This window comes from Columba livia, chromosome 1 (assembly GCF_036013475.1).
Source record: "Columba livia isolate bColLiv1 breed racing homer chromosome 1, bColLiv1.pat.W.v2, whole genome shotgun sequence".
In the NCBI taxonomy this organism is placed as follows: domain Eukaryota; kingdom Metazoa; phylum Chordata; class Aves; order Columbiformes; family Columbidae; genus Columba; species Columba livia.
Genome location: NC_088602.1, coordinates 20,151,677 through 20,223,332, shown reverse-complemented (window position 1 = coordinate 20,223,332; position 71,656 = coordinate 20,151,677). Strand labels below are relative to the sequence as shown.

The 71,656-nt window shown below is 43.3% G+C and overlaps 2 protein-coding genes across 7 annotated transcripts in view; both read left to right on the top strand.

The window, feature by feature from the left end:
- CRYL1 (crystallin lambda 1) overlaps positions 1–27,358 on the top strand; it is a 56,282-nt gene extending 28,924 nt beyond the window's left edge. For 2 of the 3 annotated variants that reach the window (XM_005501456.3, XM_065049597.1), the window contains exons 5-8: positions 766–960; positions 9,732–9,837; positions 23,055–23,161; positions 25,175–27,358. In XM_005501456.3, coding sequence (XP_005501513.1) covers positions 766–960; positions 9,732–9,837; positions 23,055–23,161; positions 25,175–25,288 — 522 coding nt within the window. In that variant the 3' untranslated portion in view covers positions 25,289–27,358. The remainder of the gene's footprint in view (positions 1–765; positions 961–9,731; positions 9,838–23,054; positions 23,162–25,174) is intronic. The other variant, XM_065049587.1, reaches the window with a different exon arrangement.
- Positions 27,359–55,878: 28,520 nt separating this feature from the next.
- LOC102084020 (gap junction beta-6 protein) lies at positions 55,879–67,038 on the top strand. Of its 4 annotated transcripts, none has more exons than XM_065049560.1 (3): positions 55,879–56,160; positions 56,602–56,720; positions 65,210–67,038. In XM_065049560.1, exon 3 carries the CDS (start codon positions 65,232–65,234, stop codon positions 66,021–66,023), a length of 792 nt encoding a protein of 263 aa, XP_064905632.1. In that variant the 5' UTR covers positions 55,879–56,160; positions 56,602–56,720; positions 65,210–65,231; the 3' UTR covers positions 66,024–67,038. The 4 variants fall into 4 exon arrangements, with proteins under 4 accessions (XP_064905632.1, XP_064905634.1, XP_064905627.1 ...); XM_065049555.1 differs by having other exon boundaries at positions 55,883–56,160; positions 56,602–56,676; XM_065049562.1 differs by lacking the exon at positions 56,602–56,720.
- Positions 67,039–71,656: the final 4,618 nt, after the last annotated feature.

The window sequence follows — 71,656 nt, the reverse complement described above, 5'->3', positions numbered from 1 at the left end:
CCTTAAGAGTATGGCTGAAGAACTACTGCTTTTGGAAAGAGCATGCAGGCAGTGTTACTGCCTGTAAAACTATGACCTGAAGAACTTTTAGCTGTTTACAGGATGTTCTTTAAAAGTTTATTACTTCAAAAATAAATTATACAAATGTCTTGATGAGAATTTACACTTGGGAAGAGTCAGGGAGAGGTAATTTTTGTAAGTAGGTACAGTGTTTGAAGGTAACCTGTTCTGCAACTTTTTCGAAGTATGTTTCATGTGATATCTGTTACTGTGTTTAGGATATATTTACAGCTTTGGGCCAGTAGCAGCTATCTATTAAGTGTTGCATCTTACAGGTGGTGTTTAGCAATAATTTTGTTATAAAGTTCTTGAACGTCTAAAAGGAAATGCTTTGCTTTATTTAGAAAGGCAGGTGGTGGCCATATGTCTTACGAAAACAAACAGCCTAAGTATTGAGAAAACATTGGTTACTCAAGTCAGTATGAAGTCTTCTAATACTGTTTGAGTGCTGTGATCTTTAGTGTTGCTCCATGAACTTTTTTGAGGTTAAACAAGGTTGTATTTAATGCAAAATTAATTATTTTGTAATTTGAATTAATATACCAGCTTTTATTGGATTGGTAAAGTCTTTCAAGGTCTGAAGATCAGGTTTACTGTGGTCACTGGAAAATATCCACACTAATAACAAGCTATAAAGATGCTTATATTAACTTGTTCTATTAATCTGTTGATAGTTGACATGTTTCTTTTGTGTTTCTTCTTGAGGTAAATCCACCTTACTTTGTGCCATTGGTTGAAATTGTTCCTCATCCGGAAACAGATCCTTCTACTACAGAGAGAACATATGCCCTGATGAAGCAGATTGGTCAATCTCCTGTCAAACTAAACAGAGAAATTGAGGGGTTTGTTCTGAATCGGCTCCAGTATGCATTGATAAGTGAAGCCTGGAGACTTGTGGGTGTATGTATCTGTTTTGTTGTGTTGCGTTTTGTTTTCAGTTTCTACACACATGCTGCTCGTTTTGTAGATGTGAAAAGTGAAATTCCTATAAATTTGTGTCGTCTTTGTTAAACTGGTCCTTATGAACATGAAATATATATATTAACGTAAAAATTAAAAACATAAGTGATGTCAGTTTTAAATAGCAAAGGCTGATTTTAAAAAAAGGTGGTATGACCATTACATTATGATCACTATGCCTGATCCTGCTTTTTTTGAGAATCCTGTCACTTTCAGGGCAATCAAAAGAACAATCCTAAAAGCACAGAGTTCAAAACACTGATTTTTTTTCTTTTTTCTAGATTCTCATAGCTTCCTGTTATTTTCTGAATGTTACTGGCCTACTGTACAGTGGTTATGAAATATTTTAAGTAGTTTTCTCTTTGGCCTTTCAGGAGTTGTACTCATTAGTTCAACAGTTATTTGATACTTGTAGGTAAAGACAGATTTCTCTTCCTCCTGCCCATTCAGACTTCTAGCTGAGAATCATTTATTTGTGCACCTTCAGCTATTCCCACAGTTACCTGTTCTATGTTCCAAAGTCTGATCTTTCATCAGGAAGAGCTGAATTATGAATCTGCTATTCTGTTGTGAAGAGATTCTTTTGGGCTTGAGTGGGGCTTACCTCCTTGTCACAGAGAGTGTTTTGATTTTTCAAGCTGTTTAAAACAACCACACACACAAATCCAGGTGAAGATCTTAAAACTAAGGTAATATTAACATATGGTAAACAAAGCAACTTCTTTTTCCAATGCAGTATCTAAACATAGTTGCTGAACTGTTTCGCTTACTTGTAGTTAGCTTCTGCTAGCAACACGATGCAACGATATAAGGGAGATGGTGAGTAATAATAAGTAAAACAAGGTTGTTAGGAAAGAACTGATCTTCTACTGGACATATTTCTTTGACTTAAAAAGGTTTCTGTCATTCAAGTCTGAATATAAGAAAAACACCTTCAGAAAGCTGTAGTCATGTTGAAAGACACCAAATAGAAAGGATGGTAACCTCTCAATTATTTTTGAAACTGTAATAACACTGGTGGGGAAAAAAAAAAAAGAGAATAAAAATGTAACAATGGCTAGTAGAAAACTTGGACATGGTAGGTAAGTTCATGGGGGAAAAAAGCTAGCTGAACTGCCATGTTCCCTGTTAAGGAGATCCTCACTGTAACCTTTCCTTGAAAGGAAGGGTTCTGGCATAGAAGTAGAACAAGTCATGCTAAGAACAAGATTTTTGGAGGAGAAAAGAGTAAATGAGTGTCGAGGTTTGATTGCGGGGTGACAATAAAACCGTGGCAGATGTATTGTTAACCTCTTCTCCCCCCACTTCCCCCTTTAGCCTCTCCCTCCTTTGCACTAAGGACAGGCCATCAGGAGGGAAAGAAGGACAGTGAAGAGAGCTGGAAAAATTAAAAATGTTTTACTAATGCTACTAATAAAGCAATACAAAATATACAAAACCAATCTTGAAAGTCCCAGCAACTGCAGAGCCGGCACCCAAAGTCCTGGGCTGGACTCCACAGCCAACCGGAGCTGGATTCAGTCTGTCACTCGGCCTCAGTTCACAGGGACAACTAGCAAGGTCCTCTCCTAATCTCAGCCATAAGGAAAAGGGACGAGATCCTCGTCATCTCCCACTTTTATATGGAGTATCATGTGAATGGAATGTTATACTCCGTCAGTGTTTGGTTGGCCGTTTCTCATTGCTCCTCTCACGAGATGTGCGTCCATTCTTATCAATGCCTTGCATTCTATTGCTGTGTCTATCAAAACATATATCTGGCTTTTCAGGAGAGTGCCGCTAATAAGAAGGCTTTAGCTGACAGGCAAATTCACTAAAAGAGAAACTTGTTTTTAACAAAACCAGGACATTGAGTCATGGCAGGTTGTGGAGGAGAAATGGAACTTATCTGAGAATCCAAAACTCAGATATGAAGTAGAAGGAACACTGATTTAAGCTCTTTTTTACATACTAACTAGTATAATACTGCAGAAATGGAAGTTAGCACATACCCCTTAGGTTTTTTTTTAAAGAGTTCAAAGCATTGTTGGGAAACTGGAGCTGTAAGTCTGATAATGTGCAGGCACCTTGATTAAACACCCTTGGTCAGGACAAGTATCCAGGGAAGTAAAACCTCAAATGTAGTAAGATTCTTTCATGTCTCTGAGAAGCATAAACTGAACTGTGGAAGCCACTGCCATAGAAACCTAGGATGCCAAAAATATGAGCAGGTTCAGGGAACGTTTACAGACTCATGTTAGAGGAAGACTGTGCAGGAGAGACCTCCAGCTGTCGAAGTCTCAAAGACTGGACTGCTGGGAGCTGCGGCAGCGTGTGTCGTCGAGAGTGTCACTCTGTATGTGGTCTTTGGTTATGGAAAGAGTATAATAACACTTCTTGGGCTGCTAGTGGAAAAGAGGTGTTGATTTGTGGTGAACCTTTAGTATCAGCCTGTGGGAGGTAGTGTGTGAATAGTAATTAAATGGTGCTTGAAGCACTGACAGGTAATCAAAGTTGCTTTTGTTGCCTCATCAAAGTTTCGAAGTTGTTGGTTTTGTATAATTTTGTTGCATTTCAGGCAAATACACACTTAAACTCTAACAACTTTGGCTATATTGCCATTCCAAAAGCCTGGACAAATACCGGCTGTCCCAGGTGTGTAGTTTCAGCTGTGTGACTTGAGGCTACACGCTGCCTTTGATGGGAGGAGAATCACTGCGCATAGGTGGGAGCTGCAGGCCTGGGGCAGCTTCTGTTTCTACTGTTGTGCTGCCAACATAATCACTTTTATTGCAAGTCCTGTTCTTTTGGTGTTTCCACTTTGAAAGTGGGGAAAAATACTTCTTGCTTCTGATTTAGTCACTTCTCAGTCCTTATTGTTGAGAATGTCAGCCTCCCCAACTCATAGTCTTGGAGAGGCTCCTAAAAATTTAGTTTTACTCACATTGATTCTTTCTGGTAACAGAAGTTTTCCTGACCCTAAGAAGCCCTGGGAGTGAAAGATAAAATACAAATATTAGCAGGAGAGATGTATTAATAAAGCATTCCTGTCCAAAATGACCACACTATTAGTCCTTTTCTGGTTAGATATGTAAATTGTAATGAGACAATCCAAGTCAGCTTGAATGCAGAACACAGACATTCTTACAAAATCACTTATGGACACTGTGGTATTTTGATGCTAATAATTGTATATTCCTTTTGACTACTGTAAAAGAACAATGAGAGGGAACCATAAAACATAATTTCAAGCTTAACTGTTTTATTGGTTTTAAAGGTCTGAAGAAGTATCTTTGTATGCCTACAGTTACATGTCGTAAACTGATCAGTGCTCCTATTTCTATTACAAGTTTTCTTGAATTTTAACATGGTGATTGCTTGAGAGAAATCTGTGATGTTGCTGGCAGACTGTTGTATTTGCATTGCAGTGTGTCAGTTCTTTGTCACTTAACAAGGACATAAGTATTCCAGATACAAATGCTGTGTGCGAACCGGGAAAGAAGCATAACAGCAGTCTCCAAGTGTTTTGAAGCCACTTCAAACAACCTTAAGTCAGCCCCTTTATGTGAGCAACTGATTTTTTGAGGACGTTGCTGAGATTCGAACTTGGAGGTTGTCATCTGCATCCTCACCTTAAAAATATTTATAGTAGTGGCAGGGGAGTGATCTTTATACATGCACGTGTGTGCACATATACCTAGATAAAAGTCCAAGTTCGGATGCCTTTGCATAGAGAGTCTTTTTCTTTCTGCCGGTTGAGCTTATTTCATTCAAGAAACTAGTGGAAGCTTCTCTGATAGAAGTATAAATGTACTGTAAAAAAAAAAAAAAAAAGAGAGACTGGTGGTTTGACGGCATTTATTTGGAAAATTTTTATCACAAATGGACAGAGCTCCTTGCAGGGTACGTTTTAGTTCCCAAATGTAGCTCGGCAACTGATGACCTGCCAGTACCTCTTTTTTCTGTAGCAGTGCTATGTTGAGATGAGTGAGGCGTGGGACAGGGATCATGCAGTGGGAGACGGTTTGTGATACAGAGCATAAACATGGGACTGTGTAGAAAGCCATGTAGTAAATACAGCTGCTTATTGGATGATGCATGGAGCTCCCCAACTTCTGCCATGTGGACCCAAGAGCAGGAGAGGCGGTAACACAGTCAGAGGGCTAGGGAAAGGCCCAGCTGGTTGGGTTCAGGCTCAGATTCTATTTGGTGCTCAAATTGCATGGGACATGGATGCTGGAGCAGAGAGAAGCATAGTTCAGGGCAAAGTGATTAACGTAGCAATGAGAAACTCAGGCATTAGGATACAGTTTGTCCTCGCCAAAGGTTCTGGGGTCTCCAGGGATGCACACAGGGAGGCTGCAGTTTTGAAACTGGGCACAACATGGGTTCTGTGATGCAGGACTGGGCCAAATGTGCGAATGTGAGGAGGTCATGAAATGCAGCAGCATAGATAGTGAGGAGAACATGGCAGTTTTTCAGCCCTGATCTGATTTAGGACTTCCAGCTGCTTTTAAGAACCAACTAAAACTACTTTGTATGATGGATTATATGATAAGTGTCTTAAGAGTCTGTATTTTCCTCTGTATAAGCTTTTGATACTGTCTTAATATATTTTTTTTTTTCTTTAAAAGTGGGTTTTCTTTTAGGTTATAGTCATTGCAAAAGACAAGAAGAATGGGGATCCCTGCCATTTTTGTTAATCTTTTGGAAAATAAGCAGTCATGGTTTGGCTGTGTGTCCATTTTAGTTTTCACAGCAATCAGGTGCATTGGCTTCAGTCCCTAATTTGTGTACCTCTCCCTTCTCAGGTGACTAGCTTGGCAGTCTTTTAATGCTGACAAAACTTTTCTAATTCCAGATTCCTTATTAATAATTGTATTATAGTGTTATCCAGAGGACCTTTCCAAAAGATCAAAGATAGAGGTAGAGGGTTAACTGTCTAGTTACAGTGCCCCATAACAGGAGGGGGTATCATAAAAGGAAGTTGAAAGGGTCAGGGAGAAGAAGTGTTCATACCAAGTGTTTCTTGCAGGATGAGGTGAGCGAGGGTGCCGTGGAAGAAGGAAGATAAAGGCCAGCAAAGTAGGGGGGTGTGAAGTGTGTAGGACAAAAGGTTTCTCAAACATGATGAAATGAAAAGAGATGGAGCTGGTAGAGAATCTAGTAGAAAAGTCATATGCTCAAAATGACAGGACTGGAAAAAGATCTCATCAGGGTGTGGATGGAAGGGGCTTGATTGATGTGATAGTGAAGAGAAGGGTGTAACAAGTGCTGCTGTGAGAAAATGCATATATTAGTGACAATCAGAAAAAAACAAAACTGGATTTGGGAGGTACAGAGGATGAAGTGGCAAATTTGGAGACAGAAAGTATGTGGTCCAGGAGGGAGTGGGTTCCAAAATAGCTCTGTAGACAGACTGGAGTGAATAGGAGAACATGATGAATTGGAAGTAAGAAAGAAAAAAAAAAAAAAAGTGTTTTTTTGGCCATGTCACGCTTTATATGATTACAAACAGAGTCGGTGACAGAAGTTGCGATGTGACTGTGACTCACAGATGTAAAGATTGTTCATTAAAACCAAACAGGTTAGGTCAGGGCCTAAAGGTGGAGACTGCAGAACTGCCACAGGTTTTTGGAAAGGAGAAAAGAGCTTCTGCATAGCAAGAAGGACTAATAAATACTGAAGGAACATTAGGACAATACTGTGGCATCACAGCAGATAAAATCTCTAGGAAGATGAGATTGTGGTATATAAATGGTGTCATAAGAAGTGTGGAGGTTTCTGAGCTAGTCTAAATGTAGAATTTTGGCCACTGGGGTCACTGAGGATTTTGATTGAATTTATCTCAAATTAAGATCTTAATTCTGTAACTGTGAAAGCTTCTGGTGAACTCTTAACATGTTTCCTCTGACAAGCGGTCGAGAGGAAGGCTTACAAGGAGAGTTACCCAGGATGAAGAGAATGAAAAATCCCCTTTTGAAGATTGTTTCACACCTCAACTTAATGAAACTGGGCTGGAACTCTTTCTTGTTTACTTCTTAGCATAAACACCGATCCTTGTGGAAGACACCTTGCTTACCTTGCACCCACCCTGCTGAATCATTCCACCACCTTCCGATCTTCTTAACATAAGTGGGAGTAGGGCTTTTCCCTAGAGGAAGGTCATCTGACTTGTTTCATATTGATGTGTTTTTAATGTCTGAAGGGAAAAAGTAAAAGGCTTTTCTTTGAGAGGATCTATGCGACAAGGAGAAGCTGAGCTCACATGTATAGAATCCCTCAACTGGAGGGATTTGTCATGTTTTCCTTCTGGTAACAGCAGTTTTTGCCTTTTAGCAGCTGTAACCATAAAATTCTAGCTATAGTCAAAAGGGTAAAAACAAAGCACTTGTCTCTTGGCTTTGAGGGCATCTGGTATTCAAATGTCAGTATCGAAGCTGAGGAGTATGCCGTCTAAAGAAATAAATCAGTTTTAATTTGAAAAATAATTTACAATGAAGTGTTCCAAGAACCTGTTAACTCTTTAATGTTATGTTTACAGTTTTTAACTGCTGCTGTAGTTCAAATGCTTGTCTGGAACTTGTGGTTCATCTTTTGTTCACAAATCCATGTCAACCAGGGGAAAAAAAATAATCACCCATCAAGCACAGCTCTACCAGCATAACTCATTGTTTGGATGAGTGCTTTTGTTGACTTTGCTGATGTGGTTCAGAGAAGTTGTGTTGCCATGTCAGGGGAAAAAACTTTCACAGCATGTATGGTGCTGGTCTGTAATCTAAACATGGAGGTTTTAGTTTAGTCCTGTCTTTATTCAGATTTTCTTGTCTGCCTCTAGATGACTTATTTTACTATGTCTATGCCTTACCTTTAAGTTGAAGAAAATAATGCTTCCTTATTCCTGACATTTTATGTCTAAAGTTTCTACCACAGCTGTGTTCCATATGGTGAGTAGATCTTAGTAATTACGTTATTGTTTCCTTTTCAAGTTAGAGTTCAGAAGCCACCTGCAACAGGTATTCAGCCTGACTTATTTTTGATAGGAGCAATGCCTACCAACAGATAGAGACATGAGGTTTAATCTTATAAAAGGCCCTGTTTAAGCCTGAGGTGATGAAACTTGATGTCTGTGGCAAACTGTAGAAGTTCTGTTGGTCCTTGGTTTATGAGTTTCTTTTAAAGTAACAACAGAGGATGTAGTTGATTAACATGGGAAGACGCTGTGGGTGGGGTTTCTACAACACAGACATTGACATCCAAACTCCTTGCTCATCTGGCAGTCAGTGAGGAGAATTAGGCCCTTTGAACACAACTCATTTCACCTGTTCTAGATACCTGCTTTAGGATGCTGATTTCCTTTTTCTCCCTAGTGATTATAAAGAGAGTCAAGATGTCTGGCTCAGATGTCCATGTCTGCAACAAGTCAGGAGAGCTGTCCTGCATGCCCGTAACTCTAGCTGATCATTGTGTGATACGAAGGAGCATTCAGACAGGGCCCTGAGAAAGGGAAGTTTAACCGTAAAAGAAGCGGCTTTGGCCAAGCAGATGACTGTACCTGCTTGTATTCTGCAGCTGAAAGGGGCTTGTGGGGAAAGGGGCACTGAGTGGGGAGGTCACCTCAAGGTAGGGTGAGAGGACAAATTCAGCATCTCTTCTTCCGCCTTCTTAACCAGAAGGAAATGTTTTTATGTCTCTGGGAATAAAGTGGACAAGTTCTTGAAACCAAGCCTTATCTGATGGAAGTGGTTAGAACAGGTCTTAGTTAATTCCTATCTTCCTAGTAGGTGGAAAACAACCTCATATAATAAATATTATTCTTCTAAAGTAAATCTTCTAAGGTAATGAACTGTAACTGATATTTTTTACAAGCCTTCCTGTGCTTGCCCTAACCTGATGGGGGTGTTGGCTTTCTTGTGAGTGCCACCAGGTGGGTGGAACGGCAGTGCTCCTCTCTTAACAGGAGAAATGCTTCATTTTGCATGTTCTGTGCCCCGCCAGCTGCAAAATGTGAGGCTGGCAATGAACTGGAGAATCTGGGCAGGTTGAGGCTGGGTTGGTTGAATGTTCACTGAGCTTTGTGGAAGGGAGTGGCAGCTGCGTTGCCTGCGTGTTTGGTCCCAGCCTTTTTTTGCGGGTGGCTTCAGGAGTAGTACCCGCTGCTGCACCCTGTTCTGCCGGTTGTGACTCTGCCCAAAAATCCACAACTAAGAGAATATGAGGGGAGGTGTAAGATTTAGCCAAAATTCCTGTATTTAAGAGTTGGTATAATACTTGGATTTGATATAAACTCTTTTTGTCATGTGCTAGAAGTGTCACATCTGCTCTGTGCTCTTGGATTCTCAGTTTCTGAGAAAGAGGTGTTGGTTAACATGAACAGCTCAATTTAATTTTAGTACGAGTTATTGTAAGTAATAAGTATCAGGCAAACTAGTGTGTACAAATAGTACATATTGTATGAAAATACTTATTAATTTATAAGTTTAAAAACAAGATACTGACAAAATGTGTTTGGATTATGAAGTACAGCAATCTTAGAGATGTGAATGAGTGTTTATACTAAACTGTAGGAAGGCTTGCATAATAGATGGACTTTTCTGGCAAACAGTGTTTCTGCTATTTCTAGCCTTATTTTTTATTACTTCTTTAATTTTTAATTGTATACAAAAAGCAGGCAATTTTGCATTAAAACCAAGCATTCACAAATCTTCCTTCCTGCTCTGTTTGCTACTTAGGATGGAGTAATCTCTCCTACTGATCTGGACCTTGTGATGTCTGATGGACTGGGAATGCGATACGCGTTTATTGGACCTCTGGAAACCATGCATCTTAATGCAGAAGGTATGTAGTTTAAAATGATCATATGTTGCACAAGACACTGGAAATGTGTGACAAACCAGGTTTGGATTGCTACAGCTATGACTCGTCTGTCTACTCTAGTGATAAGAAGAAGAAAATTTATCTAAAACTTGAGGTCAGATAGAATGAAATGGGTATTGAATATCCTGTTCTAAGTAATCAGGTGAAAGATGACATCTGATTGGAACACTAGCTGTGTTCTGCATTTTTCCCAAGATTTGTTCTAGCGCTTTGCAAGTGTTGTTGTACCCATAGTTCAGGACTCTCTGAGCATCAGGAAAAGAAAGTATTGGGAAAGTTCATCTGATAATCCAGTGTCAGCAGAAACTCACTTTCTGTAGGTGAGTGCTGTATTTTTGCAGAATTCACAGCAAGGCTCAGTGTAAATGTGGCTGGAGCTGACTTACTTTAAGCTGGTTTGGACCCTGAGTGAAGTGAAGTTGCTTCTGTCTGCAAAATACTGTGCATATAAAGTTGACTGGACAAAACAGTCATGAAACAGTTCAACATCTGTCTTGCATAATCAAAACAGATTTTTAGATGTTTTTGGAACAGTATATATGAATCACAGGTAAATAAAAAGCAAATTGCTGAAAATGAAATCAAAATTACAGATGAAGGTTACAAAGATTTGAGCAGTGAATGAACAAAACATTAAAACTTCAAGAAGTGAAGAACACCTAAATAAATTTTTAACTCTTCCTATTATGGGCTGTGTCTTCATTCTGGCTTTGTATAACCCTTGGCATGGTGGGCTTGGTCTTAGTTACTGGATCTTTTAGGCACAGTGCCTAATAATGCAATAATAAAAATGAGAAACCAGGATAATAAAATACCAGCATACAATTAGAAGCATTCTTTTCTGTCTACTTGTTGGTTATTTGCTTGGCAGAAACTTAGGTTTCTTAATGCTGACTAAGCAATTTTGACATGAATGTGCAATTGTGGATTCTCTGCCAGAGTCTTTCAGCTTGTCGGTTTGGTTGTATTTCCAATAAATTAAAAGTCATAAAGTATTTGCTTCTGTGCATTGTTAGGGAAGGAATATCCATCCTCTAAATAGAGGCATATTCCTAAAAGTTTGCCTCTTTTGATCAATTAGTATCTTTCAGTTTTCCAGTCCTTTCTAGTGATTTTTAGACTTACTCAATATAAAACGTATACATTCTTTACACAGAACAGAACTGATGCTTGTAGTACTGGCCTTAAGCACAGCAGTCCACTGGGAGTCTTGCAGGCTGGGGCTGTCCAGTCCTGCCCATGTGTCCCCTGTCGCTGTCAGAGTAACTTGCTGAACTTCCTCTGCTGAAACATAAAACCAAATCAAAATGCTTGTTAAGTAAACAGGCAAACAAGTAAAACCCACAAAATCATATTTAGGAATAATTTCTTAATCAATATTTTAGACTCCTTAGTTCTAAAATTATATTTACTTGAGGTGAATGGAATTGTATATGTCATCTGGGTTGGGTTTTACATTCTTCCTGGAGCGCCCTTGGGCATTTGATGTTCCATCATGATCCAGCTTAGCTTCCTTCCTCCCATCAGGAAGTAGTCATTATTACAACAACATTTCTGAAATTTCCCGTCTCAAACTAGTTTTAGGTAACACATGCAGCTGGTAGGTTGCTTATTGCTGGTAGAGACTATCCAGCTTCTGGATTAATGCTGCCTTTTGTTAGGAACGTTAGTGTTCCAGATCAGAGGAAGAGAAATTACGAAACGTAACCCAAGAGACTGATAAACCAAAAAAGTAGGCTTGCAAAATACAAAACCAAAATATACCTGTTCAAGTTATTTTAACATTTATATAATATACTCAATTAAAAATAAAATAACATAATTAATTCACTTGAGGACTGGGCCATTTGCTGACAAGGTGTTTTTGTGTTTGTTTAGTGACTTAGATCATGAGTAGTGTTGCTCCGCTCGAGATGCCTTGTCTCTGAGTCCAGAGCTGCTCCTATTTACGTGCTGACTCAGGCTGTTGCTCTCATCAGAGACAGTTTTACATAAAAATTGCTGGTGTCAGGGCACACAATGGTTTATGGTCACAGTTCCACACCTGTGCCACCAGGTTGTCCAGTATTGTTTCCCATACTATGGAATGGTGGGGACCTCTCCTGATTGCCCAGCACAACCTGCTCTGACGTGTTGTACTAATAGTGTCAGGGTTTGATCTGTGGAAAGAAATGGAGGTGGCTGGGAAACAGCCTCTATCCTGCTTGTGAGCCTGTTCAGCAGCCTCACAGCAGCTGCCCTTCTTTTCAGCTGTAAGTTATTAATTACACACAATCATAAACTCTCTATTAATCAGTGAAGAAGGATGGTAGGGATGCAGGTAGTATGTGAGAGGAAAAGTGTTATTTATGGGAGATTCTGGAAGCTGGAGAAGTTGTTTGGTTTTTTGTGGTTTTTTTTTTGGTTTATTTTTTAAGGGTGGTGTGATATTTTTGCTTAGTTTTGAATAAAGAATACTATTTCAAATCCTTTTTCTGAGATCAGTGTTATTTATTTCTATGGGGGATATGTAACCTCCCATGAACTTCCTATGTGCTAATGCCACATTTCCCCCATGTTAGTTCTCATGTCTTTTCTTCCATATTCATAAGTGGCCTTATCAAAAGTTGTTGTCGAGGCCACTTCAGATTACCAGTTAATCCATGCATGAATATTAGGAATTTTGAATATATGGCAGCAAGCCAATAGCCTTGAACATGAAATAAAAAGACAGCGTCAAGTTACTAAAAGGAGAATCAGCAACAGCAATTTGGCAACTGGGTGGCAACAGGAAGGAGGGAAACCCCTTAGAGGAGAGAAAAACACATCCAAATTGCATAATACTGTAATGGTGATTGTTGGTTTCATTGAATAAAAATAACATTGATTTTAGTTTCAGTAAACTGTCTTATGAGTCTGTCATTGTATGATATCAGATGGCATTAAGTCTTTTACAAGGAACTAGAGCCATTTTACCTATTTACTTATTGTGGGATTATACTAGCAGACACAAGGTCCCTCCTGTACATATACCTGGCTCTTTATGAATATACCAAAGATGATCCAGTCTGTCTAAGATTGTATCTCCTGAATCTCTGGTTTCGTGAACTATCAGCTCCTTTTTAGCCATTGCAGAAAAATCATCTGTAACACCAGCAGCTAGACTATCATATATACTGATTTTTACATGTTTGCAGCAAAAGCTCTTCATGTGTATTTCAGAGTTGGCTGTGGGTTATTTAGTGAGCTGTAACTGGAATTTAATCTTGATCTAAATCTGCTACTACCAGCAGAAGAGGTGGATAGAGGGAGGTTGAAGGATCTTTGTTGCTATTTTTTTCTCCTGCATTTATAAAAACACTGTTCCAGGATCATGTTTTGCTTATTACTCACTTTGGTGTTTGTACATGTGTCTACAGGAGTTGTGTGGAAATCGAGGCTGATGCATTGTCCCTATAATGTAAGAGCAAATATCCAGTAAGCTAGGAATATCTCCTCATGGGGAAAACTGTGTTTCCCTTACTGGAAGTGGGAATGTGTGCTCATCTTAGAACCACCTGCCAGAATTGATTTTGAAATGGTTTTGGATGACAGGAGTAGAATGATTGGGCTGTATGCAAAGCACAAAACGTCAAAAGGGAAGAGGGAGGAATCATAAGCCATAGTTTAAAGCCAGGAGCTTTTTCTTTTCTGGCTAGGTGAAACCTAGCCAAGCATGATTTTTAACCATTGCTATAGCCATGCGTGCTGGCTGGTTCAAAGGCAGCGATTATTCCTATGGCTGCTGCTTTAATGCTGCCATATAGGGAGCAGACCAGTTCAGGGGCTTTGGTACCACAAGCTGGTAATCAAAAGATGTGAGAATCCCTAAGTTAAGGCAGTAAAATTTAAGAAAAGTTTCCCTTCATTTCTGTCCAACCCACATGTTATGTTTTAGGATAATAAAATATCCCAATTCAGGAATACTTGTAAGAGAGTACTACTGAGATGAAATATCACAGTGGTGCATAATCCTATGAAAACCTCTTATTTCATGAACCCACCACTTATTTCATACATGTTTACACATATTCAGTTCACTTCCCAGTAGACTGAAGAAAGCCATTTATAGTCCTAGAATGGCTGTTTGCCTCTATGCAACTGTGGGGCTTTTTTGAATGAAAAAGTTTGCATGCAGTAAGCAAAGGTGAATTTTTCAGCATAGTGGTTGTTGTGCACCAGTTTCTTTCTATGGACTCTGAGGTGTAAAGTGGTTCCTTCCACCTGCTGAAAGGAGGATGTGACCTTGCACAGGAATTCTTAATGCTTTATTACTCAAGTCATTATAGCTGTGCCTCAAAGAACACATCTTGGTGCATCCTTCTCCCTCACGTTAATGAAAGAAAGTATATGGTCAGCAGGTGGCTCAGGCTGAGGAATTCATCCCAGACTTGAAACTGATCTAACAAAAAAAAATTATTCATATTAATTCAGTTTAATTCCTTGAACCAGCTCACAGCAGTCCTGGACAAATATTTGTGCGTTGCTGTTGAGATGGTAACGCAGGGACAGTGAGAATAAAACTTTTTTTGTGCTGCTGCTGTCTCAGAGTATTTGCAAGTATTCATGCAGCTACAGTGTCGAGGGTTAAGATTGCGGGGTGACAATAAAACCCTGGCAGGTGTATTGTTAACCCCCTCTCCCTGCCCCCACTTCCCCCTCCCTCTCCCCCCTTTCCACTAAGGAGAGGCGATTGGGAGGAAAAGAAGGACAGAGTGAAGAGAGCTGGAAAAAATTAAAGATGTTTTACTAATGCTACTAATAAGAATAGAGAAAATAATACAAAATATACAAAACCAATCTTGAAAGTCTCAGCAACTGCAGAGCCAGCACCCGAAGTCCTGGATTGGACTCTGCAGCCAGCCGGAGCTGGATTCAGTCTGTCACTAGGCCTCAGTTCGCAGGGACAACTAGCAAGGTCCTCTCCTAATGTCGGCCATAAGCAGAAGGGAAAAAGGGCAAAAGGGAAAAGTGAACGAGATCCTCGTGATCTCCCACTTTTAAATGAAGTATTCACATGAATGGGATGTTATACACAGTTGGTCAGTTTCTTGGTCTCTTGTTTCTCGTCGCCCCTCTCGCGAGATGTCCATCCGTGCTTATCAATAAGTTTGCATTCCATTGCTAGGTTTACCAAAACATGTGTCTGGTTCTCCAGGAAAATGCAGTTAATATGAAGGCTTTAGCTGACAGGCAAAATTCACTGAAAGAGAAACTTGTTTTTTAACAAAACCAGGACATACAGTCTAAGTGAATTCCTGTGGGAATTACTGTAGAGTACCAGGCGTCCTGTGAATTCACACCCTACCTAAGAGTGTGCATCTGTGCTCGGACACACTCTGGATGAAGACAGGATTACATTTAAGAAGTATTCCTTGGAGTTGGAATGTGTAGAAATGTGATCCCTCTATCAGCAACACAGAAGGCTGGCATTTTTTTTTTTCTCTGAACATAACCCAAATGTGACAGATTCCTCCATGGTATTCCTGAAATATGCCACTTCTTTTCTGTCATCATCCATACTCATCTTCAGTCTCACCAAGTACAACCTCTTCTTGGATTTTACCTGCTAAAATCAACCCCACCTCAATCTTAGCACATTGTTGGTGCTATTACACCAGTGGCTTGCTTGACCATCTCGCCTACTCAATTTTTGAGTCATTATGGTGTCTAATTATGCTGATCATCAGGTTCAAAGTCATCAAGTTAATACTCAGTATTGTGAGGCACCCTCTGACTTTGGCGTCTTCCCTGTCCTTGTCAGTAACACTTGTTCCTCTCATTTTCTCTCACAAATATCTCAGTGTCTTCCTTGTTTTGCCCTGTATGCAGTGTCCTTGCCAGACTGGTTTACCAGGTTTCTTTGCTTGCATCCTTCAGTCCTCATGCCTGTTGTCCTTCGTATGAAGAGGAAGGGGTGAGACTTAGCAGACAAGAAGCTCAGATACTTGAAGGTGGTTACATACTATAATGCATGAACTTACCATGTTTCATACTGTCATGTTTTACCTTTTTCCTGCTGCTCCCGTCACATTTATATTTATGGACCTCCCTTGTGAAGAGGTCTTCTCAGGGTAGTGAAGCATTTTACGTGTGCTTCTAAGCTCAATATTTGTCCTGAGTTCCTTTTCCTTCATCAATGCCCTGTTCATCCTGATGATGCAACTAGATACCCATGTTTGCACCACACTAGTGCAAGTCCCTCAGGTAAGGACCTGCAAACCCAAAGTATAGTTTTGTGAACAAATTCTTGTGGGACAGTTCATTAGCTGTTTTGGAAACTGCCTGGACTCTCACCGAAGTTAAATAAGCAGCAGCTTATCCTTCCTTTGATGGTATGAAGAGCCTTGTACTTCCTAGGTAGAAACGGTCTGCTTAAGAGCCTTGGATCAGTGCCCTTGTCTAGCTTGTGATAGCGTGTTCCTGTAACTATACTGTAAAAGTCAGAAGTGCTGGGTGGGTGTGGGACTTCCATGGAAGACAGACTATTCCCCTTTTCATCTCTATAATCCTGTATTCACCTCTTCCTTAAGAACATTTTGTTAGTCATTCCATCTCTTCCACTGTCTGCCATAGTTTTAAGTGTGGTGGAAAGAAGATTCAGGGAACTTTTACCTTCCCTGGAGGTGCATCTGTTCTGGTTCATGTTTCTCAGGTGTCTGTTGCAATATCTTCCTTCTCCCAGGGCCCCTTCCCTCCAGCACTGACAAGGTGAGTTTGCAAGGGAGATCCAGGCTTAGACAGGGAGCCAGCAAACCACATAGACAAGAGGACGCCAGCATCATTCCTGTGCTGCGAGTTGATTCCCCTCTTTCTCTGCCCCAGATGCATCTTCTGTCACTTCTCCAGCTGGAGAGAGTGGGGCACAGTGTGGGCACAGCAACTGAGTGCAAGGAGAAGCGTTGATTTTTTTTTTTAATAGCCCCATTTGCCATCTTTTCCCTGTTTTTCCAGCTCCCTCTTTGTCTCACACTGTTTACAGAGACTAATGCTTCCAGCTTAAGGTGCTCCCTGGGCAGTTTTAACAGGGATTAAAGGAATCCTGTAATATTTGTTTTCCATCTTGTCCCTATGCTCCAGTCAAGTGCTCTTCTCATCCATCTTTGCAATAGCCCTGACCTTTGAACCAAAGACTCCTAAGTCTAAAGGCCTGGAGTCAAATATTTGCCAGTTTTGAGTTTGCAGTTGAAAAGCAAAGTGATTTTTCCAGCAATATGCTCCATTGCTCAAGTGCCTTCTTGAAGCTGGCAGCATAGGGTTGATCTTGATTACTTAAACCAAGTTAAAGATTGCCGTAGTCTCCACGGACAATCCACACTGGGAGTGCGGTCTTAAGTTAGCTATTTTGAAATTATTATTTTTTTAATCTTTGAGTGAGTCCATGTGTATCTTCTGACTTTTGCTTTATTTCCTTCACTTGGGACTCAAAGGATTTTGCAGTGTCCGCCCGCTGCTCGGCATGGAGCACGCATGCCTGCATGTTGCCGTTTCAGCCACAGTGTTGAGATCAGCTGTACTAATGCTGCTGCTCTTCTCTAGACCTGTAACTTTTTTTTCTGTTTTACCTTTTCCTATTTTGCTGACTTTGCATGAGGCTTCTTTTCATTCATACATTGCATGCAGCGAGTGAATTGTATTACCCAACCTGCATTTGTCATGTCTCTGTTGCATTGGTGAGCTGTACCCACCCAGAAATTGTTGTGATTCATTCAAGCTGTAGGTGAGCTGCCAGTAGGAGCTCCGTTTCCAGGGCTAGCTCACTGAGTGAGCTCTGAAACCCAGCTCCAGCTCAGGACTTCACATTCACCAGGTAGATGGATTAGCCATGTCCAAGCGTTCAGCTTTCCCAAGATAGTAATGTTATCTCTTCATATTGTGGCCTTGAAAAAGATTTCTGGCACACAGTCTTCTCTTCTACCTTCTCCTGACTGTACCAGAACCAAAACTGCTCAGACCAATGGGATTATTCTATAAGCTTACCAGGTGGTTGAGAGGTTCCCCTTGACTTTTGGAAAAGTACCAAACCCAGACTATTCAGCACTGGTCTAGGTGTCATAGACCTGTCAGCTGGATAAGCACCAGAATAACTGGTAGCTGACACTCCTCTGTTTACCATTCCTTCTATCACCAATTGCTCATGTAGATTTGCTTGAATTGCCGTATTTGACTGAATTTCTGTATTTGACTGAATGGCCATTTTTGATTTTGTGATTGTCCAGCAAGCTGTACCCCGGTGCACATAGTTCCGCACTCTTCAGCCTCAGTCATTTCTGCTTCTGCATCTGGGAACCTTCTGTGATGTTGCATGATGCGGGAGCACACATTTTGCTTAGACTCCTCACTTTTAGAAGAAAAAGCTCATGTGAGCAAGGTGAAATGTAAATGTTATTATTTATATTTTTTATATTATTATTAATATAATCATCTTGTGGCTGGTGCATGAGTCTCATCCAAAATTGTCTTAGGTTCCAATATTGCTCACGTAGATGGCACATCCCCTGTAGGCTGATCCTGGTTGGCTTCACATGCCAAAGTCTGTGAGCCCAGCTGTTCAGATGTAACAGGCAAGCGCTTGTGCTAATGACAGGGTATGATGGTCAGTAAACCCCGATAACCAGTGGTCCTTTCCAGAGTGTTTATGGAAGAGGATGGTCTCTGCCTATTCCCTCAGTGAAAAGGTATTGTAGAATTCTATCACAGCCTGTTCCACGCCCCACAGCCATGCTTCTCTTGCTGTCCGTGATGTTTTGGAGCCCACTAGGCAATGTGAAGGTTTTTGGCTGTGTGTCAATCAAGAAAATTGAGCAAAATACTAAATTTCCATATAAGTAGAGCACCGATATACATGTATGACCAGCTGACCTCCCTTTTTGTGTTGGAAAAGGCCAGAACGTGCCAGAGCATGTTCTAGGAGCACTTATGCTCTGTGGACAGGTACCACAAGGAAACAGGCTGTCTAAATGCTGATTGGCATGCTCTTGGCACCAAATGTAGGTTCAAGCTACTTGACAGGGCTGCTGTTTTTCTCAGAGCCTCCTTCCTTCTGATACTGGAGAATGTTTTTAGTCCATTTTTTAGGAGAACTGAATACTCTCAAATCTTTCCACATTTCTCTCACGCAATGGACGTGTTCTCCCATTCTGTGCTTTCCGTTGTTTATCTGATTGTCATCATGACTTAAGAGTGCAAATTTCTTACAGGAAATGTAATACTTCCTTGAGCATCTGCCCGCTGAAAGTTCTTCTGCCTTTGGTCCAGAAACAAGAGTGTTCTCCGTACTCTTACTGACCTCATAGGCCTTTTGGAAAACCTGTACTTCAGCAATTTCAGGCATGTTGAGCAGTAGAAGTGTTGTAGTTTATGATTAAGAGTTGCCAGTAGTCAGAGGTTTCCGTTCTTCATCCACCTTTCAACCTCAACCATTGAGGGTTAGACAGGTGTGACTTCTAGGGTATTGATATCACACAGTATTGCATTCCAAGGAACTGTCTACAAGCTGTTCAAGAAAGAGACTGCTTAATGACTCTTGACCTGAGTTGCATTCTTTTGTGCGGTAGTCAGGCCACCCCGCTTACATTTCCTGCATTTTGTGTTTGGATAAGACCACGAGCAGTTCAGGTTCATGCCTCTCAGTCTGTACAATCTCTTGAGTCTTCATGAGAGAGTTGGTGACTGTAACCGCTTGCCTTTGTGTCCTGCAGCTTCCCCCTCCTTGCTTTGATAATTAACTAATAAAAAGAGAGTTAAGAATGCAAATTCTTCAGTCTGTATGGTTCTCAGAAAAGGGAGACTGTCACAAGCTTGTAGTGGATATCCTGAACTTCGCTGCTCAGATCTAGGGTGTTCAGCAGGATAATCACATTTTTACTCACGTCACCTTGCTTACTGCCAGACAAGCATTGCTCATTTACTCTTGTGGTACAGCTAATCACTTCTTGATTGATGTACAGTGGGAACGGCTGCCTTGTCCATTCTTGGTTATGTGGTGGTTAATAGCACTAAAAAATCTGCTAGATGTGTGTGTCTGGCTAAATGACTGATTTCTTATCTTTTTGGTGCATTTATCATTCCAGTTCCTCTCTAGTGCCTCAACAGTTGTTGGTTTGGGGTCTTTTTTTTGAGATTCCTACTGGAGCTGATGGAAGCTGGACCTTTCCTTAATTCAGCTGAGGTCTACTTGACTGCCATTTTACCCATTATTACCAGTTAGCCTGTTCTCAGGTTCTGTAACCACATGCTTTCAAAGATGTTCACAGCAGGGTCAGCTCTCAGGTCAGACCAAGCTGTGCGGGGTTTTATCCAGTCTCGAAAACCACCAGAGATGGAGACTCCTCAACCTCTGTGGGCAACCTGTGCCAGTGCTTAAGTATCCAGTCTGAACCTGTTGTTTCAAGTTGTGCCCATTGTCTATTGTCCTCCTGCCATGCAACCACTGGCACAAGCCCAGCTCCAGTGGCCACCCCATAGGCACTGGGAAGCAGCTGTTAGATCCCTCCAAAGCCATCTCTGCTTCAGGCTGAACAAGTCCAGCTCCCCCAGCCTCCCCTCATGGGGCAAGTGCTCCAGCCCTCACCATTTTGGTGGCCTCTGCTGAAGGTGCTCCAGTTTGTCAATGTCTTTTTTGTACTGGGGGATCCCCAGCTGAATGCAGTATTCTGTATGCAGTGTAATGAGTGCCAAGTAAAGGGGGGTAATCACTCCCTTCAATCTGCTGGCTGTGCTGGTAACGCATCCCAGGACGCTGCTGGCCATCTGTGCTGCCAGGGCACCCTGGTGGCTCACGTTCAGCTTGCTGCCTATCACGACCAGGAGTTTTTGGGGTTCACAAGCCTGTGTTTTTGCAAGGCGCTCTTTCTTCTGAGGTGCAGAATCTTGTCCTTGTTAAATTTTTTAAGGTTTTGTATTGTCTCATTCTTCTAGCCTGTCTAAGGGCAGCTCTGCCCTCCAATGTATCAGCTGATCCATCCCCCACTACCTCCCACTCCCGCCCAATTTAGTATCATTCACAAACTTTGTGAACAAGTGCCGTTCAGCGGTCCCGGTCTCAGGATAGATTCTTGCAATACTCCACTTCTGCTGACCTCCAGATACAGTACAACCCATTCACCGCTACCTCTGAGCCTCAGTATCCAACCCATTATTTTTCCATCTAGTTGTCCAAGCATGCAGACCTTAATGTCACAGAAGGCAACTAGATAAATCAGACATAATTTACGCTGTAGTGTACCCATTGGTGACAACATGCTGACTGTCACAATCACTTTATTCTCATTCTTGTGCCCAGGAATTTGTTTCTAGAGGACTTGGTCCCTGTGTTTCTCAGGGACAGAAGTGAGATTGATTGGCCTGTAGTGCCTCAGATTGTTCTTTTGACCTTTTCTGAAGATGGGTGCAATATTTGCCTTCAGTCACCTGGGGATCTCAGATGATGACATTGATGCAGTAACTGGCATGGTTTTTAAAATGCGATAGCAGCCTTGCAAGGGCATGGGCCATTTCTCTCATATCCGTGGATATAGTCTGTCTCGTCCCATGGTCTCAAGTGGGGCTGAGTTCTTGCAGGTAGTCACTGACTGGATTGTCATCTACTGCTGTTAACTCTTCTCCTCCTCCTTGAAGCTTACCCCTAAATGCAGAGGCATAGGAGACCTTGTCAATGAAGACTGAAGCAAAGAAAGCAATGAGTAACTCCGCTTTATATATTTCTTCTGTCACTAAATCATTCACCCATTCAGCACCAGGCCCACGCTTCCCTTGTTCAGCCTTCTATTACTAATGTAACAGTAGAAATCCTTCTTGTTGCCCTTGACATCCTTGCAAGTCTCAACTGGAGCTGAGCTTTGGCTTTCCTGACACCAACCCTGCATGCCTAGGCAGTGTTTTAAAATTTCTCCTTCACAGCCTGTCCTTGCTTCTACCTCCAGTATGCTGCCTTGTTGCACTGGAGCTCATCCAAGCCAATCTTGATACATTTACTTGTCTTCCTGAATATCAGGATGGACTGTTTTTGCCCTTGAAGAATGCTGTCCCTTACTGGTCATTTACTGGCATCTCCACTGATGCTGAGCCACAGGCTCCCACCCATCCTGTAGAACAGCTCCACACATCTGAGCTGCTCCTTTACAGAGACAGCACACCCCCTCCTTGTCTTTCCTGCTTGTCCTTCCTGAAGTGTGTGTCTGTCCACCGCAGCACTCCGGTTGCGTGAGCCATCCCACCACACCTCAGCTGCTCCAACAACCTTGTAGTTGTGTGACCACACGTGGAGATCTTATTTCCCCTGCTTGTATCCCAGGCTGTACACATTTGTGCACAGACACTGGAATTGGGCTCTTTCTGCATTTTTTATACTTTCCTGAGGTTTCTCTTTTACCTGTTACCCTGCACTCTTTTTTTTCCACCCCAGTACACCCCTTCCTCACTTGATTACAGGTTGTAATCTCACTTTTCCAGTGTTCCTAATATAAAGCTTTTCTCACCATGTTGGCCATGTTTTGGCAAAGATGATGCTTCTCCAGTTTTGTCAGGTGGATCCCAGCTGCCCTTAGCAGTGCTCGACTATCAGAGAGGGTACTGTGGTCAGAAAAGCCGAATCCTTGTTGTTAAATCCACTTGGAATAAAAGATACTAATCTGCAAGATCCATCTGTTCCTTGTTCTCAGGAGGCCACCTGGCTCTCCATGCCCTTGACCCTTTCCCCCTGAGCCATGTTGCTCTTGATACACTCTGGACCAATAAATAAAAGGAATAAAGGAATGCTTCGACTGGTATGACCCATACTGAACAGGAGGAGAGGAGATGTGAGGTGAGGACACTCTCCTTGTGGACACAGGCTGGGGAAGCTTCCTTGCCTCAAGTAACAAAGCCTGAGTATATCCGTGGATGTGTACTGCACCCCTCACATGGCATCGTCTGCCAGTAGGTATCATTATTGGGGTTTGCAGTGAAGGTATGTCCTAAACAATTTTCTATGAACTTTAATGGAAATGTGGTGGACAGAATCCATTTTCCTTGATGACAATTAGGTGTCTTAAACATAAGAGCACACCTTTTTTTTGTTGTTTTTACTCTGATTTAAGAAAGTGCCTAAGCACAGGCAGCCTTACTGAATTTAAGTAGGAATTTCTGTTGAAATGAGATTTTTTCACTCTTATTTTCAGGTATTTCAAGTTATTGCGAAAGATACCGTGAAGGTATGAAACTTGTTCTGAACACCTTTGGACCAGTTCCAGAATTTTCAGGTGAAATTGAGGAGAAAATCAATCAGGTAAATATGGAGTTGATAAATGCAGTGACATTCAGAACAAAGAATGTTAGCTCTTATTTTAACATCCGTACTATTTCAGTTTTCAGTTTTGCGAATGTGTAGTTTGAATGAAAAGATCAATACAGAATGCATGTAAGTCCCTTTTCAAAGCACTTTGACATACATCAAAAGAAAGTGATCTAGCAGCTGGGTAACATTATTACTAGACAGAGGAGTCAACTGCTGACAACCATGGGTTATTGACATTAAATCCCCCACGTTATTTCTTACTACTTCCGTCCTGTGTCCTCTACCATAACGTGCACAGCTTCACGCTTCCTTTCCTACAGGACTCTTCTCTCTGTATCTTCCTCCTATTCCATCATCCTGCATAAACCTTATGGCTTTTTTCTTCTGAATGTACTTTTTCTTGGTTTTGTACACTTTACAAAGTAGAGCTCCAGTCTGTAAAGTGTGCAAATACACCTTTAAGTTAAGCATGTGAGCAGTCCGGTGGAATTACATGCATGTTTAAAGGTAAGGTGTATTTAAGCACTGTGCTGGATTGGACCCCGTTTGTCTATTAATATTTCTTAGCCCACAATTTGTTTATACTCACTATATAGGCTATTTGATCATAGGAATTAACTGAAATATAGTTATTTCCTAACTGCCATAGTTGCCTATTTTAATGCTTCAGTAAAGAACACATGTATGTATTGAATAGTTCTTGGTTAGCTGTTAGATTAATTCCATATATGAAAGCTCTCTCCAGAAGACAGCATTTTTGTTCCTGTTTTTTTGTTCCTATTTACACAATTTCAACATCAGTTATGTTAAAAAGGAAAAAGATTATTTTATGCTTAAACAACATAGACTGTTTATAATAACAATCAATAATAATTATGGAGTTATTAACAATTAGAAGCTTTTTATTAGTATGAAAAAGCTTGAGTTGCATTATGAAAATCTAGATTCCGCTTCACCACGTGTTTCTTTGTCTCTGTATCTTTGGTCTTCAATGCCAAATATAGGTTTGCAAGAATCCTCTCAAGAGTGAAACATTAAACATATCTTACCCCTCTGCCCCTCCCGCAGACTTTTCTGTGGAGTGACTGCAACTTGCTGGACATTGGCAGCAGGTCCAGGTTTTACCCAGTTTCTCAACACTTGCCTTTTAATCCTAAGACCTCAGGTGCTGTTTTGGCAAAGATGACTTTGTTATCTCTAACTGCGCTCTCAAAACAGCTTGTTTTCTTTGAAAGAAAAACTGTTAAAATGTACTATCTGGCCAGACCTTACTGCCCCTTGTTCTCCTTTCAGCGATACATTTAACTGGCACTTGTAAGACAACTTTGATTATGCCCTCAGAAACACTTTTTTTTCCCCCCATTTTGTTTTAAATATCATTTTTGTGTGCTAACCCGTTCAGACTTCTCCCTTTGTGTCCTCAAATAGTGCTGCACTTTCCCTCCCCATATTCTAATATACAGCAAAAATCGTAACTCTGAGTTTGTTATGTGTCTTCCCCTGTAGTTTTGATTATAACTGGCACTCCTGAGAGAAAATGTTTTTAATAAACATGGTATCCCTCATCACATTTATTAGGAGCCAGAGGGAGATCACAGCTTTAAACACACACACAGAGGAATTTGGTTTCAAGCATAGTTTTAGCCGCATAAATAGCCAGGTTGCCTCCTTCCTATTTAATAAAATGTTATTATCAAAGAGACTAGACACTGGCTGTGTGCGGTAAATTGAGAGAAGAGGCTGATGCTTTGATGTTTCTGTAGGCACCTTCATTGCCACATCCAAGCCAACCTGCTCCAAGTGAGAGCACTTTTCTAATTGTACAGGTTAGCTCATTTCCAGTCACCCATGTAAAGAATTAGTGGTGTATTGCTTGTGATAGACTAAATTACAGTTTGTGTGGATGGTTACTTGCTCTGACACAGGGAAAGCGGGAAGACAACACTGGTGAAGAACTTTTTACTCAGAACACGAGATTTAATAATCTTAAATTTTCTGTTCCAGGCAATATCTGAAAAAATTCCAGTTGTTCCAGAAGTCCTGGGTGCCAGGAGAAATTGGAGAGATGAATGTCTCACTAGTCTTGCCAAGATGAAAAAACAAATGAAATCTGATTGAGGTGCACCTTGTCTAACAGGAGAGACCAAATGAAGAGCAGATCTTCATAAAATGTGGAAATTTTTGGCTGTGCGGAAGAGGAGACTGAATGTGCAACTAATGATATGCACGAAGATAGAGACCAATGAAACATTTGGTCCAAATTTGTCATGTAATTCATGGATAACTGGAAACAGTTATTTAAAAGTTCAGTTAAAATTTATCAAATTTTATATAAATGCATTACATGTGCAAGCATTAAGTAGCTTTAGCAATATTAATATTGTGCAATGCTGGAACACAATGAGGTTTTAAATAATGCATTTTTCAGTTTGCTTAGGAATTCAGTGCTTGAACAATATTTGCTTATGCAGGGATCTGAAATGGGCAAACATCAGCTGTTTGTCACTGGAGTAAATAAGCCCTCACCACCAATCCCTGTGACAGCGAGGTTAATTTGTAAAGCACTGACTGTAGATAGGAGAAGGTTGTGTTGAGCAAAGAGTAGATTCACTGGCTGCTGAGCTGGGACCTCAGCAGCACTAAGGGTCGCTTCAGCTTAGCTCTGTAACTGTCCCACAATGTAGGGGAGAGAGTCACTCTTCTTTCCCTCCCTTTGGCGCTTCTGTACCTGTATGATGATCTAAGTGTGAGTAAATAGAGCAGAATTCCCACCTCATCCCTTAACTCTGGTTCTGTAAGACTTACCAGACACTGACTCGGTCTTTAAGACCATGCACTTGATACCCATGGTTTTGCCCCCCAGCTTAAGTGAGACGTTTGATGCTGGCCATTGGCATTGCCCTGTTTGAAGACTTGTCTGTGAGAAACAGGAGATTTTGATTTAATAGCTAGTTTGGGAGACAATACAGTGTAGTGGGTTGGTCTGGACCCTCTCCCAGCCGCCTCCATGACCGTCTGAGTGATCTTGGGAAGCCAGTTCACCTCTCTGTTGCCATGTGTATTCTGTACATTACCTGAAGCAAGGGCTACCTCTTTAGGACTCAACTGTAGTGAATGTGACAGCTATAGCTGAAGGGACCCCAGGTATCTGCCATTTTGCTCCTCTACAGAGGGAAAGGTGCTGTGGCCTAGATGCAGCTTTACTGCTGCCCTTCCACAGAAGACACGACGTCTCTGTCAGATACAAGGATGCAGGATGCACCTGGAAGTAGTAACATCCTCAGTTGCTGCAGTGGCGTGTTTTGGTCCACAGCAAAGTGTTGTTAGGAATGTATGTACCCTGTGATATAGTTGGACTTGGATCTTAGCTGGAACCTCGGGGCATTATTGTTATGCAGATAGTAACTCAAAGCAGTGCATTGCACCCACGCTGCTGGAGTTAAGCAGTTCTGAATTTGTGCTAACTGGTCATGTAACCACAGCACAGATGCAGAAGTTGTAAACTGTCATTTTGCTAATGCTCTTGTTTTTACAGAGGGTGCAGCACACAAACAGGTTGCTGAAACTTAATTAGTTACCATTTTGAGCTGAACAGCAGAAATGCCTGTATGAACATACCAATACCACTTATTTCTGCTTAGAGCATGGTAGAAGAGAGCTAAGATAAATTGTATTGCTTGACACAAGTGGTGAGCCAAGAACACATTTCTGGATGTGAAACATGGGTTGGGATGCAAAGTGCAGAGGTTGTCCTATGCTCCTTTATAATCAGTGGAGAAAAAGGAAGATTTGTAAGCTCAATTTAGTTTATGCCAATATAGACCTCAAATTGTCAGTTTATTCTGTTGCTTTTTGTTGCCACACTGACTGGCTCAACCTGCGTTTGGACATCTGAAGTCAGGGAGGTCAGTCGTCAATCCTGATGCATTATTAAGCAATATTAACTTAATTATGGGGCTGATTTCCTCATTTTATGTATTTTTTTTTTTTAATTTCAGACAAGGCTATAGAAAGTTCCATATACTTTCAGGATTAGACCTGTTTTGCTATGAGCATATGATATTGCTAATTAGCTCACCTTGCTTCTGTGTATTCTGAGATTTTTAAAACTTGATCTTGTCATCAAATATTTGCCTCCACCTTTATTATTTGCTTATGAATAAAATATTTTAATGAGAAAGATATTAACTTCTGTGCTCTGGTGTGGTACTCTGGTGGTAGCACTACATGATATCTCTTTAGAAACCAGTGCCCTCATAGAATAATTTGTGGAAGTCAGTGGGAGTAAATAGACAAGAAATAATGTGGACTTACCTATAGTTCATGTGTTGGTGACCAGTTGCTGGTGTCACGGGACCCTGCTGTGAGGGAATGGCGTTCTAGGGGGGGAAGAAGCTCTCTGGATTGTGCCCAAGCATTTCTGTGCGGTGAGCGGCTCCTCCGCGGGGTCTGGGAGCACCGGCTCCCACCCAGGTCCACAGCTACAAGTTGTGGTTGTAGTTGAAGATGTCCCTGCTCATTGCGGGGGGGTTGGACTACATGACCTTTGAAGAGCCCTTCCAACCCAATCTATTCTATGATTCCGTTAATATGTATAAGATAAGGAAGAAAGGGCAGATGCAGGGAAATACCTGCTTCTACTGATGGAAGTCCGGTATCTCTGTTTCCTGAGTCTCTGAGTGTAATGGAAGTAGTTTGCAGCTTGCAAAGCAGCTGTGTGAATTTAATTACTGTACTCTGTAGCTATTCTTCAGTTATGATAAGAGTTTGAAAGATAAAATGTATTTTCCGATTGCCATATTATCTAATTGGAATGGTATTAAGAAATTGCCTTATCCTATCTATCCCATCTTCTAGGCAAGCAACTGTGCTTCATAAGGGAAGCAGGATAGTGCTTGTGGTGCTTGTTATAAAAACAGAAAAATAATTTTGAGAGAAAATGATGTCATTGTCAGTCTCAGTTTCTCACAAGAAAGATGAGATACACTGCCAGTGCCTGTCTAGTTACATGTCAGGATTGCGTTGCCATAGTATGCAGTTACAAAAAGGTCTTTGAGAACATGCAAGTGTGGTGCCCATGCAGAGATGGAGATACAGAGGATGGGAGCCCTCCATGAGAAGAGGAGCCTGGCAGATGAGAACGTAACAATTAGTGTGTCAATAGGAAAAACAAATGGTCTTTTGCTTTCAACAGCCTACCAGGCCCATAGGGAATGTTTCACAAATTAATTTGGCTCTAGTTAGAGTAAACAAGTGTAAATGAATAAGTTTGCTCCCTTTCCCTCAAGCTCCAGCTATGCTGGCAGGGTAGCTGTCTGCTTGCCCTGCGCCTTCTGTTTTGTGTCTGTGTGTGCACGTGCTATTGCAAATCCATCAAAGTGAGTGGAAAGACAAAAACAGACCCCGGGGGAAAACTCACATATCATTTGGTAAGGCTTTGTATCAAGCCAATGGCCAAGGACTTTTTTCCATTCTTTTCTGTGATTTCAGAAAGAGAAAGGAACTCCTGCAATGTGTTACTCATCCAGTGGCGATGCAGCTCAGAGCCCACCGCATCACCTGGTGGGATGGTTAATTTTTCAGGTAGAACTTTTTTCTGCCCTCTGGGGTTTTTCTTTTATTGTTCAACTTTAATTTGGAAGACTGATTTGACCATGGAATATAAGCTAATACTCATATATGAATAATGATAAATACTGATTTTTATAATAAGCAATAGCAGATAGTTTAAATCTGGTGTATTCATTTGAATGTGTACATTTAATCATACAAGAGCAACATTCAAAGGGCAAGATTTAGCTGCATATCTTAATACTCCCAAAGGCTTAATTATTACTTCCAGCATGTGCTGGGAGCACACCAGTAGCAAAGGTTGATTCCTTAGGACTAGAGGTGGGAAGATTCAGGTTAGACATGAGGAAGAAATTTTTTACAATGAGAGAGGTAAAACCCTGGCCCAGGTTGCCCAGAGAGGTGGTAGACGCCCCATCCCTGGGGACATTCAAGGCCAGGCGGGATGGGGCTCTGAGCAACCTGATCTAGTTGAAGATGCCCCTGCTCATTGCAGGGGGTTGGACTGGATGAGCTTTGAAGGTCCCTTCCAACCCAAACTATTCTATGGTTCATCGGGAAGAGTGAGTACCCGCATCCTCCACTGCCGTGTGCGATGCCGTGAAGCCCAGAGCCATGTCTACACAGACCTCTCGCTGCTGTTATAAACAGGAGGTCATAAAAGAAACTAGCTATTTAAATAGCAAATGCTGTCATATCAATAGTTTCGTAAGAATTGGGCAAAAAATTGCCCTTTTGAGGCCAGACAGGGCAACCTCTACTGTTTGAACCCCCAAATTTGCTCTAAAGCTCCAGTTTTCACATGTTGCTACGTGGTTGTGGAACAGTCTGAGGGTGGTTTCAGCTGGCTCCGACTGCCAGTGGAGCCACGAGCAAATGCGGCTGGAGTGGCAGCTTTTTGTATACAGCTCATCAAAAACTGGTCCGGTGTCCTCCTGGCTGTGAGGAAAAGCCTGCATCACTCCTCTGCGAGCAGAGTGAACTTCAAGGAGAGCTGCTGGTACGCACAATGTTTCCACAGAATTCAGTGAACTTTTGAAATATGTCAAACCGCTTTGTTTTCTAGTTTGCTAGAAAACAGCATGACTTATTTTCTTAAAATACATTCAAAGATGTGCTCCATGGAGTTGCACATCCCTCAGCCATTTTCCCTGCTCTCTGTGATGGTTTTTGTTCCTTCAGCCAGGACGGATTGCCCTTCAAACACTGAAAGGGACGCTTGGATTAAAATGGCACTTAGCATGCATGAGATTTCTTCTTGAACCTGAGTGCGAAATGGAGATTTTAATGTGTGGCTTTGTAGGTTTCTTCCAGCTACTTGTATTTCAGACCTGTATTTGCAAGAAGTGGAGACGTGGAAGATGTAGAATCATCCAGAAACTTGTTTTCCTTTATCTATGAGTAAAATGCAGTCTAACATGGAAATGTCAAGAGCCCATACTTGCATGTGAATATAAGAAAGCTTTGTGCAGTAGCAGAGCTTACTTTTTAAAGATTCTATACAATAGAGCTGTACGTTTTCCCCAAATTGGATGTCTGCTCTGTTTAGCTTAAACCCAGACAACCCAAACTATTGTATGATCCTAAGACAACTGCTGTTATAGTGCTGCCCAAGGCTTCCATAAGGGTCTGACACGTCCGTGTTGGCACAACAAATGGAGACGTTTTCCAACAGAAAACATCAAAAAGCCTCTGTAATTTAAAACATGGTGGAAGCCTTCCTTTGTATTTGTGATGTGCTTAAACTTTAACATCAGGTCTTGCAATAATTTTTCCAATATTGTAACAGTACATACTTTCCCTGTGAAGCCACAGTTGCTTGTTCTTGGTCAGCTTTATCAGATAATACACCTAAGGAATACAATGGATGCATTTTTGCAGCCCAGGGATAATGTGATGAGGCTGGAAAATTATTGGTGTCACTCTGAAGAAATGAGGCTGTCATTTAGCCAGGAGCTCCTGGGACCTGCCTCGATGCAACAGGTTTTTCTTAAAGATAATTTTTTTTCCTTCCTTGTCTTGCTCAATTTATACATAAATCAATTTACCATAATTAAATCAATTTATACGTAGATTAAAACCGGCACCACTAGTGGGAATGGTTTGCCATGGGCTCGTGCTTCGCTCCAGCAGCTGCCGTTTCCGTGCAGCACAGACGAGTCCTTGTCACGTGCGTTGCTCCCGCGCGGCAGCAGCGCCCGTGCAGCAAAGTGGCCGCTCAGCTTCGCTCCCGCTTGTGTTGCCGTGAAGCTTGTATTCTCTTTTTAAACTCTGCTTAAAAACTTAATGGGGTGCAATCTGTCTACCGAGCTACGAGGCGTAATACAGAAAGTATTTCTGTGCAGTTAAAAACAAATTATGGGAATTACCACTATAACACAGAGGTGGCAGACCAAGAAGTGCGGCACTTTGTGCGTTCCACAGCACCTTACAACCACAAAAACAGATTTTCTGATATTATTCAGCAGTGTCATTTCATGCAGTAATGGAAAGATGTAATTGTCTTCTTTCAAACATTTGGGGTAGTGGAAATAGCGAATTGTGTAACCAGGCTATTTAACTGAATGGGCAGCACCTGTGCCTGATCCATATCGTACAGAAGCTTATGGAGTAGCGTGAAGTAGCCTTGTGCAATTCTGTAATCCAGAAACACGTCTTGCATTTGCTTTTGATTTTCCTTTTTTTACAAAAAAAAAGTTAATTACAAACATAATCTCCCCCTATCAAAATCTGTATGTGTGCATAGTAAAGGGTGATTACAGAAGTCTGATACATTTTTAAAGTCTGAATATAGCTACAGCTGAAAGAGACAACATCATACTTCTCTAGCCTGTAGTTAACAAAACTGTTAAGGATATGACAGCATGAAAAATGTAAAATATAAATTTTATATCAAGATGCAGGTATTGTTTATATTACTACAAATTAAAACATATTTAATTAAGTAATAGCCTAAGCTTATGTTTTAATCTGATCTTAGTATCTGAATAGTTTATTATAAGGAAAACCATTAGATAGGGATTAACGCAATCTTATTTAATCATCAGTAAAAGTGAGGCATGTGTGTGTTAGTGTTGTCCCGGTACACTGTATGAACAGCACCTCCTGCTTCTGCATCTCGCTTTTGATTTCAAGTGTCCTATAAAAATGTCAGCCCTGCCTGCCCTGCCGGGGCCGCCTGGGAAGAGCGCTGCCCTGCCAGCTCATCGCACCTGCTGCCGTAAAACCCGTCACGACAACTGGCCAATCGCTGGCTGTGTCCTCGGGTAATTACTGCCACATCCACCCTGCTCACAGTCCTGTCCCCACACGTATGCAGAGCAAAAGAAAGTGTCATTTCCAGCTGCCGTCTCTCCTGGGACTTGATGATGAGTTTGGTGATCGGACCTTCTTCTGACACCCAGCTCCTGGCTCTGCTGGTGGGGTTCAGGGAACGGGCAATGGGGTGGCCGTGCCCGCAGTCCCGGGTTTTGATCCATTTCTTACACCTGGTGGGGCTGTGTCAGCATCCTGCCTGGCTTGCTGCCCTCTTTCTGTAGCCATAGAGGTTTGGTTGTAATGTTTAAATAGGCCAGTCTGCCAGTCCAGCTCGCAGGAAGCCCCGCCACAGCCTGTTGCTCAGCTAGAAATGGATGTTAATAGTTCATCCTCATTCACCTGTCTTCCAGGCTAACAAGCTTGGACTACTCACCTGTAAAATCACTTCTTTCCTTCCAAGATAACTTGGAAAAGCTGAGTGAGGTCTCTCTGCCCTAGCACTGTGCCTCCTACATCATCCCTGCCGCAGCTCTTCTGATTTTCCCTGCTAGCCGGTAGGCACCAGCTGCCACCCATCTGATGGCATTATTTCAGTGTGAGGAAACCTTAAGAACCTGCCATGACAAAAATATTCACCTTATCATCAACGCGTGGCTCTTTTGCCGAGATGTGAGTAGTTGTAAGAATTTCTTCAGGTGGTCAAATAAAAGGCTCAGAAACCTATATTATCATAATTAAAAGGCAGAGGTGATCACCACTGGATGATAGAGCTGACAAGAAGGGCTTGCATGTGATCATGGTCATGATTTATAAGTAACAACAGGATAATTTGGAGGCTGCCTAATTAAGGCAGTGTTGAGAGACTTCTAGACCAGAACTGAATATAGCTCGTCTGCCATGGGAAGACTGGTTTGTTTTTCATTAAGTCCATAGCTGTCTCTAACTTCTGATAACACTCAGTGAGCTTATTTTCAAGGGTGGCACTGCAACTGTGTTGCTCTGGTTGCTTCTCATAACTCCGTTTTGGGTACATTTCCTCAAGAAGTTCCTCTGAGGGAAGCAAGACCTTGTCTCTTCCAGCCCTTTTAAAATATATGACCCTTTGCATGATTTCCTAGCTCATGTAGTGGTATGATTCTATATTGTGCTTTGTTATATTTCTTCTTTTTCTTTTTTTTTTTAAACCTTCTTTTGAATTGTCCATTCGCCATTTACCATCCACCTCTGTTGCCACATTACTCTCTTCTGATGACCATTTTCTTTATTACTGATGCTTCTTAGCTGCTCAGAGGATCATCTTTCATTTCAAAACTACAAATTTGGATTCATTGCTACGCAGATGTTGTACCAACCTCCCACTCCAGCCTCTACAGGCCAGATGAGTTTGTGGCAACCACTGATTTTCTTCACTCAATAGATGGGATCCAAACACCAGTCTCTGGCTGTCTGGACCCTGCTTGATCGCGGTTGACGTCTCAAGGGCTTGTTTTGGTCATTCCCAGCAGCACATCACAGTTCCCAGGCACAGCCGCTCCTCTGACCCACGTTCCTCCTGGGAGAGAGCCCTGTGCTGCTGGCCATGGAGAGCCGCATGCAGCCTTTTCCTAATCCTGTCTGTTGGCAGGGGTGCTTGGCTTCTCCAATTTAATCTCATGATAGGTCCCCAGATGAAGCTGCACCCTGTTTTATGGCTGATGCAGTATTTTTCTGTTGCCTTGGTACCTGCTGAGATCATTGGTATCAACTGCTCTGTGAGCCTTAAAGTTATTGGCAGAAGGCCTTTTTATCTTTGGAGCTACAAGGCATAGGGTAGAAGAAGCAGGACCCTGGTGGTCCCTGTAATGGGGGACATTATGTCCCCTTTTTAGGCTCCCAGGGCAGCTCTTCCAGCCCCTGGTTCCTGTTTGTCACCTTCTCTAAGTGCTGTGTCCTCCCGGAGCGGCAGAGACCCCGCTGCAGGGACACACGTGGTGGCTGCACCAGGCTGCAGCCGCTGCCCTCGCTCTATCACACCTGATGCTGCAGCTTCCCAGAGCTGGCTGACTCCAGCTCTCACTTTATATTCTCCAGCCATGAGATATATTTTTGCTGTTTTCCAGGGCTGTTCTGCAAATACCACCCTTCCAATCGTGTTTCTCAGGGAGTCCTTACTCTTTTTGTTACTTGAACTATTATTTTCACACGTTTTTTTGTGGTATATCCTACAGTTTCCCCTGGAGAAAACTATTTTTAGCAAATCTGTGACACCTGTTCCTCTCTTATATTCCTTTTGTGGGGAAATTACGAAATGCTTAATATGTCTTCTCCTTTTGTGAGTCTTTTTCTTGGTCTGGATATGGGACCAGTTACGGTCACACAAACTTGGCAGTATCCTCCATCCTTGGTCAAAATCCCCAGCTCGCACTCCTGGGAAAACCACAGTAGCTGGGTGGAGAAAGTATAGTCTCCACAACTAAATTACAAGCTGACTTAATTAAGGCAGCCTTATTATGGAGAATTTTTAAGGCAGATTTATTAGGGAGGTTTACAACAGTGTTTTCACCTTTGGCAGCACAGCAGCCAGCGCAGGGCTCATTAACACCCTGAGCACGGCCCGGCACAGGGGAAGGCTGCCCTTGGTCATCCTCAGGTCTGTGCCAGCATCTCCCATCACTGCCCAGGGAGATGGGCAGTGGTCCTGGGCCCCTCATTGTATCTCTCTGCCATTTACTTACACACAGCGTGCTTTTTTCTAACAGCCCTTTTTTTTTCCGTATGTGGTATCATCTAGTTCCTTAATATCCCATCTTTTTTGTATGTTTGTTCTTCTAAATCTAAGCCTCTGTGGGGATGCTCACTGTTCACCCTTTCAGACTCCACTCACTGCCCACCTTTGCGTTGCTGTTTTCCCCCGGTGCAGCAGCCCTTGGTGGGGACAGGCCATCGCTGGGTCACCCGCGTCCCCGGGCTGGGCCGACGTACAGAACAGCTGCCAGGAGCCTGATCTGGGGTGACACCTCGGCAGGGGTTGTTCACTGAATCCGCATTCTCAGCCCTGAGCATGGCAAGGTAGAAAAGCCTGACTGGGGACAGAACCCCTGTCACTCTAAGACAGTGATAAACCCAGGAGATTTATCATCCGCTGCTCATATTTCCACATCTCCTTCTAATGCCCAGAATTTTGGCTGACTTATTTTAACTGTCCACTTGGTCATGAGCTTTGTTTCTTTTTAGGAGCACAAAGACCATCTCACATATTTATCTACATTCTTGGGCTCACTGCTTATAAAATAGATTAAAAAATATTTTTCAAGCTTTTACACAATCGTATGAAGTTCATCCTAGGTGAAAATACAGGCATCAAAAGAGTTTGATCCACAACTTATATTTTAAAAACAACTCTTCCTAAGTGCAAGTTAAGCAACTGAACAAGCTATTTAGAACAGTTGCAAAGGTCTTGGAGTTCTTTTAGGGAAGGTTAGATTGACATCTCTTGGAGATGATGCAGATATAGTTAGTACAAATCAGAAATCCTTCATCCCTACAAACATGCAAATTAAAAACAATTAAAATATACAACATTGCCTAATGCTTAACGTAAGCATACACCCAATGATCATGCAGCCAACAATTAGTTTATCTAACAAAGGAGACCAAGATGAAGACCAAGGAAAAGGTGGGGTGACACCTGATCACAGTAAGTAAAGGCTGGATCTGAGAAGGTGGTTTCCAAAGAGAGATTTTGAGAGCATTTTGGGTGATTAAAAGGAAAAAAAAAAAAAATAAAATAAAAAAGCTCACTGTAAAACACAGGATAAATATTCAAAGAAGTGATCCGAGATAGTATGGTGCTGGGCATCACATAAAGGTGTAAGCAAATGTGGTAAAGCTATGCAAGCAATACAATAAAATAATTCACAGAAAGGTATGAACAAGCCCGGGCTGTGAGACATTGCCATTGCACAAAGTAATGAAGAAATCTCCAGGAGCGGATACTCACACCTTTTAGAAAGGGGAAGTCATGAAGGAAATGGGAAATCAAGTCAAGATACAGGAATGTAGGCCAAGAACAGCAGTCATAGGGGAACAAATGCTGTGAAGGTGCAGGAAGTGTGGAAGGAGCACTCAGGTGAAGGATTGAACCATACAGTCCATCCCAGTGTAAGCACTGGTGTGTTGAAATAACCAGGGAACCTGTGGGGAGGGATCGGTGCCAACACTGAGGCTGTGACAGATGGGGGAGCAGAAGAGGGAAACAGCTCCAGAGCAGGACATGTAGTACAACTAACAGGAAAAGGCCACTAAACATCAGAGAAGATCTCCAGAACAAGGCAAAGTGCAAAGAGGTACCGACTGGCAGGTTTTACCACACTACCTTAGTTTTGTGGAGGGTCACCTCGGTGCTCCCTTAGGGATAGGATGGGAATCCATACTGAAAGAAGCCTTGGTGAAAGCAGCTGTCAGGGGATTCACATCAGCTGAAAGGCAGCGGTGAGCAAGGGAGAGCCGGTCACCCCCAGGAGCCAGGCCGGGAGCTGGGGATGCCATGGGTTGGTCGTGCTCGTTCCTTGCAGGAGGCATCTACTTCGGGATGCAGCACCTTACACGGAAAGCAATAAATCATTCTGACACTCAAATGGCAACACCGTCATAAAAAAAATGATGTGATTGCAGTTTTCCAAGAACTGGCAAAGCTTTAAGCCACTGTTTGAAGTCCAGCGCTGATGGCAGCCAAGGAGTTGTGGAGCTCCTGTGCTTTTTACTGTTTCTGTGAGCAAAGATCTGGCCTTTTGAGCTGGGAGAGGTATTGCCATGGAAGATATGAATGCTGTTCCTTGGTCACTGCAGGTAACACAGCATAAATAGCAGTCACATTTAAAATAGCGACAACACTCTTCATTGCCTTGCAAACATATTTTTTGCCAGCTGGGATTTACAACCTCCCATCTCCAAGGTCTTCATCTATGGCAGAAGGCAAAATGTTGCCATACAGCAGCAGGCATCAATAAAGAACAGGCAGATGCCATGTTTGCAGGAGCTGGATTGTGCACCACTCATTCCCTCCTGCATGATGGCAAGTGGAGATGTGGCTCAGCCACCCACATTGAACAGCCAGTGGTACATGGAACCATTCTTTGAAACCTTTATTTGGTGTCAAACGTGTCCGATCCTGCGTGTGAGGGGTCTGTAGGTGGTATTGCACAGACTGAGGGTGACTGCAGCAGGCAGGATAGGTAAATTAGAGATGAAAGTTTGAAAAAGCCCTGCAGATTAAAAATATTGGTTGTAAGACAAAGACAGTATGCTGTGAGATAAAGGTACATAATGGGCTACAGCTGAAAAGATTAGGGAAGTGATACGTGAAGAATGTCCTGAATTAATCACTTCCTTTGTGTAGGTATTTATGTTTTGTGAATCATTATTGCTTAGCAACCTATGCTGTCCCTTTTAATTTTTTACAAACTTAAACTGTTTCCTGGGGGTATTATCTCTGTCTGGCTCAGCAAAATTAAAACAATATCGCATTTAACGTTGTCTGTAAGTAGATGGAAATAGTTGGCTCGAGATGTGTTATGAATTGTGCTTACAGAATTAAAGTGGTTTAGATCACAGAAAGTGAGGCATACTTGGTGTTCAACACTTTCTTATAGAGCAGTAATCCTTGTTTAGCTTTATGGATCTTATCAAGTGCTTGTTCAAGCCAAGTTACAGCTCTTGCCAAGAATATTTAACGTTGTGTTTCAGGCAATGACATGTAAACCTGGAAGGGCCCTGGTGGGATCACGGGGTCTCCCCTCTGAACCACCCCCGGCCAGCCAGAGAACCTGCTGGACCCTCGGTGCAGGGAAACATCACTGGGAGGTTTGGGCTCCTGGAAAAGCTCTCTGGACAGGGATTCTCCAGCCTCTCCCCACACTCCACGCCTTGTATGTCTTGGAAATGTTCCCTAGTAGCCAGTCAAAACACTCTTTGTTGCAGAAGGAAAACTGATTTCTTCATGTCTTTGTGAACAATAAAAAATTATCATCTCCTCAGGAAGGTTTTTGTTTAGGATTGTTTCCATCTTTGCTCCTAATATTATTTTCCCAAACTAAATGAGCCAAAATCCCCAGTTTTTCCTTTTAAATCCTTTGGTCTATATCTCTCACGACTCTTGTGCTCCTTGAACGCTCCTCACTTTGTCCAGGTCTGCAAGCACCGTGTCCAGACCAGGACCCAGCACTCCAGTAAAGTCATTCAAAGATCTCAGCGTACAGTAAATCTCACCAAATCGATGCTCACTTTTGTGTTAGAGGAACAAAGGCAACACTTGTCTTCTGCCAGTCCTTCTCAGACTGATTTTCTGCCATGTCAGGGTGATCCCAGCCGACCTCCTGTCAGGCTGCCTGCACCCATTGCCCTTGCTCTTGCATGCTGTTATTTTCAGCCCTGTCTAAATGAGCAGTGAGTGAATAGGTGGAGGGAAGGGAGTGGATAGTAAGTGGCTTTGTCCTCCTCCTCCTCCCTGAAAACTCCCGCCTGGCACTTGTGTCTGGCACAGAGGGAGCCCAGGCTGGGCTGGGAGTCACCATCTGCTCCCGCTCCCTCCCTGAGCCGGGAGCTGCGCATCCCTGCCAGCTGCAAGCCATGGCCACGGCCTCGGCCCCAGGCTTGTGGGGAAAATATCTTCCCTCGCTGCACATACCCACTGCTGTCGCACAAACACGGCCCCATTAGGAGCAATGCTCCCTTCCCATTTTTCTGGCAGAGGAGCCCTGTGCTCCTGCGTGTCACCGCTGTCAGCAGACACCTCCAGCCACCCCGCTGCACGGCCCAAGCAATGGCCTCGTTGTGAAGAATTTCAGCATTAAAAATGAGTCAAAAAGTCTGAACAAAAACAGCAAGCATCTCATGACGTTGTAATACCTGATGAAGAGCTGAGATAGTATGGGTCTGTGGTGTGGGCACTTACAAATGTGCAGAAAGCTTCCGTTCCTGTCCTGATTAATAGCAAGGAAAACTTAAACACGCTGTGACATTTTACTGACAGCTGCATTAATGCCAGAGGTACAGACCTTAAGGCAGAGGTGAACTGAGGAACTGAGCATTAGATAGCTTTTAAGTGTTAAAAACAATGTCTCTGGCCACAGCATTCCATTGGGAGCTCCCTTTAATGCCTGAGCCTCTCAGACCCACTCGCCACCCATTGAGAGATGCTCTCCACTGGTGTCTGTCCACACTCCAGCTGTGCGTGGGGCAGGACGGACCCTGCCTGGGCTGCGCTGGAGCAGCTGTGTGATCGGGAAGTGGTGCACACACCCTGGCACCGCTCCGGTACTGCCAGCTCAGGGACAACATCATCACAACCAGGAGCCTGCCATAGAAATCATATGAGCTTTTATTGTCAATAACACTTTTTTATAGTTGTTATTAGGGTGGGGTTTTTTTAATTAGTTCTTTTTATTAGAGCACTTGGCTACTTTAAGACAGCTTTTAAATTCTTCTGTCCACAGTGCAGGATTATAAATGTACTGTTGGAGATGGTTTTGATTTGACATTTTCTGATAGCAGATGGTGTTTGCAGAGATTTTCACATACTCCACGTGACCCTATCAGCCCTGGCTTTTCAAAAATGGAATTTATCATCAGCCAACCCTTGTAAAATCCTGCAAACCCATGAACAGCATTGCAGAGTCGTGCCTTAGCCTTTGCTTGGCATTTGTAAATAATTTGAGATTGTTCTGTTGAAGGTGCTGGGCAAGAAGTGTCAGTTCTTGTGCTGCAGCGGTATTTACCAGTTGCGTCTTTCCTGTGCAAAACCTAAGTCCCCCCAATGTGTGAAGGGGAGGGCAGACTCCTACCCAGTGTCTCTGACAGAGATGTCCTCTGCTCCAGCAAGAAGTGGCCACCTCTCCTGTGCACGAGTGCTGCAGGGACCCACCAGTGTGGCATGTAGTGAAGCCTCCCTGGTGCTAACTGGGCCAGTCTGGAACCATTAGTCATCTGCTCTCCCGTGCCTCGTTGCAGTGAACAGACGTGTCTGACTGCCTTCATGTAAACCCCCCAAAAAGGGCTGGCTGGTGCTGGGGGCAGCCACACTGCCCACCACTGCCCACCGCCCCGGCACCCATCAGCTTTGATTGACTTTGAAGCCTGCCAAGAAAAGACAGAGGTGCCCATGGGTGAGGTGCAGGAGGACCTGCTGGAACGCTGCCAGTCCTGAGCCAAAAAGCCCACCTGGAGCAAAAGGCCCCGTCCTGGCTGGTAGGGCTGACCCTCTCCTCCTGCCCTCCCCACTGGGGCTGCACCGTTGGGATAGAGGCTCACCAGCAGTTTTGGTGTTGGAAGAGGTTGGTGCGGGGCTCAGCCCGCTCCTGGGCCCCCAATCCACAAGCTCTGCCCCATCTCAAGCCAAAAGTCCTGGTGTTTTTTAAACAACTGTGAAGGATTTGGTTTGGTCTAATCACCTGTGCAGCCAGCAAGCCAATTGTTACCTTGACTTAACCTACAGGTAGAACGACTCTGGACATACTGCCAGCATATTTCATGGGTTTACGTCCACACCCCTGTGGCATATGTGCGCCAGTATCCCTCAGGTAGTCTTTCATCATCAGTTACGCTTCATCCTCTGCAATCACATATGGTTATCTGAGCAACGGGAGAAATATTTACCAAAAATAAATTTAGAGGGGAAAATGGGGAAGAAAGAAAAAGGGAGGAGAAAATAACTGAAAATGGAAACTCAATGTTATTTGAAATATGCACTGATGTTTCTTAGAAAATTAATTTATTTCTCTTTTACACATTGGCAGTTCTATACATGAAGTTTTATCTCGTGCAATATATTCTTTGCCTTCTGTTTTCCATGGTAATTTGACTTTTAAGATATTTGTTTCTTGCCTCTCCCACATGTTTAGCTCCTGGTGAGGGAGGTTGTTGGAATGTGACAAGCCAGGGATTTTGGAATTCCAGTTCTGGATAACATTTCTACATTTTTTCTCTTCTTCAGTAAACATACAGTGTTTCTTCTCATGGGATGTCACCTTGGCTATGATCCACAGAGGATGGCTGAGATCTGGGTACAGATTGATGAGCACTGAGACAACCCTATGTGCAGGTGACCAGCCCCAAATAACATTCACCTGCAGACGCAGCCTGTTAGGCTGAGCAACAGCCCCTCCTTGGGACCCTTCAGTTAGGACCCTTAAGTCCTTGTATGAGAAAACAAGACCTTGGCTACTCCTGTGGCCAGGACTTTGGTCTGAGCAGCTCAGTGACCTTGTGTTCTTCTACCAGCTTTTTGGGGTGGCTGACGACATCATCTATCCATGTGGTGTCATGGTGGGAGCTAGGTGAGACAATGGAGAAGGTTCTATAACCAACAGCTTAGTAGACCATCACCACCTATCTATCACCACCTCTGTGTGCGAGCAGGCTGCTGTGAGGAAAGCTGCTCCTGGGGGCTGGCAGATGCTTTGTGTTTGCCTTTCCCTCTGCCTGGTCCCCTCCACACCCTGCAACATCGCTTCCCCATGCCTGGTTTTCAGGAGGTGTTGTGTTGTACCTGGCAGTCGGATGGGATAAACCCCACTGGGGTCTTCAGCAACCACACAGCGTAGGGTCGGGCAGACAGTGACAGAATTCATCATCACATTTTTCTTGTAGCTAGAGAACAAAGAAAAGAGTGACAAAGCCTGAATGGTCTGGTGGAAATGACCATAGGACACACGTTTGCGGGTCACGGGCCTGTCTCCCGGTCTTGTGTTGACAGCTGCTTGACGTTAGGGCACTCAGGTTGCCTTCTCCATGCTCTGGTGTTCCTCACCTCTAAAATGAAAATTTCTGTTTCCCTGATGGCAGATTCAGCTGGTTAACCGCTGTTGCCTACTTCGAGCTCTGGAGATGGAAAGATGTACCCAAGCTCGGTGTTATTGCTGCTAGTACTGTCCACAGCCCTGCGGGATTCAAATGGGATTTCTGCTCACTGCAAAAGTTGTTCATCTGGCTCTTCTGGACGCACCCTGCCTTGTGACTGCCATCTCAGCGCTTAATGAAGGGGTTAATGGACATCTCTTCCTCCTCCCTGCTCAGCGCAGTGGTAATGGCAGCCACGGCCCTTCAGGGAGGGAGAGCATGAATGGATCTCATCAGGGATCTCCTTTACAACAGTGAAACACATTCCTGAAATCACGCTGTTGCCTTGCGAATATCTGATGTGGCACAGGTTACAGAGGCATCTTTGTGCACATGGAAAGTGTTAAAAAGTACCTACTTATTGTGTTGCAAAGGCCACGCATTGCAAACTTGGGAAAGTATGTTAGGCAGCATGAATTTCGCCCTTAAGCAATAAGTAATATGTCAATTGTTTCTCAAAATTATTATCCCATGCTTGTTAGGATTTGTTTTTTCATTAAGTTCCTTTGCTACCTCCTCAGCCCATGTACATCTGACATGTGTTATTATTCTTTCAATTATTGCACATTTTCTACCAGGCCCACAGGGATCAGGATCCTCTCTACAAGGGTTTTTTTGCTCTGGGAGATGGTGATCTGCAGGACAAGGGCTCCCGAAGAGAACTGTGAGCACCCTGGAGCAGCCCAAAAGCAAGTAGCAGCTGCACCACCAGCCCCCAGCCCACCAATCCCAAGGTGAAAGCATCACCCTGACTTTGCAAAGGGGGAAGAGGCTGAATCAAGGTGAGACTTAAGTAGTTTATGTAAAGTTTTCCTTCTTAAGACTTCTGCCTCATGCCAGAGGGCAGCTCAAGGAAAAGCCCCAGAGAACACTTGTCCTCAGGCTAGGAAACTGAGCGGGGGAAGCCAAGTGCATGCATGGTTTCCCAAAAGGCTTTGGAGGACCTTCTACACATTCACAATGGTGCCAACAAGTGGGAGGCAATATGAGTCGTGACAAAGCCACAGAGGTATGCAAAATGCAGGCTGGTCTGATGCCTGCTCCCCCATGAGCTTTCCTATATGCTGATAAGGTGGACTCAGAGGCACAGAGTGGGCCTGAGAGCCCCCAGAGATGGGGGAGGTTCTGACAGTACAGAGTGTGGGCTTTACTTGGATTGTATCTGCTACAGAAAGGCTGTTCTCAGAACAAATTTTTATAAAAATTAGAAGAAAAAGAAAATAGAATAGGGTCCTTGAGGGAACAGCAGAAGTGGAAGGGTAGGTCTTGGACACCATTTGATGGAGCAAGACTCCAGGTAGCAAAGCAGCAAGACAAGAAAATACTTTCTACCCCTGCTCATCTTGTGACATGAAGTAGCAGTTGCACAGGCTTTGGAGACACCAGTGTCCATCCTGTCACTGACCCAGCAATTGCCCATGTAAGCCATGGTTCTGTGTCCCAGGAGAAGCCAGAGTCTCTCCTGGAGGTGAGACCCTCAAGCAGTCACAGCAGCCCAGGTCTCGGGCAGCTGGATAAGGCTGGTTCTGGGAGGGTTATGGGCTGTGCTGGGAAACATCACAGAAGCACCTGGACAAACTGAAACCCTCTGGACACCCGTGCCTCATGGCTCTCCTTCCTGCTTGCATTTGGGATGCAGATTTTATGCACTGGGCTCATCTCTCATAAAGGCAGGAAAGAACAGTTATTTACCTCTGTCTTGTTCTCTGCTTTTGTTAATTTACTATATAATTTTGTTTTACGGGTAGGCAGTGACTTTTATTTTCTTGTTGGTGCAGTTATTTTACAGTTGAAGAAAGGGCAGAGCTGTACATGAAATACCAGGTAAAGAAGGAGTGCCTGACACTCAAGGCCCTGGCAATGGAAAATATACTGGAACAGAGAGAACTTCTTTACTCACATAAAACACAGGAGGCTTTAACAAACAAGTCTCAGGTTTCCCTTTTTAAAAGTCAGAATTTACTAGAGTCTCTTGAAGTGAGAAAAATGCATCTATGGGAAAGGAGTGCCAGTAATAACAGGCCTGCACTCACAGCCAGTGGTAAAGAGAAACAAGCAGCAGTTTCCCCTGAGGGAAGGAGGATTCTAGAAGTTAAACAGAAAAATGTTTGTGGTTGTGGAGAGTTACAAGGCTTCCAAGGCACCTTGGCTTCCCTCTCCTGCCCTGAGCACCTTGGGCTGATGCATCAGCCCTGTGGCCCAGGGAAACAGCCTGTCAAAGAGCTTGATTTCGGCTGCTCCATCTTCTGCAGGGAGACCAAGGAAACACCCAAGTGTGGACAGATTCTGCCCTCCAAAATTCCTACTGAGGACTATTTACATGTTCTTTCTGTGCAGGAGACCACTGGTATCTCAAGAGTGGAAGATCTGCTTTGTTAAATTTCAGGCAACTCACACAAAAATGTGTGAGTTGAATGTGAGTCATCCTTTACACACTGATCAACACTCCCATTCTCATTTCTGCATTTGAATTATTTTGTTAAACTTGCATTTAAGACCTTTCTGTAATGTGACTTTTGTCTTGATATCAAATATACCTAATTATCCTGCTCTAATAACATCTATATTCTATAAGCACTCCTCCTGCAAATGTGCCATTTAATCTACACATGCATCAAAATCTGAGTCATTTCTTCTACACATTATTAAGTGTCCATTTTGGCTAAGGCAGCAATGGTTGCCAATCCCATTTCATACCAGTCCTTTTTTCTAATCTTTCTCTCCTCCTGGAAGAGGACTGCATAGGTGACCAGAGCACAGTCTAATATGTCTTTGTGTCTGCCTCTCACTTGGCTTTCATATGGATTTCATCTCATGTCTTATGTCAGGAATGCTCCGGTGGCCCCATTCAGTTGCCCCTCTCACCCATCTCTCCAGTTCCAGCTGAGATGAATGGCTGAAAATCTTGTGTAGAGAAGCTGAAGTCAATAGTTCAAAACAAATTTCCTGGCTCTCTTTTAACTGGGTGGAGAAAAATATACAACCAAAGCAAATCTGGTTTCGTGGCTAAGAGGCAAATCTTTCCTCCCCTGCAGCCACGGGAGACCCTTAACGTTGTGGAAAGGAAACAGTTTTGCTACACAGAGTAAGGGAAGAGCAGGGGGCAGCTTCTAAAGGGCCACCTCACCTTTTTGCTCTACACAGCAAGGCATGAAGACCTTGTGCTGAGAGGACACCCAGGAGGCTGGAGGTTTGCAAACACAGGAGATGGTGGCCAGGCCCTGTTATCTCTAAATCATACAAACTGCTGAGTGCCAGAATTGCAGAGATGTTAGCCAGTGCATGCTACAAAGGCGATGACTGGCAGGAAAAAGAAAGCAGGAGCCCATTAATTGCTGAGCTGAAGACTGGCAGAAATGGGAAGAGTCCTTCCTTGGGAAGCAAACCAGTTTGCTGGATGACAAAGAAAGAGGTTCTAAATGTGTCTCGCATATACTGAATGTAGACCTTTAAGTGTCATGAGACAACAATGCTTCCCATAACCTGAGTCAGCTCTCTAATCCCCACACTGCAGGTTACCACACAGACATGCACCCAAAGCAGCAGAAGAAATTGGAGATTGCGTCCCTCAGGAGCCATGGGAGCTCCACAGGCCATCCTGCTGCTCCAGAAAATAACATCATCATGCAAAACCAGGGTGTGACTGTGCTGCATTGCCCAACCTCTGCCCACTCAGCTGGTGTCTGCTTGGCCATGCTGGTGAAGAAGAGAGAAGACAAGAGGGCTGGCTGGGCACTGGGAAAGGGGGAGCATGTTGGTATGTTAGTCTGTGGTTAGTTAGGAGCAGCTGTGGCCTGGGGTAGTTTTTGATGGGGTGGGCTGTCCCCAGGTGTAATCCTGACTGCAATGTCTGGCTAAACAGAGACCATCCCATTCTACTGAGAGGGTGGTAGATGAGAGGCAATCACTGGCCACTGTTGGTTGAATCAAAACTCTTCCATAATACTAATGGGCTCAGTGGACAGAGCAGAATAGTCACTGGCTGATCTCAGCACCCTCTCTCTGACAGTAGCCCACGTGCTTCAGCAGATGGAGGACACCCCATGTGATTGCTGCAACAACCTCCTACATGGCAAGGGGTATATTTCCTACCTCTTCAGGTAGAATCTCACACAGGCCATGAAGTATGAGTTGTACCTGACCAAGTTAAAGGGAGGCTATGATTTTAACTGGGACTGTTCTGACAAGACTGGCTCAACTACCCTGGCCCATCCACCTCAGGATCCTGACACTGAAGAATATATTATCTCAGTGACTTTGATCAATGGGGACTGAGGATCATCACAGAGGGATGATAGAATCATAAAGGAAGACAGAATCATAGAATCATTTGGGTTGGAAGGGACCTTCAAAGCTCATGTAGTCCAACCCCCCTGCAATGAGCAGGGATATCTTCAACTAGATCAGGTTGCTCAGAGCCCCATCCAGCCCGGCCTTGAATGCCTCCAGGAATGGGGCATCTACCACCTCTCTGGACAAACTGTTCCAGTGTTTTAGTACCCTCATTGTAAAAAATTTCCTCATGTCTAGCCTGGATCTACCCTCTTTTAGTTCAAACCATTACCCCTTGTCATATCACTGCAGGCCCTGCTAAAAAGGGGTAAAATGATCACTTCCTCCTTTTTCCTCCTGCCGGGCCTGGCAGACCAACTGAGCCATTCTCTTCTGAGAAGAAGAGGGGAGTTCTGTCAACTCCAGTCTCTCTAGATTTAGGCAAGTGTTGGGCCTGGAGACAACAGTGGTTGAGCTGGAAAATGCCGCTAGCTTTCTGCTCAGCCTGCACTGCTCTTGCAGACTCCACTTTACTCAGCTTGTGTAAGGAGTGTTTTCTTTTGAGACGCTTCTGTAAGCAAGTGCTGGGAATGGCTCCTGTTCAAATCTAGTAGCTGACACAGCAAAATCTTACACTGGATTGTTGCAGATCTTAATTCAAAGACACAATCCATTTGGAGTAACTCATGGAAACCCATTATTATTTTTGCCACTGCTTGTTGAGCTGCTTAGATAATCAAAATGCTTGTGAGAACACGCAAAAACTCTTGCTGTTGGCCTAAAAGGTGGAAAGAGCAGTGACATGTCCCAAGCAAGAAGCAGCAAGATGTGCAGGAGGAAGGAAAGGATGGAGGAGGGTAAGAGCCATGACAGCCCCTGGAGCCTCAGTGACATGAACTTCGTTGTGGTTAAACCAAACACTTTCTTGAAAAGCTCTTACCTGCTCTCTCATTTCATTGATAAGGTACAAGTAAGGAAGGGAGAAACATAATGTGATTATTTTTTTTTTAAAGCTAGTAAGTCAAAAGCCCTTGCTGTGGTTTGGAAGCCCAGCACTCCCTGAGACAGAGACAATTCACTAAGCCTGGCCCAGCTGCCTGGGGAGAGCTGGGGAGCTCCAGGAGAGCCTGCTCATTTTTCAGTCTGGAAGTCTGGGAACAGACAACAAATTAATGGGGATTGTTTCCTTTAAGTCATGAGGAAAAACGTTAATTACTGTTGAGGTTTCCGTTCTGCACCGGTAGGGAGTCATTGTTTCACTCTTTGGACAAAGATGTTAAGGAGTATTTGGCATAGGAGGACAGCGGTGACTTTGTGCATTTCTGTCACATTGGCTTGAGATAGACACCATTACTTATTTAGGGTTTGATTCTGCAAGCATGTAAGTAGGTTTTATGCAAATGGTGCCTTTGAATTATTTTGTAGATGTATGAAAACATGCATGTCATACCCGTGGGTCCCCAAAGGTAGCAGGGAAAATGCCCAGCTGGAGCTCTGAAGATTGACAGCAGTTTTGTTATTTCCAATAGGAAGCTAAATAATGACATTTCTTAGATATAATCATTTACAAAGTAAAAATGTCAGTGTTACAAGTTATATTTGAAACTATTTTCTTATGACTGATTATACATCTGGAAGTGAATATGCAGCTGCAGTTACCAAAGTCAAAGTCCCATAAATATACTCTAACCATAATAATCTTTTTTTGCCAACAGAAAACATGGTCTTTCACACCTGAAACACATATAACAGTATAAAATGTAAGCAGTGACACTGTGTAATTATGCAGTTTCTATACAAAACCGTGGAAAAAGAGAGAAAAGCATTTGAAGGACCTTAGTAATTCATGAACTTTGCTGCTAATTCATTGCGGCTCTTTGGATTTCATAAGCTCCTGCACACATTGTGTCTCTAAGGCTAAATTCAGTGGACCCTTGTCAGTTTACACCTAAGGTTTAATATATAGAGTCTCTGTCCTGCTGAAAGTGTTTCATTGCTCTTTGCACAGCTCCATAAAACATCGTGAACATTTAATAGCAAATGGAGGTTAAAAAAAGGCAAACCTTCAGAGGAAGACCAGGTTTTTGTGGTATGCCTAGATTGAAACAAAGGAATAAACTTAACAGCAGAATCAATTATACTGTTAAGCAGGCATTCTTTATTTTATCAGCACTGGGGATCATCCTCCATAAGTGCTCAAATGACTGGATGCTCTTGTGTTGCTTATATTCACACAAATATTTCATATTCATTACAATGTTTGTAAATGTTGACATACAACACATCTATACTAAAAAATAATTGGTGATGTTAGTTATAATTGTTTAGTTTCTTACCTATAAAACATCTATTAATTACTAGTTAAATATGAGCTAAGCACTCTGCTTCTAAACAATGTATTACTTAACTTGCTCTCTCTCTCCCTTGTCATGCAGAAGGATCTAAAACTTGAAAAATATCACCTCGTTTTGCAGGTGGTCAGAAAGCATTTATCATGTCAACTGGTTAATAATGGCTACGTCTTTTGTAACTTAATCACAGTATACATTAATTTAGCAGCTTCTCTTCAGGATGTTGTGAAAGTAGAGGGTTATACATAATTACTCTGACTGAGCCAGTAAGGAAAATGGGCAGTTTGTGTATTTATATATTATTTCCCAAATTGCTGTCTCTGACTGCCTGTCAAATGGAACAGATACAAATGGTTAAATCCCTTTGCCCAAACTCTGCTGTTAATCTATATCCAGCAGTGTTCACTCACTTCTTCCAGACATAGACTGCATGTGGCTTCTTGGCTTTTGCTATGAGGGTATGTGTGTGTATGTGTAAGGAACATGAGATGAAACTAATTTAAATTTCTACGACCTACATAGAACCCCCTGACTCAACCTCTGAAATGCTACCTCTACGAAATTCCCCAACAAGGCCCCTTTGGCTCCTTGGAAGTTGGCCTTCTTTCAGAAGAGTCTAACAATACCTCCCAAATTAGGGGTATTCAACCACCCCCGCCCAGAGTCAAAGAAGATAATTATCAGCATGATTTAACTGGAAAAGTTTCAACTCTTTAACATACAGTGGTTACATTTGCAGATGGTATTGTTAGTATGTATGGGAGGGACGGGGCATTTTGTTAATACTGATATCTAAGGTATATGTGTGTAGGATCTGGCCTTTTCAGATCGCTGTAATATTGTTAACTAAAGGTTGGTGCCTTAATAGGTGTCCTGTGTTTATAAAAATCATCTGATTACTAAGGAAAGACAGGAGGACGATGAGGTGGAAAATGAAGTTTCTGATGAAAATTGTTGCTGCTGCTGCTGAGAATGAGGGGAGCTCCCACAGCTCTGGAGACATGGAGTGATGCCACACACCCACCCAGTGATCCCGACTCCCATCAGGGCAATCCACACACGATAATTACATCAGTGATGCCACTGAAAACCTCTGATAACCCTGCAGTGAAGTGACTTGCACAGATTTAGCTTCATTTGCAACTTCTGAAAGGAGTGCAGAGTTCTTGATATCAGTGTTTTCCCAAACTGCAAAAGTCTCTGAAGTGCAGGGTCAAGCTGAAAAATTGAACAAATTTAGGCTGTCGTTAACATTTTGGAAAAGGACAAAATACTTCACACCAATAAAGGCAAACGGCCATAAATACTTTCTTTATGTTAACCATCTATTCTTGCCACAGGGCTGCTTCACAAATACAAATTGAAAGGCTGGTTCTACATTGAAGGGCAGTTGTCCCCATTTCTCTCCTTCTTAATGTGTGCTCCACACTATTAAAAGCCTCAAGCATCCATATTTTGCATGTATCAGCTCAGTGAATGGAACCACTAACAGAAAGATGCCTTATCAAATGCAGAAGATGGAAGATGTCAAGAGAGCCCGACACCCGCTAATTCTAGAGATAACTTTAATGTTATTTTAATTACCATCATGGAAAATGCAATGAAGAGTCTATGGCCCAGTCCTGTTCTCATAACATTTTATGAGAGGTTTGGCACCAGCTTTCATGAAAACAGGGCTGGGTGTCATACCTTTATATACTGGTAATGTTAGAGGGATTGCCAGTATCTCTATAATCTGTAAAGTCAGATTGCCTTTGTAAATCCAGCATATGAACCAAAGGCAACAATAGGAGGACCTGCAATTATGAACTCAAAGAGGGTCACATATAGGAGAGAGAATGGATGTTAGAGCAGCAGGAATATGACACTGTTGCATTAACTAGGGTATACAGAAGCTGTGTGTAGCACAGGTAGAGCTGATTTCACCTGTATGCACTGAACTGAGGTGAGCAAGGAGAAGCCTTGGCTCATGCTGATCATTGACATAAATGCAGACTTACAACTTGACACACCTACTTTGAAAAACAGTAATTCTGTGCTTGCAGAAGCGTGTGTCTACTCCTAGCATTGACATCAGATGGACAGTGGGCCAGAACAGCAGAGGAAAGAGGGCAAGATATACCTATACTTCATTTTTTCTGCTGAATGAAGACAAAAGGACACGCAGAGGGATAAGTCAAGGAGATCTGGGGAGATTGGGAAATTAACCGAGAGCCAAAGAATGGAGGGCCAGTGAGAAAACTGAACCATCATTAGAATATTTGAGGTGAAAACAAAAGGCTAGAGTATAAGCTAAGGAGCAATCCGAGAATCTTTGCAGTGGACGTAGAAATCTCAAAGGAATTGAACAGATCCAGGGAAGGAAGAAAAAAAGAGCTAAGAACCTAGGTGATGCCAGGTAACATGCAACAAGGGGAGAGGCTTCTGGATGTTACCTTAAAGGAAAACTGGGTACAGGCAAGTAGTGGAGATGAAGAAAAAAGGAGAGAACCAAACAAGTGTTGCCACTTGTGCAGGATTGCTATGTAGAACAGGACAAAACAAAAATCCCACTACAGGAAGTGCAATCTGGGACACAGGAAGCAAGTGAAATGCAAAGCCTTTGGGGAGCTCAGGAGCAGCTTTAGAGGAGTTGCAGCAGGGTGGGTTACTGTGGGATGCAGTGCTCAGAGCTCTTCAAGGAAAACTGGAGGCAGGTCCAGGGCTAAAGCCAGGGAGAAGCAGAGAAAAAGGAAGAAAAGGATTAGAGGATGAGCAAGAGAAGCTCCTTGGGCTGGGGAAAAGCTGCAGGAACAGAATGGAGAAGGAGGAAGGGAACAGAGGATATGGCTAAACGAGATCAGTTCCCAGGAGAAGAGCAGGTTGGTAGAGGGAAAGGGGCAGCCAGCATGGGTTGGGAGCCATGAGCTGTGCTGGCAGCCAGCTGCAGGAGCTTGCTTATTCAGCAAGTCAGGCAGCAATTAATTAAATCAAGCCAGGCTGCAATCAGTCAGTTAAATCGGGTAACAATAACCCAATTAAGCTGAACTGGGGAACAATGAACTTATTACATCAAACCAGGGAACGACAAATTAATCAAATCAGCTGGAAGCCTCCACGGCTCTATCCGTAGCCTGGGCTAGGTGCCACTGGAGCTGGGGACTCTTGCTGCAGCTGCCTGCTCCAGGAGAAACATCACAACAGCAACTGCACATCACTGCTGACAGCCTTTCTGGTCCCCCTTTGCCCAGAGCGAAGAAGGACACGGCAGACTACAGCTGGTCAGACGAAATATTTGTAATAAACCAAAGGGGCGGGGAGATGTAAACTGTCAGCTTCCAAATTAGCAATAGTGTTGCAGAAATTACTGGGCTGCCTAAGGAAGGAGAAAGCTCTACCTCTCAAATCAAGCTGATGCTGGATATCCAGAGCTGTCAGCTTAAGAAATTAACTGACAGTGATTTAATCTATCCTACCTAGCACGCAGAAGAGGTACACGTTTCAATGGCATCCTGGAAGACCATGTGCTAAAACAGCTGCTTATACCCATTTTGAGGTAACAAGTGTAAACTATCTGAATTGGTGTGAGCCAGCCTGGTCACGTACTGGCGGTGCTAGAAACCATTTTCATCCCCTTTTGTTGGTCCCCCATGTCATTTGGGGTTGGGGTGGTTTTTTTGGCTCTCTCCTGTTTCTCCTTCTATCTCCACAAGCAGGGAACATCACTGAGCTTGCCAAGTTACCTCAGGAGGAAAGCAGCCAGTATGTTTCACTTGGGATATTTATGGATATCAGTTAACTGAAAATAAAAAAGGGAAGGTCTCACTGATGAGGACGACCTGAGGTCAAAAAGATAAGGGAGACAGCCACCTGCCCTATTATTCAAGGAAAGTGCAATCTTAATTGTTCCATGGGAGCACATGTAAGGCCTGTACAGGTGGGAAAAAGTACTGCTTGTCACAACAGTACTAATGCTTGAGGAGCTGTAATGGTTAATAAATGGCAATATTACATGAGCAACCTTTATGATACTGCATGTTATCATTAAAGTAATTATATTGCAAAGGAAGTGACTCTTTGGGTGTCATTTCTGGCTAGATGAGGTCCTGGGATTTGCCGAGAGTGTGTAAATCAAGGCCAGCACAATCCCTGTAGGAATGCTGGCCAGTAAATTAAGCTGAAAAGAAAAACTGAGGAAAAGCAGTTTCCTAAGCAGCATACAACAAGGATGAAGCTTGATCAGGGACTTTGTATATAGCACCAGTACCACATGCTTGCCTGTTGTCCCCTAATAAATGTGCCACAGGAGAGTGTGCACTTGGAGACACCCCTGCACAACTGCTTCACACAGAAGGACTGCGCTTAATTTTCTTTTTCCCCTCTGAACTGCTAAATAGGCAGAAGAGTGCCAAGAGTCTAATTGGAGGTGTGAAGGTTTGGAAAGAAGCCAGAAATTTTGGGGAAGAAAAACCTCCCACTTCCAGTCTTCACTACAATGTCTGAGCAATGGTCTGCCATAGGAAAATAGGAAACTTCCTAGTGGTTTTATTTGTTTGTTTTCCTCCTTTTTTATCCCTTCTGAAAAATAAGAAGACTGAGAAGTTGGATTTGTTTTGTACAAATCTTCAGTCTAACGAAACATGTGAAAAATCAGGTTAAAATTTCAGTCAAAAGTTCTAGTCATATCAGACTCTGGCTTGATTAGACTGATCAAGAGGAAAACTTGGACTACACCAGTATTTTAAAAGGGGTCTTCATGATTTAAAGGCACTTACAGGACATCAGCCTTGCCTGTCATTATGACCTTATAGATGATGATCTGCATTACTGAAGAGGCTCGTCTTAAGCTAGTTAAGCTTTGTACCTAAAGCTACTCTCGGTCCTCAATATTATGTTGTGATAACTATCTCTGTTTTCCAAAAAATGTATTTACAAAGATGTTTACTTTGTATCTGCATTATCATGGGAGTCATCTAGTAATACAGAATTCCTGAACCCTATAACTTTAATTTTCCTCTTTGTTCATATGTTGGTAATACATGGTTTCTATGTTTATCCAACCATTTCTTCTCCCTTTTTACTTAAAAATTATGTCAACAAACAAAATATAATCATGCACATTATAGTGCACAGCTGTGGCTGTTACAGGAGGAGGGGATGTCATCATTCAAAAGTAATCAATTGTAATTGTAAAAGTAATTCAAAAGTAATAAATGTATTTATTTCACAGGTTTATTGAACAGTACTTCTTATATGCTGGCTAAGCAATATACAAAGTATTCCTCATTTGTAAAGGAATAAGTACTATCTAGCTCTGATTACTAAGTAGTCAATTACTAAATAGGTTTCATTTTTTCCCCACATAATTAAAGAGAAAACCCTGTGATTAAAACTAGGAAACCCTTTTTACTGTTCCTTAAATTTCCAGCATTGACACATCTCATTCTTTCTATCTAATGTCACTTGCATCATCACTTACAATCAAAGAGCGTGCTGATGTTACCAGGTCAGAGAAGTAGCATTCAACAGACGAAAAATACCCAGCAGAGGAGAACCTGTCCCCTTGCTCCCCACCACCCATTCACCTGATGCTCCCCACTGTGGTTCCAGCTAAAGAACAGCTTGTTCGACATTGTCTCGATTTTGAAACACAGAACTTCACTAAAAGGTTTTTCATTCCTGCCAGAACTGGGCGTTTCTGCCTTGGGATAAGTTGTTGGTCTCCAGCCATAACACCCTTGCAAGGCAGTGCAGTGAAGACCTGAAGCAAGGCAGCTCAGAGAGGTTCACGTTGTACCCCTCCCACAGCTCCTTTAGGTAATTTCACAGCAAGAATCAGAGGGGGCTTGTCTCCATTAGTTTTTCAAAATACTTTTCTTAGTGCAAAAAGCCCACTTTTTGGTGGTAAACACAGCCTTGAAATGCTGGGCAAAACTTTAAATCTTCTGCTGCAGCTAAATATACCCAACATTTAAAGTATTTTGATCTTGGAATGACAGAGATGGGACATGTTTTACTTTTTCAAGGTCGCTGAATCAAGCTGGAAAGTGAGTGGAGAGGGAACACCACGTGTTCCAGATGTCTGTTCTGAAGCTTTTCTTATATTGGGAGATGGGCTTCCATTTCGCAAACTGAAGACATGTGGCCGGGTCCACAGCCACCTCCCTTCCTCATACACACCGTACACATGAACCTTGAACATCACCTCAGCACACAACTTCACTAGAAGTCAGCAAACACAGGAAGACTCAGGCCTCAGGTATTTATGGCTTGTCTACCTCAGTGTAGCATCACATACCCTGGGCCTTGTCCTGCAGTTGCCACAGTGACCTGACTCCAGTCGCAGCAAGTGCTGTGTCCCCCATGGATGGGATAAAGCTACTGAATGGTCCGAGAGAGCTTGACCAGCAGGTTCAACTAGAGGCCTCCTGAGATCCCTTCCGTCATGAATTTTCCTATGGTCCTCACATGCAGGTTCCATGGATCTGACTGCAAGTTTAAGAAGGGGTGATGGAGGGAAGACAAACATACAGAGGCAGAGGCTAATGTTTAAACCCCAACTCATGGCAGTCTTTTTCAAGTATAAGATAGAGTTGCTCATGCTAGAAATTTCTACTTCTTTTTGCTGAGCATGAGATCAATTAAACCATTGACTTTTGCAAAAGATTTTCCTTGGCATTATTTTTTTTCTAGAAAATGGAGATAACGGAAGAATTTAGCTGGAAATAATTTATGTTTGAGCCCTTATACTCTAAACAATCATGAACACACACATTTTTCACCCAAAGCCCAAGTGAATGTACTGTTGTTGTGCTGTACGCTTTTACGTTTTCTTTGGAAATTTAGTTAAGAGTATTAGAAACCATTTATTTAGTTTGATGTGCGTGCGTGCAAGATGGAGAATTCCGTTTCGGGCAGGGATTTTTGAACCCAAAGTAAATTGTTTCCTCAGCAACTCTATTCCTTAGAAACAAAAAAACTTTCCAAAATAGGTCTTTGCACTGACAAATATCTGCAGCTCTGTGAAAGCCTGCGGGTTTGCAGGGCACTGCCCTAGCATTTCAATCACACTTGAAAATTAACCTCAAAAAGCCAGAAACTACTAGCTCTTTCCTTCTGTCTCCAGCCAGTGACTCCTCAACAATTTTTAGGAGAAAAAGACGTGATTGGGGGGTTGTTTTTTCTAATCTCCCAAAGACCTTTTGAATACCTGGATTTGACAAGACGGGAATACGACCCTCTTATCCTAAATAGATATTAATTTCCTCTGAAAAAACCCCACATATCTGCAGTTACCCTCCCTTCCCCTCGCGTTCTCCCCCTGCAACTTCCAGCGTGGGGGGTGGGAGGAGCGCCCGCCCCCGGCGCTTCCCGCCGCCCCAGCAGGGACAGCAGCCGCAGGTCACGGCGGTGGGATGAGCACCCGGCCCCGCCCCGGGTGCGCCGCGTCCTCCCCAGGCGGCCCGAGGAGCCCGGCGCGGGCGGAGGCGGGCGAGGGGCGGGTTAAAAGCGGCGGCAGGTGAACGGGGAGGGACCTTAAAGCGCTGGGGCGGCGAAGCTGGGACTGGCCGCTCCTTGGAGGCACTGCCGGAGCCGTATCGAGCCCCGCCAGCCCGCCCGCGGTGCCTGGCCCCCGGAGCTCCCGGCGGGGCTGAACTGAGCTCTACCCGCGGCACTGCGGAGCAGGTGAGCGGCGCGGCGGGACGGGGGAAGCCGGCGGGGGAAGCCGTTCCTGTGCGTCCTCCGTGTGGAGCGGGCCTGGTGGTGGTGGAAGGGATGGGGGACTCAGCCCGGCCCGTTGTCCCCCCTGCGGTCGCTGCCGCTGCACTTGTTGCACCCAGCGTGGGGCTGGGGCGTTGGGCGCTCTGGCGGCGCTGCCCGCCGCGACTGGGAGTGGGGCCGCCTGCAGAGACCGGCCGGGGCCGGCGGATGGGACCGTGTGCGCTGCCCCCTTGTGCCCCAGAGGATTTACCCGTGAGCTCTCGGTTTCGCTTCCTGAGCTTAAGCATGAGGGGGAACGCTTGAACCCCGCGATCAGTTTTAAAAGGGAACACTCTTGTTTCTCTTACCTATGCAGTTAACTTCTAGCAACCTCTTATTTTTTTTTAATGCACCTTCTCCCGGCAGCTCTCTGTAGGCACGTTATGTGAAGTACCCGACCAGCTAAAACACCAAGCAAAATCAAGGCCTCCGCAATTACAGGTAATTTGTGACACGCCTATAACTGTGAAGAGAGCAGCAGGAAGGTAAACAGCTTGCATCAGTAAAACTGACAGGTCCTGTGAGCGTCCGATCACACACTGGAAACATTCCTCAGATTTACGGGGAGAATAGGAAATGGGAGGTGTGAGTCAGAAATAAATGTGTTTTTGAGTGTTGGTGCTGGATAAGATTGCACAAGGAATTGAGTACTCGGGCCCTGGAATGAAACATGAGTTACAAGCTGGAGTGAGGGCAGGAGGGTTTGCTGAGCTCCTGCGGTAGCTGGTATCTGATTGTTCTGTGGCCTGCTGGCCATGGCTGGTTTTGCTGTCATTGCACCTTCCTAGATTGTCTGTTACTTCTTCAATCTTTTGAGTTGAAGAATAGTTTTTCTTTTTTTTTTTTTTTTTTCCCAATAGAATAATTAATTTCTCTGTATTGTGCTCTGTTAGTTTTCACTGTGTATCTGGAAATAATCTTAAGAGAACAGGCAAAGGGTTGAAAGAAGGAAGTGGCTTTTTGTCTTAAGAATGCTCTTTCAAACCCGGTTTTTCTGACTTTTATCACTAAAGATATTTTATTGGCTGTGGCCTGTGTGAAATGATATGGGGGTCTGGGCCCAAGTTCTGTTTGGGATTACCGCAGTGTATGCATGTGCACTGAGTTGAGAGTATATGTATTTTTTATCCTTGATATTGTTAAAGAAGGTAGATGTGGTTTCTAGTATCTCTTGGTCTCTGCTGTTCAGCCTGGAAACTGTGCTTGCCAGATATTTGCCTTGAAGAGCCCTAGAGGAAAGGCAGCAGGCAGAAGGATGTCCATGTGGTTCTGGTAGGTTTAACTTAGGAGACATGGCAATGGAGGGACAGGTCTCAGTCTGGAAGGAGACACCTCCATGTGTCAACTAGGCATTCAGTGTAATTTTCCAGGTGGGATTTCCAACATGTCTGCCGAGCCGTGAGGCTTTGCATTTGTCGGGGTTTCTGGGAGATTTCTGTGCCCAAAAATTTTAGTCTGGTAATTGGTAGACGGACATATTACAGAGCTTAAAAATGGAACAATAAAAAGCCATGAGTTAAAACTATTCCTCTGGAGGAATTAATTTTGTTGTGACAGGGCTAATTTTCTCAACTTGCAGAGGCTTGTGCCTCTGACTGTTGCTGGTTTGCATCCCTTGAAGCATAACCCAGGTAGATTACTTGAGTGGCCTCGTTTATGTTGTGCAAAAAGTAATTGCACAGTGAAAAAGGTATAGCAGACTATCTTGGTCGCTGGAAAAATAGCAACAGTTTGAGATGGACATACAAGTTCTTAATAACAGTCATTCCATAGGCTCAGGTGGTACCTATGAGTAAAGAGAGTGCTTTAAAAGTCGGTTCTTTGTGTTATTCATGTCAACAGTTGCAATGAAATCAGTGGTCTCAAGCTACATGAAATGGGAGCATGGGGTGCATTTTTGTTTTTTCTTTTGATGTTTTTCCTTGTTCTGTTCCTCACTGGTTTCAGTTGTTGTTTAATGATGACTGATGAGTTATCTGAAAGGAGAACTGTGACTCTTGCCTGGCTAAACACCAGTTTGTAAGGAAAAGCCTGACGTGATGATATGTGAGGAGAGATAAAGTGCTTTCAAAACAGAAGGAATGTGGAAAAAGAGAAACACATCTTCTCTTGGTTGATAAAAGAAAGTTGGAAGCTAATTCTATTCTTTATCTTTTACGAATGCTTCTTCCTGTAATAGTTTGGTTTTGTTTTTTTAAAGACAAAAAAGTTGCTGTTGTCTTTACTTTTGGTGAGAGAAATGATAACAAAAAAAACACTCAAGGAAAAGCTGCACTGCTGTGTAAAATCTCCCTGTTTATAAATTTAATTAGAATTTCCAAAAGGGTGCAAGTTCTGTCTGTGAGTGAGTGACTTGCCAGTTTTGTAAGAAATGTTACAATGAAGTGGGAGGGGGCAGATTGGAAGAGGGGATATAGACATTTGCCTAGGTCTAGGGGGAAGGAAATAAGAAATAATGGGGTAAAAAAAAAAAAACAATAAAAAAAACCCCAAAACATAAAAATGTCATAACTAGGAAGTTGCTGTTTTAATGACTGGGAGCAGTTCACTGTGTATAAAACTTTCTTTAAAAATATGGGAAATGGAACACTTGCATCAGTGAAGTCGTAATCTTCAGGAATGTGGCTTTCTTTCAAAGTGAGAAATTTAAAGCACATTTTGAATGAAGGGTTTACAGGGGAGAATGGCTGAGAGGGGCCAGATTCTAACAGGGCTTGTGCTGCCTTGTCAGGCCTTCAGGTGTGACTGGCACTTATGATTTACTCTTTTCCACAAGTGGAGTGAATTTTGTGCAGCAGTGTTTGGGATGATGGTAATAATCCATTTACTGTTGTAGCCTAGTAAAATGTCTATTTCCAAACATGCTCAGAAAATGACTTAACTCATGTAGGGGCATGAATATGGGACAGTCAGAGGGGGGTCACCATGGGTAGAACTGAACCCTTAATGCTGTTGATAGTTAACTAGCATACTTTTTTACAATTAACTACATGCATATTGGATTCTAAGGTGTGATGTTGTGTTAAAGGCTATCTTTGAGTTTCACACTAGGTTTAATTAGGGCAAAGAATGCCTCCTGTTTTCATAAACTTGAGTAGAAGCAAAGTACAATGCTTGCAGTGTTCAGACCTGCAACTCTCAGAGGTTTCCTATTCCTGATTAGTCTTTGCCTGTTCTTGTGTCAAATCAGATATACTGTAAATCCTCTGTCATGCCTCTTCTGTTATCTGGTTTCCCCTGATCTGGAGATAGGTGTTCAGAACAAAGTTTAGGAGCTGCTAGAGAGAATTGCGCAGGCTTCTGTGATTGTGAGACTGCTCTTTTGATCTTTATTAAACTTTTTAGGAAAGTAGATATTTCAAAGTGTTCAACTACATGTTCCTCAAAGTTTGCAATATACTGCTCTAAAATTAGAATGACTGGAAGCTGCCTATAATAGTGAAATTAAATGATTTTGCTTGCTAATGTCTGACTTCAAAGCTGTACCTTTTTACATTTTGAACTCTACTTTAAAGCTATAGCAATGTAGGGAGCTGTATTCTTTTTCAGGTAGCAGGAATATCCTGGATGATTGAATTCAATCTCTGTACTTCCAACTTCAAACTGGTACTTATCTGTTTTGGTCTACTGATAATCATGTACGAGTCTGTGAAGCCTGATTGTAGTTCAGCATTTTGGAACAGCCCTGTGAGATGGTGAGATTTGTTATTCCCTGTTTAGTGTCTGGGAAACTGAGCCATGGGGTGGGCTGGCAAATTAGGTAGGAAGTCTGAGAGAGTCAGCAAGTAATTGCTGTAGCCAGCCTTTCTTGGTGAAATAAAAGGATGCTGTCTTTGGAAGACGTTAATCTGTATTTATTAGTAGCTTCCTTGGTTCGGTTCTGGCAATGCAGTGTTCTTGTGATACAGCACCAAAACTAACTCTGCAATAGAAATGTCAAAATCTACACACTAGGCATTAAGGGCTTGCTATTTTGCTTAGCAGTAAGTTAGAGCTCAGGTTGACAGGGTGATGATATGTGGATTCAAAACTGCTGAAATACAGATTTGTCTTCTTCAAATCTGGATATGAAATGGCATATACAGGTCTAAGACACCTTGATGCTGGTTATCAGCCCCTGTATGAGTTGGTGCTCCCAGCATAGCTGTTTAGATCAAGACCTGAAGGGAAAGTTGTATCAGCAGCACCTTTGCATCCATGCTGGACCTCAACATTCATCAATATTTATTGGGTGATAAAATAATTTGGGTAATGATCTTGGTCTGCAGTTCGGATGTTTATAAAGCTTTTCTATGGCAAAAATTTGGCATTAGAACTGCCAGTCTCAGAGATCAGAGTTATTTTTGTCCCTGGCTTGGGGGTGACGAGGGACACTTGGGGACCAGTGCTTTTTTTTTTTGCTTAAAGATTATCTTGGTTAACACATTCCCATAAAGGATAAAGTGACTTTTGTCTTGGCAGACTGCTGATCTTGTGTCAGTATCTGGAGGCGCTGCTGAAAGTGGAGTGTCACACTGGGCTGGTAACTCTTGGTACACCCTGCACTAGAATTCTAATAAGAGTGGGGGTGTTGTGAACACAGTCTACATTTCTGTGTAGTTTCAGAAGAATAAGTAATTTGGTATCCAGTTTGTAGCTGTGGGGTGAAGGGTATAATCTTACTCTGAATTAATGTATAAATTAGCATACTGTGGACCCCCTATTTACTGGGGCTCCTGGATGATCCTATAGTCTAATCAAATAGTGTAACACTTCCTAACAACTACATGTTTTGCTTGATAATATCTTACAGCAGCAAGTGCCATGTTGTATATGTGAGAGGAATGTATCTTTTGTTTTTTCCTTCACTGTATCATACTTGTGGTTTGCTGAAGTTGTGGATTTAACCATTGACTAATGATTTCCCAGTACAACAGTCTTTAACAGATGCTTTTTTTGATTCTGTTAACGAGCTGTACTCAAACACAGGAGCTCGATGCTGATTGTCCACAGTGTGGTGAGTTGCAGGGTTTTTCACTGGGTGAAACTGCTTTGATTGTGGTTTAGTGTCGGCTTACAGGAGCCAGCTTTGAAGCAGAAGGCAGTCTGGCCAGGGCAGCACAGAGTTGAAAACAATGCTGCTTGGAAGCTGAGAGCTACAGAAATAGAGAAGCTGTAGTTCTTTTCTTGCTGCTGTCCAACCTACTAGCGAAAAAACCTTGACGCTTCTGTTCTTCCCACCTTTCTGCTTTACTTGTCCCACTCCCAAATTTACTTAAGCTTTCATTTTTTTAACTTATTATTGTGCTGTGCTGTACTTCTGAGACCAGCAAAGCATGTAAGTCCCTGACTGCCTATATACTATTATTTCTGTAGGCATTAACCCAGATTTGCTCACATAGAAAATACTATCTGGACTGGCTCTATGAAAATTAAGAGCTGCCACCCATTAAAGGAATTGGCTTTCCATCTTTCTTCTCTTTGGTCAGCAAGACAGTTAATATTTTACTTGCTAGTAAGAAAGGTCTTAAAAGCAAGTATCTGGAAGAAAGATACCGTATGATTGGGAGTCAACATACCAGGGTTTGAGTAAGTTACAGTAAATGAGCCATTGCATAAGTACAGATAGCCCAAACTTGATACTTAGCTGGTGTGATCTGCACTGATGCCCAAGTAGTGTGAAGTGCCATACTCAGTTAACTTGAGTTCTGCTTGGGTTGCTGTGTCTGTTTATTGGAGAGAGGTGGGCACTTCAGCAATTTCAGAATTGCCTTCATTAGATCCTCTACATTGTATTGATGAGAACTGTTCAAAGCCAGCTAGTAGGAAACACTGGGGCCAAAGTATTTGCATGGCATTTAGGCTGCTTGAATATGGCCCTACAATCTGTGTCACCCTTCAGGGAGAAGATGGTGGGACCTCACTGGTTTCTGGTCTGTGCCTGTATCAATCTCTGGAGTTTCCAGAAGTCATATGACTTTCCACCAGCATAAAAACAAGGCGGAGAGGGCATGAGGGTACAGCAAGAAGGTGCAAAGGTTGGCGACTAGCTCAGCAAGCAGCAGGAAGAGTAGGGGATTGTTGCAGGAGGAGCTGAAGAGATAGTTGGAGAATTTGGAAAGGTAGGTGGGAATGGTGAAGGGGGAGGGTTTGGGCAGATATGAAGGACAAAGGCTTTTTTGGGAAGGAGAGGAAATGTCATGAGGAGACTCAAGGTGAAAGGCTGCCTCTCCCAAGTGTGTTGGCTTTTTCTGCTCTGATACAGGTACAGCCGTGCTTTTGTTAGAATTGAAGCACTATGTTTTGGCTTAGCAAGCTCAATACACTCTCAAAGGAGGTGGAGCAAGTCAGATGGAGAGTATACTTTCATGATGTTGTCCTCAGCAATAAAGCTTTGCCAGCTTATTTTCTTCACTGACTGCTCATTCTTACCCATGCTTTGCAGTTTGCAGCCTGATTTTTAAATAAAGATGTGCTTTTCAGATGCTTTGTGGGTCTGTGCTGTAAGGACAGATAAGGTTAAAAACAAAATGCACATACTGGTACTGGGAATAACTTTTGAACAAGCCACCTGGTTTATAATGCACCCCCACAAAGTTGCAGGAGATGGAGAACTGCAAGGTGACCTCAGGAACAAATGGTGGTGGGTGAGCATCTTGAGCTAACTTTGCCACTGAAGACAAGCTGCCCTTTAGGTAAAGGTATAGGTATACCCTGAAGCACTCACATTTAGATTCCCGTTCTTCATGTGAGTTGGGAAGGAGTAATTGCTTGTGGAAGCAAATCCTTGTGGAGTTGTGGTAACAGGCAGCAGTACTGTGTACAGTGAGAGGTGACATGTAAGAAACAGCACTTATGGGGATGAGGTGCACAGGTGCCACTTCTCAGCTTTTCCCACTGTAAGGAGTGGCTGACAGGCAGGGAGAGAAACAACGGCTGAGAGAAGAAATGCAAGGAGTCTGAAATTAAAGCATGGGTGACTTATGTAATACTGCAGCTTACATGGTGCCAGTCTTCCTCAGGTTTTATATTCAGGTGTGCATAAGTATTTCTAGTCATAAAACTTAGTTGTAATGTCATTTTACAGCTATTGTAATTGCAATATGTATGTAATAGTAACAGGGTGCTAGTAAAAACACTAATAAAGTTGTAACTGTTCCTCTGTTTAACATGCAAGGATTTCCAAAGCAAATCCTGAAAGAAGGGCTGGTGTGATGAAAAATCAGATGGTAAAAAAAAAGGGGTGGAAACAAAGATTTAAAAATCTGGCTGGTATGTTTTAAATATTTCTGGTATTGGGGGTCTTTCCTGTGCCCTCAAAGTTGTTAACCTGCTGAGACTTTCTCTATATTTGTATGCTAATGAAAAATAAACATTCTTAAAAAATAACTTGGCGGGATAGGAAGGTAATGCTGCTTCCAGGACTGTTTTCAGACAGATACAGAGGTAATAGTCCAGATATATTTTGCGTTCTGAAGGACACTCAGGAAAAGTTCCCTCCAATCTGAAGAAAATCTTGGGTCCTCTCTTGGTTTTCACCTGCTGAAGTACAACCCCACAGTCAACCAGCATGGTCTGGTGGAAATGTAGTTCAGGGAACCAGTGAAAGGAGATTATGCTTATGTTCCAGTAAGTCAAAGAAAAACAACAAGAAAAATCACACGCACAAAAAACCCACAACCAAACAAAAAACCCCTTTGCATTCATACAATGTGTCCTCGTTTTTCCTGAGCTGTTGCATGCTTTTGACTGATGCTCTGTATTATTGCATGTGACTTGCTGATTGTATGTAATTCTACTGTAAAGCAGAATAGTTGTTGACATTACTCAAAATGGGAGTGTGGTAGAGTAGCTTGCAAATTATCTTTCTGTCAATCTGCTTGAAGTGAAAGGGTGAGGGAGGGATGGACTGAAATGCCTCAATGCTGTCTGAAGGGCAGCTGTTTGCAGAACCCGAGCAAACCTAGATAATTGTGTTCCTTGTGAAGTATGTGGGAGACAAAGGTGAAATCCTTTAGTTAGGATTAAAGTCATTGTACTTTGAAACTTACCTTCTGGAAATGATACACTTTTGTTGAAAAGTCTCTGAACTACTTCTGGCCTGTCTGCACTCTTCAAATACCAACTTCAGCACTCCCAGCCTCTGAAACGTCTCCTGTATTCTGGGAGTGATGCGGTCTGTATTACAGTGGGGAACAAAAATCACCTAACAGGCATTGACAATGAAGGAGTCTTTGTCTAGTTACTCTAGGCTCTCTTTGTAGATAGTGGAGAGAAATGCCATTTTGAGATTAATCTTTAAGCAGCGATTTTAAACATACAACTCGAGATGGACAATGACCAAGATTTTACCTTCATTGCCTCGAGCTATTGTGGAATTTGCTTCAACTAACAATATAGAGCCCTACAGTCACATTCTTTTAAAATTTGTGAATGCATGTTATCCAGACCTGCTCATGGAAGGTGCAGAAGATCAGCAACAGTTCCTCAAGGTCTCTCTTTGCTGGGATGTACTCATGAAAATGTTGTTTACACTCAAAAGTTAAGAATGGGCCAACTTGGCTTAATTTATATAAGAGTTCTAGCTAACACTTTTTTAAACAACCTGACTTTTGGCTGATGTCATCTTCTATTTTGTTGCTGTTATCAGAGTACTAGGAGCTGTAGCTTCAATTTAAGGCTGTTTTCATCAATTTCCCCTGTCTGCTTTTCCTGCTTCATGTGGCTCATAGCTGTTTTCAGTTGGCAAACACACATAGAAGTTGAATGAGTGTGATAACCATGTGTGTAATCAACTAATGAAATATTACCTGCTGATATGCAATTAGGTTATTATTTATGAGCACTTATATGTAAGCGCCCTGTGTAAACAAAATTTTACCACAGCAAATGGACATGCTGTGATTATATGATGTCTTTATTTTATACCACGTGCTTGATGATATTTGTTTCCTGTCTTGATTAATCTTAGTTTTGTTTATTTGTCTTGTTTTAGGTCAGACAACTAAAACGAGAGAATGGATTGGGGAGCCCTGCAAACCATTTTAGGAGGTGTAAATAAACACTCCACCAGCATTGGGAAGATATGGCTCACTGTCCTGTTCATCTTCCGTATCATGATCCTGGTCGTGGCTGCAGAGAGAGTCTGGGGGGATGAACAAGATGACTTTATCTGCAACACTCTGCAACCTGGTTGCAAGAATGTTTGCTATGATCACTTTTTCCCCATCTCTCACATCAGACTCTGGGCCCTGCAGCTCATCTTTGTTTCCACACCTGCGCTGCTGGTGGCCATGCACGTAGCTTACAGGAGGCATGAGAAGAAAAGGCAGTTCAGAAAGGGAGACCAGAAATGTGAATACAAGGACATCGAAGAGATCAGAAGACAGAGGTTTCGTATTGAGGGCTCCTTGTGGTGGACGTACACCAGCAGCATCTTCTGCAGACTGGTCTTTGAGGCTGTCTTCATGTATGCATTTTATTTCATGTACGATGGGTTCAGAATGCCTCGCTTAATGAAGTGTGATGCTTGGCCGTGCCCCAACATAGTAGACTGCTTTGTTTCTCGACCTACTGAAAAGACGGTGTTTACTATTTTCATGATTGCTGTGTCCAGCATTTGCATTCTTTTAAATGTGGCTGAATTATGTTACTTACTGACAAAATTTTTCCTCAGACGGTCTAAAAAAGCTGGAAATGCAAAACATCACCCCAACCATGAGAATAAGGAAGAAACCAAACAAAATGAAATGAATGAGTTAATATCTGATAGCTGTCAGAATCCAGTTATAGGATTTTCAAGCAGCTAAGGTGGTGCCAATGCCCGTGTTCACTCTTTTTGGAGTGAATGGTTTTTGTTTAAAGGCTGCAAATGAAATTTGTTACATGAAACAATTTAAGTTGGGCAAGACTTTGTTATGTAGCATCAGGTGTCAATTATGCATGTCTGAAAAATTGAGGGCAGCCTGAACATGTGAAAATTACCTGAGGATTAAATAGGAAAGTATATTTCTATGAGTACCCTTACAAGCTGACTATGCCAAGTGGGAAACCCACTAATACCTTCATGCTGACACACTCCTGAAAACTACGTGCAACAGCAATAAGAACAAAATTCTTTCCAAGCTAGGTATTCTAGTATTACAAAACATTTTGTAATAGTGATAGTTTTTACTTGTGAACTGACAATTAAAGTATTTTTCTAAACTCTTAAGATTCCATGTTACTTAAGGTGTTCTAGTACGCAACTGGCGACATTTTGTTTCTTAACCAGGTGTATGTGGATGAGCTGTGTAACACCACATTCATAGAGAGAGCACAACAGTAGGCTGCACCTCTATAGCTTTGCAAGCACTGCTTGAGACTGGGCAGGTAGCTCAAGATACTTGTGTGCATGCTGCTGGCTGTAGGGGAAGTTGTGTGGAAGCCCACCATGTGTTGTGTGGGTAATTGAGGTAGCTAGGTCCTGAGTGCAAAGTCATGCCTAAAACCAGCGTGGCAATATAGATACAGCCTAAGTAGACTTGTTTCAAACATCTAGCAGACCTGGTGTTCTTCCTGATCTTTCACTGCCTACTACCAGTTTTATGTCAAAATACATAACTGTATGTAAATGTTTATTTCTCTAATGTATTAGCTGTATTCCTTTATGCTCTATCACATCATGGAACTTTTTTGGTTTTGATTTGTTTGCTTTTTTTTTTTTGTGGCAAATTGATGGCGCTGTTATGAAACTAGGGGCTCTTTGGTTTGAAGGACATGGAAAAGTATCACTGGAAAAGGAACAAGTCTTCTGAATAAAAGGCAAACACTTTTCTCAATGAAGTGAGAGTCTATATGTGAATGCTAATGAGATCTTAAGCAGGACAAGCGCTTAAGGAAAACCTGTTTTCTAGCAGGCACTTTAGACCTAAAATGCATGTAGCCTACACAAGCACTTCCTTCCCAGCCAGGACACTGAGGCCCTAATTCTGTTGTCTGTACCCTACTGGAGGTACACATTAAACTCTTGAGTGCATGGGCAGAGGGGTGTGCTGCTGAAAGCAGGGCAGCTTGAGGGCCAAAGGGGTGGGTGTGCAAATCCCTAGCTCTAGTGTTGTGTGTGTGTTTCCTATTTTGGGTCACTTCTCACCATAATAAAAATATTATGGACATGCCGACCTCAGCAGAGTTACATTTCTGTTGTTACACTAGTGCAAATGGATTAGCTTTGTTTTTCTGTCACGGAGCTACTCTTTCAAGGGGTTTAATGATGAGCATGTTATCCCTTGGAGCGGAGGTTACACTCAATGCAGTTTCCCTCCTGCTGTATCTCACTTTTTCTTACAGGTGCCAGCACAGCTTTGTGTGTGTCTGTGTGCAAGTGGGGGTTGGTGGTTATTTTGTGTGTGACCAGTGGGGCCCTAACAGGCTGCAGGCATAAGCAGCAGGAGAGAGAAAACACCCCGAGTCAGCTCTGTCCATGCATGAGGGCGTGAGCTGAGCCCTGTCATGTATCTATTCTGCTGGCAGACTCCTGATCTTTCCTGCCTTTGCAGCACATTTTCTTTTTTAATTGCTATAGTGAAAAGAAATTACTGCTGGTCTTCTGAATGTGTTTATCAGTAAGCCTGAGGAAAAAATATGAAAATCTGTATGAGTGTATTTGTATTCTCTCTGCAGACTGAAAGTACAAGCAGAAGTGGAAAGTGCTACAAAAGTTTGGCATTGTAGGTGTTGTTCCTGGTGGCCTCATCGTGGCTCCCTCTTCAGGCTCCACGTCTGCTATGGCAGTGGTTTAAACCTTTACTTAACCGAGCTGCTCTCTTAGGGTTGGGAAGGTGGATGCTCAGACTATTCCTCACTGAATTGCCCCCCAGCCTGCCCAGGGGCAAACAGGGAGGGCTCAGGCCTTGCCTTGTGCTGGTCCCAGGGTGTGGAGACACAGCTGCTTGTGTTCCAGACTTCATGGAACAACTCGAGCTGTGGACTTTAATCCAGGGCATGCTGCAAATCAAAGGAATTTGAATGGAGATCAGCTAATAGTTATGCTTGATTGTGTCTCACCACTTTTAGTGATCAAATTGGAATAGCCCTATGCTGAACGTCAATAAACCTGGAAAACACCTTAAGGCAGGTATGTTCCTCAAATGGAAGAGGGGTAGTTTTTCTTGGTCTATCATAAAGCGCAGCCTGTGAAACCCCAAATGAGGATATGACAACAGCTCTCTATATGGTGTTTTCATTTCCTGCGTATAAGTTTTCAAACAGTATTTTTCTATTCCAGCAGCTGGATTTTTCTAGTCTGTTATTTTAAGCCTGTATAAGTGGGCAAAGCTTAAATGAAGAAATTGGGCGTATGTGGTCCTTTGTGTGCCAGCACAGTGCTGTGTATGGCTGTGCCGTAAATGGGTTTGGGCTGGTTGGACATGTCCTGCCTGGTAGCAAGACCTGGTGAGGTGCAGTCAAGTGACGCTGCCCCACTGCTGGGGTGTCCTGGCAGCCAGGAGGGTCACGAACAAATGTGCCAGTCCCTGTCCAGCCTATGCCAAGGGTGGCTGTTAATCAAAGAGCTTACCAAGGCTTCACTGGTCGCTGACTCAGCAGGGAGGACCAGTTGTGGCTGAGATGCGTTTGGCTGGGATGTTTCTCGTCACGCTATGTGCAACCCTAATTACAGACACTTCTTTACTGGAAACATCCCCTGACTTTTGTTACTGCCAAGGAAAAGTCCCTGGTGATTTCAGTGCCCTCTTTAAATAATTCCTCATCTCCCCTTGTGTGAGGCTGAAGTAGATGGCATCATGAGGAAATGGCAGCTTTCAGGGTCCTGTTTTTCCAAGTCACCTTCCCACCGCCTGGGCCTGCTGTGGCCTGAGTAGGGAAGGCAGCTGTGTTCTGTGGGATGGTGGTTAAACCTTTCTGTGGAGACAAGCTGAGCTGCTTGTCTGGGTTTCAGACCTGCTCCTGCATCCTTGCAAGCTGGCTGAAGCTGGTTGGGGCTGCTCCGACCTGCAGAGCATGTCCATTCCCAGACCTCCTCTGTGCGCACTCTTCCTTGCTCCTGCCTTGTAGCATCCCCCAGGGAGAGGGTCTCCCCCCAAATCTCTGACCCACTGGTGACCGGGGATTTATATTACACTGGCATGGCCATCACCCGGCAATAGTTCGGCCAGTTTTTCTGATGGCAGCCGGCTTAATTGTCCCTGCCCATCCCTGCTGCATTTCCCCACCTTGTGATTTCCCCTTTGTTATGCCTGGGGCAGAGATTGCTTAAATCGGCTGTGGTGCCAAATGATTAATTTGGCCTCCGGAAAAACTCTTGCAAATTCTCTGCACCCCCTGCCACCCTTCTGTCTCACTTCCCTATCAAACAGGCAGGAGCCCTGACCATGCCCAGGCACAGCAGCAGCAGCGTCTGCCAGACTGCTCCCATTACACACAGCAGCCCTTGACTCCAGCCCCACTACACGCTTTCCTCCATCCCTCTCTCTTTTTCTCAGCCCACCCTCCCTGCAACTTTGGCTTTGTTTTTTCATTGACCTAAGCCCTTCCCAACAACCTGGCATGCCAGAACATTGAAAGCAAATGAGACCAAATGATCCGAACCCACTCTCCTTTTGCATAGTTTGGCTGCCTACCCTTCCCAATGGACTGAAGCCACAAGCTCTTTTCTGCCAGGTTGGTGTGAGTTTGGCTCCCCCAGCCCCTCTGCCAAGCAGAGACTCTGCTGGTGCATGTGGTGCTGGCCCAGTGCCTCCCTGACTCTCACCTTGCGATGGTGTGCTGGAAAGCGCTGCCACAGCCAACACAAGGCAGACCTCTGCTCCCAATTGCTTAGTGCGGTTTTGTTTTACCTCCGTTTCCCTTATGAATCAAGGCTTTATTACAGTGCTCCTGAAATAGATCTATTTCATAGAATCGTAGAATAGTTTGGGCTGGAAGGGACCTTCAAAGCTCATCTAGTCCAACCCCCTGCAATGAGCAGGGGCATCTTCAACTAGATCAGGTTGCTCAGAGCCCCATCCAGCCTGGCCTGGAATGTTTCCAGGGATGGGGTGTCCCTGGGGCAAGCTGTTCCAGTGTTTCATCACTTTCATTGTAAATTTTTTTTTCCTCATGTTTACCCTGATTCATCCCCCTTTCAGTTTAAAACCATTACCCATTGTGCTATCGCAACAGGGTCAGCTAAAAAGTCTGTCTCCATCTTTCTTATAAGCCCCATTTTAAGTACTGAAAGGCCACAATAAGGTCTCCTTGGAGCCATCTCTTCTCCAGGCTGAACAACCCAACTCTCTCAGCCTGTCCTCACAGCAGAGCTGTTCCAGCCTCCTGATAATTTCTGTGAGTCCTCTGGCCTCTCTCCAACAGGTCCATGTCTTTCCTGTACTGAGGCTCCAGAGCTGGACACAGGACCCCAGGTGGGGTCTCACCAGAGCAGAGCAAAGGGGCAGAATCAGCTCCCTCAACCTGCTGGCCACGCTGCTTTTGATGCAGCCCGTGATACGTTTGGCCTTCTGGGCTGCAAGGGCACATTGCCGGCTCATGTCTTTCATCCCACCAGTAACCCCGAGTCCTTCTCTGCAAGGCTGCTCTCAATTCCATCATCCCCCAGCCGGTATTGATATTGGGGTTTGTCCCAGCCAAGGTGCAGGACCTTGCACATGGCCTGGTTAAACCTCATGAAGTTCACACAGGCCCACTTCTTGACCTTGTTCACGTCCCTCTGGATGGCATCCCATCCCTCAGGTGTGTCAGCTGCACCGCTCAGCTTGGTGTCTTTTGCAAACTTGCTGAGGGTGCAATCCATCCCACTGTCTATGTCATTGATGAATAGATTAAACAGCACTGGTCCCAGTACAGACCCCTAAGGGGTACTACTTGTTAGCAGTCTCCATCTGGACACTGACCCATTGACCACTACTGTCTGGGTGTGACCATCCAGACAGTTTCTCATCCACTAAACAGCCCACCTATCAAGTCCATATCTCTCCAATTTAGAGAGAAGGATGTTGTGGAGGACAGTGTCAAAGGCCTTATAGAAGTCCAGATAGATTACATCTGTAGCTCTTCCCTTGTCCAACTGATGTAGTCACTCCGTCATAAAACATCACTAGGTTGGTCAGGCAGGACTTGCCCTTGGTGAAGCCATGTTGGCTCTCTTGAATTATCTCCATGTGCCTTAGTGTAGCTTCTAGGAGGATCTGTTCTATGATCTTCCTAGGTACAGAGGTGAGGCTGACAGTCAGTAGTTCCTGCGGTCCTCCTTTCTACTCTTTTTAAAAATGGCTGAAATTTCTGTCCTTTATAAAGTAGCACACTCTGCCCTCCTGGTGCTTCCCATTGCCACTGTGACTGTGGCACGGCAAGATGAGGAGATGCCTAGCAGCCATCCTTGGAGAGTAGCCCCTGTTGTGTATGTCTGCGTAATGATCACTCACAGCTCAGCTTCCAGCTCATAGGC

What these genes read in the sequence shown, in the direction of transcription:
- LOC102084020 (XM_065049562.1), top strand. Translation starts at nt 65,232, where the DNA reads ATGGATTGGGGAGCCCTGCAAACCATTTTAGGAGGTGTAAATAAACAC.